Consider the following 72,089-nt stretch of genomic DNA (forward strand, 5'->3'; position numbering starts at 1 on the left):
TATAGATAATCTGAATTATCTCCAAAGAAAAGATTCAATCTTTTCAACGTGCCCCTAAATCTTGTCCTAAAAGAATTGAATTCACTATCTCCAAGGAGATACTTCACTTAAAAAAAAAAAAATATATTGGGTGAAATCTTGGACACAGGCTGTAATTTAGTTTCTCAATTTATATGTGCTGCCTGAATAGCTTTAAGATGTTAGAGCAGTCAATGTCAATTTATTCCAAAGGATTATAATCATACAACACAACTCCCAGAGATGCCACACTAAAGCCATGCTGCTGTGGGATTCAGAATATTTTGGGCTGGGGATTTACTGGTTTAGTACCTCTTTTGTTCATTCTAAAACTGCTGTCATATTTTGAGTCTTACAGAGGAGTGGCTTTGCAAAGTTATGTTCCCTCATAAATTAAACTGCTTAGCAAAAATGCTTAGTAATGACTTTACTTTTTGGTTTAAGCACAAACCTTTTTAATTTGTTGTATTACAGCCTGCATGCCTTGTGGAGCTATCAGCTAATATAATAGCCTTCTTTTCTAGTTTCCCTTTTAGTTGAAACTTTCATATAGTCCTTCAACAGATTTGATTCTGCCTCCAGGATTCACAGAAAAAAAGGTCATTTTCCTCTGTCACAGGAAGAAAAAAGTGACTTTTAAAATGAACAAGCATCATCACACAAAAACTAGTATCTGCACAGATTTTGTCAGATCCCACTCAAAAGGATCTTTAAAAATACAGTGTGGCCCATATATAAATTTAATATAATGCCAAAAATGACAGTAATGCTCTCAGGGGATTTGTGAGAACAAATTCATTAGTATTTGCACGATGCTTTCAGAACAGCCTTTCTCTTTTGCTTTGTTTTGCTGGTTATCTAAAAAGAAGGCTCAGTATGAAAGCATAGGCTTGATCCCTTGGGAACGCGGTACATGTTGCATAAACAAGTGTTTCTATGTACTCAACTATTAAGACACATTTTAGAAGGGTTTCAAGCCAGCTTTAAATATCCAGTGTTTCAAGTCTATGTTGTGGTCTGCATAAATACATAGATTAAACAAAAGAAAGAAGGGGGGAAATGTGATTTACTTTCTGAATGTATATTTGCAGAAAGCTAAACTCTCTGAAAACTTTACTGTACCAAAGTGTTCCTACTCTAGGTGCACACTTGAAAAACAGCCTGCTACACCTAGGGTTGTTCACAGCGTAGGTGCTACATTACTAATCTGCTGGGAGCGAGGAAAATTGATGTAAGGCTGTCCTAACTCAAATTGTCCTTGTTTTTATTGGATTGCACCTATGCTTTAACATCAAATCTATTTTTAGCATTTAATATGACATTAATACAAATACATCATATAAGCCTTGTTCTTAATGGATTTGCAGCATACATACATATCACACAACATAACGTACTTCCAATTCACATTAATCACAGGAGGATAATACAGTGGACAATAAAATACATTTTTGACAGGTTTGTGCAAGTTTAGATTTGGTAGGCCCAGATCTCCTTTTCCTAGAATCATTCTCTACCTGATTTATGTTTCAACACTTTCCTAAGACATCGCTCTAGCCTGTAAGATTGTTAAGTACATTGCTGCAATCCAGCTTACTATTCCAAGTGACTGCATGTCTGAATCAAATATTAAACTCCATTTTAGAGCAATTTATGTTCCCAGAAAGCTATATAAAAGCTTTCATTTTCTCTTCATACTTGTGCCCTATGAGTCTTGCCATTTTATGCCATTTAAATGAGAGAAACACAAAATGAAATCTACTCACACAAATCATATAAGATCTGTGCACCCACACTCAAGGCAACACTCCCCTCTTCCCCCCTCCAAAAAAAACAAGAAAAAAAAAAACACCAAAGCAGCTACCTTATTGTTACAGGTACCTTCCTCCCAGCCAACTTCTGTATTTCCCTCAGGAACTAATTAGTAATGGACCTGATACAGCATATTTCGAGGAAAAATCCACACTTCCAAAGACTAGGTTCAGATTTTTTCCCCCTCATCTATTTGCTACCAGCCCACAGCCCTTTGCAGAGTTTAGTTACTGCTCCCTTTCTATGTTTCTAACTGTAAGGTGCAGATACCCAGCTTGGTGAGAACTCAGAGTGCACTTCACAGAGGGGTGCTGGTCTGGGCCATTCACTAAAATCAAGTTCTCTATTGGTGTAAATGCATAACATGAAATATGTTTGTTCTCCTCTTCAAGGCAACCCTGTGTGTCAACAGTTTACTGTTGCCTGTGTAGCTGAGATTCCTATTTGAGTCTTTTGTTCTATTTGTCTTGTATATGTGAGCATTAAAAATCACAAACACCAGAAAGCATACTGGAAGTGTTCATGCTGGATGTATAAGCAACTTCGCATGTACTTAGATAAATGTAAGTGGGCTAGCTGACACAGCATTCAGCAACAAAACTTTGCATCATCTCCTAGTCAAGAAAAGCTCAGCCTAGCACCTGCAAGATTTCCTCTCACAATGCCTCACCTGGTAGAACTGCTGCTTATGGGTGATAAGGGTCTTGGCTATCATGCAGAATATTTTCCATGCAACAGGCATTTTTTTTAACTGAATGTTTGGCTGGGCTCTAGCTTAACAAAGACAATGACCATATTGAATTATTGTTATTAGTGATGAGCCTGCCTATGATTCTGGACCCAAATAGTTGTTGTGCTCTCATCATAGCTCTGCATAGACTACTGAATTTCAACATCGACCTATTGTCAAACTAATACCCTCTACTTGGAAATTTGGGGGATGAATATTCTGATTGAGTTCCAAGTTTTGTGGCCTAGGATTAAGGTTTCTAATGACCATCTCTAAATACAACTGAAATCCCAGATGTGCACATATCTTTGAAGACAGATGACCCAAGTGCCAATCTAAGTAAAACTCAAATTCCACTGATTATTAATTGTCAAGAAACCCTGGCTGCACTGACATCAATGGCAAAATTGAAACCATAGCTTTTGGCCTCACTTTACATGGGTATATTTTAGGGTAATATAGAGGCATGACAGTTCAGTATGTCTTATAGATTCATAACAAGCATCAAAGTGCGAAGATCCAGACTTGTGCTTAACGTAAAAAAAAACTCTTCTATTTTTTTTGTGAATTTAGAAGTATTTTTATCCATTTTTTAACCCCAAAATTACTCATACAGTACTGTTGTCAGAGAAGGATCATCACTGGATTTCAGAGCACTGACTCGGGCACTCAATGAACAAAATAGGAAAGACAGCAGTAACATATCTCATTTTGAGGCTATTATTTCATTAGTCTAGGAAGGAGGAATGTGGCAGAACCAACTGTCAATCAATGTCTTCCATATCAGAGTTTTTAAAAACGAAAAAAAACTTCACAAAAACTGAGTATATTTCAGGTTTACTGAAATGCAGTCATACAAACTAAGATAAATAAGTTCCCCAGCGCTCTGAAACAGTCGATGTTTACATATATTAGTTTGTGATCCATATTACTCAGCTGTATCATTTTATTTTATTGAGCACATTAATGTGAAATAAAGACCCACATGTTCATTGTACACAGCCTGAAAGCTCTTCCAACAGAGGAGAAATAAAAAGCAATTAGAAGAATAGCTGACTAAAACGATTTAAAATTTTATTGAGACCTCTGGCTTATATAAAGCCTGCATTAAATGTTATTCATCTGAATGTTTTGCTCACCTCGTTCCTTTTTTCAGATACAAACAGAATGAATGTAACAGTTTTTTAAGCATGATTAACCCTATATTGTAATCAGAAAGGCAAAAAGAAGTACAATACATATGGCAGCAAAATAGGCTACCATAAAATACTGCCCCAGGACTATATCACACCAATCTAAGTCAGTCAACAGCAAGCAAGAAAGTATGCCTTGGATATTTGATTTATCCTTTTCTAATTAAGATGGAGGTGACCTCATTCTTGTTTCTACACACTCATGAAATGATTCTAATTTCAGAGTCAAGCAATGATCTCACAAGATCCAAGAAATGATTGCTTAGGCCTCATATATCCAGGTCAATACATTTAAAGCTACATGCTATGTTACTACATGATTCATTTTTTAAAATATTTAATGTTCCTTTCATTGATTTGTTACTATGTCAGCCATGTAACTGTGTAATAATATTATTCAATAGAGACATGTAGCTTTCTGGGGGTCTTTTCATTTTTTTTAAATAAGTTTTTCTAATTCTCTCTTCCTGACTTGATTTTGGCATACAAGCCTTGAAAGCTTTGGGCCCAGTTTCACCAAATTCTCCCTTGCACCATTGGCCATAGTGGAGTTTTGCCAGTTCATATCAGTAGCTCTGTCAACCTTCCCCTTCTCAATGAGACACTGAAAGCCACTGAAATTTAGTACTTTTTAAAATCCATTCTACAGAAAGTATTTTGTCATAAACAGTTGTAAATTCTGCTCCTTTCTAATGAAGGTAGGCCTGCAAAATTTAAATCAGCATACAGTAAGCATACTGGTTGGATAAGGTCTAAGTTATAGCAGTAGATTTGTCCTTCACTCTGGAAGAAGAGAAGGTTACACACTGACCCCTGAATCGGTACCACTGAAATACACTGCTGATCTTCCTTACCTTCCAGTTGAGAATCTACAAGCCCATTATAGTCATCAATCAAGTCTCTCAAGAGGCACGGAAAGCAGATGCACTATTTATTCTATTTCACAAAGGCATAACTGAGGAAAAAATAGTTTTCCCAAAGTCAGAAAGGCCATAATAGAGCTTGCAAAAAAAACCCCCAATTTCTAGTCTTTAAACACAGAAACTATCTTCTGATACTGCTCAAGGAAAGGCAAGAAAACAGTGTTGAAAAGGCTTTCCTTCCTAGGAACAGGGATCTTTCTGTGGATTGAGAGTTAGGAAAGAACACCAGCCCTCAGAAGCAATGTCCATCTTGGAATTGTATTCATTTCAGTGAAAAGTAGGCCAGGAATATCTTGTCCCCACTACTGATAAGAAATCTGCATCATGGATTTCATATGTTTATTGACTTTTGCCCTAATGGTCCCAATTTTCTGATTTCAGTTTGAATCAGCTATTATGCTGCCAAGAAGGCGGAATCACAGAGCTGTTACTTGTAGCAGGGAAAAAAAAAACCCACCACACTGAAAACCTTGCACAATGAAGGATTTTGAAATGTTATTTCCCATTGTCCCATTCAACCTATTTCAGAGCCAACAGTATCAGAAAGATTTAGAGAGCTGAAGAAACACGGAGAAGTAGGTGCTGCTTTTAAAGGCTTTTTCAAATGCAGTGTTGTAATTGGAATCAACAGTATAGTCCAGCAATTCTGTCTCACTGATAAAAAACATGTGTGGAAATATCCTTCTCCAGGAGGACCAGACGTCCAAGGTAGTCAAGGATTTGCAAGAATTTGCCCCCATCTGCCTCTGTATCTCAATTTGACTAACCTATTGTGCAGCAGCCATTCACCAACATAGCTCTAGCACCCAGAGGAGAACTGCAGCAATTTTTAATAAAGCCTCTTAATGGCTGATGTGGACTGTGGAAGGAGCTTCTTTCTTTCTACATTTCCATCCTTTATTTTCTCTATCACTAGGCTTATACAATAATTTCCTCAGGGGTCCTTGGAGGAAACTTTATTTTCCATACATTAGACTATAACAAAATTAGTGCCGTTCACACTGATGAATTGTGAGACATGGCTAATTGATGGAGAGGACTAAGATCTCAGTGAGCTGTCCTTTTACAGATCTGGCCAGAGAAGTTTAAAATGATATCACTCCCTGATTACTGACACCATCCCTGTGCTGACAATTACTATCCACTCAGCCAAACAGCGCGAATAAGCCAGCAACATACCGCAGTTATCCCAGACAGCTTTGTCAGCGTGTTTTTTAATAGTGGGATTCTAATAAGAGCTTCATATAACATTTACCACTCATTCCAATATCCCATCACTCTCCCTTTTCTACTCGGAGCCTTATTTATGCATCTTGGTAGTGGCATAACCCATGGATGGGACTTCTTCAGCTTGAAAATGAGATACTGTCATATACGTCAGAGAAGATCAAATGAAGCTTTCCAGTATACTGCCCCAGAGGTATTAACTTCTTAGAGTGGCTCTCCTTTTCCCAAAGGATTAAAATAATCTGCCCAGAAAACATGAGCTTGGCAGTCAGCTCCAACTGTTTTAGTAGAAGACTGGGGGAGATCCTGGTATTATTTAATAACTGTAGCTTCTGGCAAGGTTTTAACATGCACACTTAAGCACTGTATTTAGCTCCATTTGTTTGCATGTTAGATTGGATCTGTGGGGCACCACAGTACAGCACAAAATGTGGTTATGTTTCCTCTGAGAAATTCTCACTCCCTCTGGGTCCAGCCTTAACTAAGAATCATTATTTTTCACCTTAGGCAGGTTCTCCTTTGCAAAGCTAACAATTTTATAGTTGTAAATAAAGAAACAGAAATAATCAGTGGTGCAAGTAATACAACAGTAACAGGCCCTTTAACTATCAAAATGTTATCTGAAGTCTGCTGTTTTCTCCACTTGTAGCTCCACAGGGCTATAATTTACTTCAGAAATTTGGTTACAACAGATGAGAGTGGAGGTTTCTCGAACCAAGCCAACTGAATCATTTTCAAATAACAATCTTAGATATCATTCCACAGACCACATATGGCAAAGAGAACACTAACGTGAAAGACGAAAAATCCAGTAACAAAAGATTTGCCTCTATGAAGCAATGTGTCTCTACACTTAATGACTTTAGGTGTGATACAAGTTATGCCTCGGAGTTCAGTAGAGTGTAATGTCATGAAGGAATTCTGTAATGCAGCTATTCCTATGGTATGATTACCCATTTTTTCACTGTGAATCTTGCAACAAAAAGAAACAATATTACCTTAAAATGCCCCCAAGAGAATTTTATATCACACCTACGACCTGGTTTAGAAATGCAGAGCAATGTGTTTTCTGCATAAAACAGTGTATCACAAGTCTAACAGCAAGAATAAACCTGATTAAGATGGTAACTGGAGTTGTCAGGAAGTATCCCATTCCTCCACAAATGGGCAGAAGATGACTAAAGTCACCTCTCCCTCCTGTGCCTGCTTCTCTTACATGTGCACACAAACACAGAAAAAGTGCTTATGAGAGCTGCTTCAGACAGCTATAATAAATCAGCAAAACCCACTAGTCCTTCCAGCAACACAGAAGCTGATAAACAACTACTGATCCAAGAGACTCATGGACAGTGTTCTGTGTACCAGGAAAAATAATGCAGACCATATTTCTGTATCGGTTAGTTATTACGCTGTGTCATCTCTGTTAAGTAAGCCAATATACTCAAATTCACATGCTGCTCACGTGCTAAATAAGGTAGACTTATAGAATTGTTTTTGATCTGTAGCAGAGCAGTGTTCACAATCGCCTCACAATGGAGAAGACATCAGTAGAAGACCTGGGCTAAGGCTTCTAAGAGCACAGGGAAATACACCAGCAACATCGGTCCCAGCTCCAACCTGTATTCAAGAAATGGGCTCTCTATGTGAAGCCAAATGAGGCACCTCTGCAATGCATTCATTAGCATCTCTGTGCAAAGAGGGACACAGCAAGCTGAGAGAGGGACCTTGACCCTCCTTGCTTCTCTGAAGACAACCAGGTAAGACCAAACACTGGTTTTGAGACCTCCAAACAAGAAAAAAAAAAAATACAACCTCAAAATTAAAAGAACAAATAAAGCTTCAACTAAGTTCTGCACTCAGCTTTGTCTTCTTGGATACTAATGCTAATGAGGAACACTAGAAGAAAGAAATGGGCCAGTTCACATAAAATGCATATTACAATAGATGCATCAATAAATACAGGGAAATCATTTTGTTAGCAAAGAAGTCTGAAGAAATGTATGGTTATTGATTAAAGGGGAAGAAAAATGCTGGTCTTTATGCCATTTGCGTATGTGTTTCTCTAACAGCCTTCGCACCTGAAAATGACACAAAAATGCATACCAAAAAAAATGTATGTCTGTACTAGCCACTTACTGGCATAATTACAGATATTGTTAAGGCTCATCTCTTTATCTTCAGATTTTAAAAACAGTCTTAACTAAAAAGCATGCAGATATTATTTTTAGAGAAAATTAATCTTATTTATGTATAGTTAGTTGCAAATGTGAAAGAGAACATTCATTCTTTTCTGCATGAACTGAAGACATCTGGATTATTTTATTTTCCTATCATTGTCTGGCTGTGATATTCTTGAATATACGAGTGTGGGGAGCACCAGAAATTAATTCAATTCTAGAAATTGCATTATATTAACAAATGGAAAAAAAAAAAAAGGAACATAAATCATGATTCCCTTCCCATTCCCCACCCCCTGCTTTAATAAGTGAAATGTCAGGCTTCTTGTTCCTAATTCATTAGAGAGGTTTTAAGCCTTTCTGGTTAGAAGAATTCCACTATAGCTTTGAGGTTTTGTTGTACCCTGAGGTTGGCTGAACGAAGATGTGTTTTGAAAGGGTTAACTCGTGGAACCACTATAAAAGGCAGTAGTAAAGGCTGCAACTCTGTTCAAAAGGAGACTAGCACTTAGAAGGAAATAAAAAATAAATAAACCACTGTATAGTAGAAATACAAGCTTAGAGAGGCCTTGAAAGAAAACTGTCCTCCTTCCATTCCAGAATACCTGTGTGCTATTCTAATTAAATTACACCTTTACTATTATTCCTAACTCTGGTTAGTTTATTTCATCCCAAACATACAATTTATTGATTGACTAGCATCAGTCACAATTTTCTCTGCTTCTCTTTGCAGTTTATACTTTCTGTGCACTGATCCTCCAGCTTGATCAAAGTGTTTTTTCCAACAAAAAAATCATGTTTATCCCTCAGCTAATCTGAAGACAACTTTTAAATGTTTAGCCCACAAGACTAATCCACAGCGATAATATTAGTTATATTGTGTGAACTGTAAAAAAAACCCTAAACAAAATATATTTTTTTTTCCAGACACAGAGAATTAACCAGATCTAACATATTCCCTGTTTGCAATTTTCTTCTGATAGTTGCTAGGTAATTATCCTGGCACTGAAGATTTAAGAAAGTAAAGCATAAATCTGCTCAAGGTCAGGTTTATGGTTAACCTTGTCCAGTCTAGTCACAATTGCAGTGATTTCGTAGGGCTAGTGAAGCAGAAGGGGTAGCTAGAGTTACTGTTGAGGCAATCCCAAGATACAGACATTCTGACTTTATATCAGAGACAGCAGATTCCTGTGGGCAAGGCTCTTCAAAATAATAAGCAGCAAGAAAGTGACATCTTCTAGAGTTTGTGAAAATGTATGACAATTTGTGGATTGGTCTCCAGTTTTCCCCTTTTCCTGTGCAAAAGAATGTAAAGCTGGGAATGGACTTTGAACAAACAGCAGCATTTCTGTGTAGGTATCCATGGGCCAGGGCAAATCAGGAATGTTTAAATATTAGGCACTGAGAAATATTTTGCCCCATATTGAGTACTTGGACTTTATTTAATAAAGAAATCACCAAATGGTTATGATTTAGAAGTTCGTGCACCAGAGACACCAGTTTAGGTGATCAAAGAAACCAGCCTGCCATGAGAAGTCAGTCCCTGCCCTCTTGACTCCCTGACTTTCCCCCTGCATGACAGGAATTGGCATCTTCCTACACTAATAGGCATCCACATCATTTCAGTGAAAGTCAGTATAGTGACTGGCTTTAGTCCCCTAAAAATCCTGCTTCAGTGTTTTCCAGGTCCAGCACAACCTGCCTATTTGACAACTTCCACTTGGCTCTTCCCGCAATCTTTAATATAATCCTACTAGGCTCCTGCCATTGTTCCCTACCCACAGTGGCTGTTATGTCCCCATTAAGCTATCTTGTTTCCCTTAAAATTCTATCTGACCCAGAAAGGAGCAAAGATAAGATTGTTCTCTTTCTCAGCAAGTCTTTTTTGACCTGCAATACATTATTTGAGAAGAGAATAACCAAAAGGTGGAAGCTGAGGCTTATACCTCACATTTTCCAAGGTACTTGAGCATGTGAATTTTATTTCTATTAAAATGAGACTCTCAGAGATGTTCACTCACTTTGTAATAGCCTCATTCCTAGTTTACTAAACACAAGGCTGGTTTGGTTAATTCTGTAAGTCACACCAAGGGAATAAAACTGGCACATATTAATCAGCAGCAAAGAGCCAAACTGTAAAATTTCAAGTGGCTCAGTTGAGGCTAGGCAGAGATTGTAATTCATTACAAGTTAGGAAAAAAATAGCAGGTGAGGAAATAACAACATTCTGAAGACCAAAAGCTGAGTCATAACAATCTGAGAGGAAATACTGAAAAATCAGTCACAAAAGAAAAATTTTTGGCTGAATTATTAGAATTCCAGAATTTGTAAACACAGCAGAAATTTTTTTCTTGGTATATTCTGGGCAGGGAGAAATGAAAAGTCAGAGAATGAAAAAAGAGCAAGTGGAGAGTATGACGTAACCCTGTCAGGAATAAAAGGAGCCCCAGCATCCTTGAGTGATCAAAAGTTTTCTTCTTTGAAAATTTTTTCAAACAAAAACCAAAACAACATCTTTTAGGTTCTTTATCACGTTTGGACATTGGTTTTATTCAAAAACCAGACAAGAAGAGAAAACCAGAGAAAGATTTTTGCTAATCAACAGAAAACCACATGAGTGCTTGTATGCTAGTAGCGGTATGCTTATAACAGTCTGGGCTTTGGATTTGCAGAGTGTATGGGAAAGTATTCTGTCCCAATAAGTCCATGAAAGAATAAAGGAAAGGCAGAGGATTCTCATATATACTCATTTATATTTTATCCTCAATTCGAATATTTTCATCTTATCATTATGAGGATCTCCAGAGCTGCATTTATTGCTAGGAATTAACAATCAAATTCAGTTTATATAAAGGTAACCTGAAAGTTACCTCAATGACTGTCAAGCAGTTTTGAACTTCAGAAGACGCAGTTATTTCATGTCCGGTGGGGATTTGATTTGTTTATTCAAACTTTCCACTTGTTTATTCAAACATTTCTCTGTGACCTAAAACTAACATGCCAAAATTCTCCGAAAATCCCTATTATACCAGTATTTCTGATTTATCCATAGCCAAGAATTGCTAGAAATCTCATTTTAAAAGTATTTTTCTCCCATTACATCCCATCTACTTTTTTTCAATCAATTGTATGGAGAATATCAGACAGAGAAGGCAATGGCCTGGAAACGCATAGTCACAAAAGCTACACCACTAGTTGTTTTTACAGCTTAGTTCTGCTCCCAGTTTTTAAAAGAACAGCTATGTTTCGTTAATGGTTTGCTCTGGGCATTTAACATAGAGTTCAGGAACTTGCAGGCATCTCACCCTGCATATCTATTGCTCATAAAGCACCAGTTTTTCATAGTGACTCATTAGTTAGAAATCCTCCACAGGTAAAAGTCATAGGTAAACAGAGACAGGTAAAAGCAGATAACTGCATATTATGGGGTATTTTGCTAGGCAGAAACATAATTTGCAAACAGACTTTTCAGGAAAAACTAGCATTATACACACAGACCCCAGTTCAAAAAGTCAGTGCCTAGTTAAAGCAAAATTGGCACGATCTGCACATCAAAAACATGAATTTTTGTACCGCTCTGAACTGGTGTCCTCACAGGGTGAATGAACTTACCTGATCTTTGTATTTAGGTGCTCCTTTTGTTAACGGTGACATATGTCAATTCTTCACATTCGGATCAAATATGGCTTCTTTCAAAGCAGGTCTGTGGTTCTGGTCTTCATTTTAGCTAAAGCTGCAATGAACCTTCTTAGAGCTATGTGCCCTTCAGTTGAGTTTAACTTCCAATCAAAAGCTGGAGAGGTATGACTCGCTCTGGGATTTGAATCCAATCCACATGATTTCAGTGTGTTCTGACTGAAGATTCTAGTTTTTGGTCTATTTTCCTTCTCCTTGTGCCAAAGTTTTGACACATTGACAAATATCAAGGACACACTGAGGCTCCACATATGGATGAAAACCAGGGACAGATGGGAGAAGGAGTTCCAGTACAAATTGCTGAGCAAGAAGTAATGCTTAATAACATATAATGCATGTATATATAATACATAATATTTATTTTTTAATTTTCCTCTCAAATGAATATACATCACAAGATGCATTTTACCTTCATTTACAATTTTGTTTCTTTACATTGGTTAGCAAAATAAAAACTTAACATTGTAGGTTGTTTTTTTTTTTTAAAGACAGCCATTTTGTTGACCTGGTCACTGATACATGCATCTGTGGGATAATGAAGGTTGTGTGTATATTCCAAACCATTTATATGAACATATGGGCGTACGTGCATTCTGCGTATGGAACAAAAAATATCAAGATCTACCCCTTTCAGACTGGCCAGTTACTTAAGGAGCCTGGTATAATGGAGCAACTCCAAGGGATAAACATAGAGCAGAAAAAAAAAAAACACCTGTCCTTTTCAGACTTCTTTCTAGATTTTTCCCTCTTTGGTCAGTGAACTGAGTTGAGTATCTGAAATCACATTTCGTATCTTTCAGCTTCTAGCTAGTGTGTCTATCAAAGGAGGCAGATACTTCATGTTGTCCAAAAAAAGATTAATATCTACCCACATGGAAAAAATTATCTCTTGCTATTTCCCTCTGTGTACAGAATTACCTAATTCACTATTTCCATCTTCAAACAGTCTCTTTAATGTCATATCCAAGCAAATCAAAAAAGGCTATGACAATCACTTTCTTTACTCCTTCCCAGCTCATAAGAGGCACAGCTTAATTCGTTCGTAGCACACTTGCTTTCCTTTCCATGACATACTGCGTAGCAAGACTGCGAGAAAACTGAAGATAATGGACTTGTATGAGAGAGCAGGGGAAGAAGTAGCTCACTGAAATCCCAAAAATCGAGTACTGTGACAGCTGCTGCTGTAACAGTATTGCAAACCCTGGATTGCCATGAGGTTATTCTGTGCATCTGCACTGAATTTCCTGGGTTACTGTAACACATTACAAGGATGTGCTTTGATGTGTCCCACATAAACGTCCTCACCACACACCCTCTTCCTTTCCCTCGACTCTCCACCTACTCCTGGCCCTAGGACTCCACAGCCCACAGCAATGTCGTGCTGCATGCCTTCCTGCTCACATGAGCGGCAGTTGTCAGAGAAATGAATCCAAAAGAAATAGTCAATAAAAACAGAAACAGCTGTAACAATTTTACATGGCATAGTTCTGGGTATATCCTCCACACACATGCTTTCTTTTTCTCTTTTCTTCTACCTTACCCAAGTACTAAGATTTCCTATCCTTCCTAAATAGCCATTAGGAAGGGCACAATGCAGCAGAGCAGTTCTGCTCACCAATTTTGCCATTCAGAAATTGGTGTTGCTTAGACATCTTTTTTTTTTTTTAAAAAAAAAGAAGTTACAAAAAAGGAAGTAGATGGGTAGAGAGAAGAAAAATGATTAGTGGGCAGAATAAAAGGGGACTACAGGTTCTACAGGCAAGTGCAGATTTTGCAGTAAGAGGTGTGACAATGTTTTAAAACCCACTGTCTCCGCATCCTCCATTCTGTCCCACTTACACCCTTAAACAGAAGGACAGGTTGTAGTTGTTGCCACTTGGACTGCACTTTTTTGTGTGAGAAGCATCTAAACAGACTTTACTGAGAGACTGTGCATCAGTGCTGTGTTATTTACAGAAAGACAAGGAGCCTCAGATTCACCCTGCTTAGCTTTAGACCATGAACGCTGGCACCTAAGCTAGGAGCCATCCTCTGTTACCACTCTTAGATGGGCTCTTGAGATACCACTCTCCACTGAATATAGAAAAAGCCCAGAGCACCTGGGCTTTTAACACAGTCTTAGCTGAACTTTGGGGATAGAAAGAAATATGGGTGATCCAGCTAGAGAATTTAATAAATGTATTTAGTAAACACAAGACTCCTTAAGAAGGAAGTAAGTAGTAGATTTGAAAGATATAAATAAAATACTTAGCAAATCTTTCAATTAACCTGATGCTTTTCAGCCTAGGAAGGCATGACCCTGTCATAGCAGACAAGGTGATTTCTGGATCAGTTATCACAGCGAGGATAGACTATTGGTGGCACAGATTTCAGTTCACAGCAGCCATTTCAGAAAGTACAGAGAACACATGCTCTTCTCTGTGACTGCACTGCAGACTTATCATAAAACTTTGTAACTGTCTTGTGTATTTATCTGACATCAGACTGCATAGGGAACTCACAGGATTTATACAACATCAGCTTGCAAAACCCCTCCTTTATCCTACCCAGAAATCCATTTTCCCAGTGTAGGAATGTAAAATGAGATAAAAAGCTATATCTAAAACATCCTTGCTGTATTTTCAGGGTTCTAAACAAACGAAAAAAATGTGATTGAAGCTGTCTAGGTGATTTGCTTAAAGCTTTTAGCTGATGGAAAAAAAAAATTAGTGAGCAGATGGTGTGATGACATGTACCTATTTTTCCTAAATGTTAAAATACTCTCCAGAGAAACAAAAGATCTAAATGCAGTTCCTCACTCCTAAACCCACGATCCACAGCAGACCACCCTAAATACTGTGTCACAGAGCATTCTGAGAGGGCTTTTTAAAATAGCCATTAAAATACTAACCAGCAAGGGTATCACAGCTTCCAGCTGAGCACTCACATTATATTACCCTCTAAATGAATTTTAACATGGTAATTCAGCCATATCTTTCAGCCTTACGATCGAGGCACTTTTGCAGGAGTTCCCCCCTTCAAACTCGCATTCTCAACCAGTGGCAGAAAGGACCTAAACACAGACCTCCACAGTACAACTTGCTTTCTTAACCCCTGGGCTTCAGAGGAGAAGAAATGAAAATGCCATCTCTTCTTCAGTTAGGAAGCTTTTTACTTTTATTTAAAATGCTTAGAAGCAAAATGAAAAGCTGGACTTTGAGTAGTAATTTTTAAATACGTACAAAAGTTTAGTTGAAAGGTATGAGCTTAACACAGGAAGAATTAGGTAAAGTGGGAGGATGCTAATATGCACAAGGACTGACTAGCTCATTGTAGTGATTTCTCGGTGACTTTGAAAATCTGTGGAACAGCAAACTGCACACAACATGGTTTGAGTTTGCATAAGTACTCCAAAAACGTGGTCTAAACCTTTGTGGTCTGGAGGTGTCACAGGAGCAGCTTTTCTTTCAGGTCACATTACACCTTTTCCATTTCTTTTTCAGTTAGGATCCAGAGTGCTCCAGAGAACAAAAGATGAAGAACAAATCAACTCTTTTCAACTCTTTCCATTATGGTCAATTTAAGCTTTAGACAAACATAGGGAATCTCACTTTACCCAGACTTCCGGCAGTATAATTGAGGACTATGCCCTAGGCTGAAAAAAATAAAAGGAATAAATAAGGCGGCCAGATCTGCCCATAGATAATTAACTAAGTCACATATGTTTGAATGAAAACAGAATTTGTGTCAGTATTTCCAAAATCTGCATTTCACATTAAGAAATTTTTAAACCCAAGGTGTCTCTGTTGTGTTTCTTACTTCCAAGGTTTTTTCAGCTGTGTCACTGAAGCAAAATATGGTGTCTCTCAATAAATCAGCCACATTTCAGGCTCTTATAATTTCATTACATTACTTCATCTTTCCTTAAAAATAATACTGATGTGGGCTATTTTCTGTTCAAACCATTTGCATGTAACTAATGAGTTCAATATGTCTACACTTTGCTGTCATACCCAAGGAGTTTAACAAGACAATGTTCAGGGAACACAAACACTTGACATGCTAAAACTGACATCTCTTCTCAGGTACCCTGTGGTCAACCAGCTACCAGTTACAGATCCTGTAGTATTTACAGAAAGAGTGAGGAACAATGCTGGCATTTCAGCCAAATACTTCTTTTCTCAGTACAATATGTCCCAGTGGCCAGGCTACGTGAAGTCTTTGGCCAGGTGCTGAACCACGCTATGCTGGCCTCTGTCTGCCGTGAGCTGATGTAGTAAATCATTTTATTGACTTATTCATGTATCAAGCAATTAAACAACAATATTTAATAGAGCTGAAGAAATTTAGGATAGGTAGTAAGAATTACCTAAAATTAACCTGGAATACAAACTCCTAGCTTAAACGCTTTGTTAATGCAACCATCAGGCACAATCTGCTCACTCACAAAGGTCAAAACAGAGGAGTGATTGCAAGGGTCCCTGGGGTTCCCTTGAACTGTGGTGACATATTCAAGGCTGACCACAGCACGCTCTGCATCACCACCAGGATCTCACTTCTGCCAGATGCTGAAAGAGAACAGACAACACAGTTTCATGCCTCTTGTGCTCTAATTTAAAACAACCTCAGAACTCCACAATACAAGCACATAATACAAGGACAGTGAGAAGAGCTGGGCTGCAGGTTGCTGTTAAACATAGGCCATGCATAAGCAATTGAGAAGTGAAGAAGTGTCCCAAGAGGAGAACCTAAGCTTGGACTATGGTATCCTGCATGTCTAGGCAAAACAAAGCGCTTTCACAAGGTTCCTACAGCATTCCCTTATTATTTCCAGGATAGTTTCGTGAGTTTGGCAGCAGATAGAGGACAAATGGTTAGAACAGAAATTGTCACAGATCGTACACTTACTAAGACTGAAGCACTTTTTGGTCTGTACTCTTCACACAACAGTGCAGCTTCGTTGGCAAATCCTTTGTGGAGAAGCATCTCTGCAGCCAGTCATAAATTCTAACGTCCTGTGCTGTGGACATAATTGAATGACAGCCCTCAGGGGGCAATTACCCCAAATTTATATTACTCTGAGTTTATTCCCAGCATATGTTGATAAATTCTGTGATATTGCCTAGGCTGTCCTTTGAAAGATATGAAACACACCTCTGGAGCAGGTGGCACTAGAGGCTCAAGAGGCTAACCTGGGGACCAGGGAAGCATTTCAGTTCTGGCAAGCCATCACCAATATGACTGTTTTATTTAGCATCTACTAAAATGGTGTGGCTTTTCTCTATACAGCACACAGGTCAGAGCCCAACAGTAACAATAAATTCCCAGGTACATAAAAGGAGCAGAATTCAGCCCAATAATGAATAAGTATGGCAGCCCACGGTTATTTCTTGCACGCCAAGTTTAGCAGATGCATGATCGTACAGTCTGTGCTCACTCTCTGGGCCTGGTTTGATCTCTTCTAAAATTGACTGGCTAAGAGCTAGCCATCCAGTTCAGGCTAGTTATCTAAGATACACCTCTGTCAGAGGGAGGGAGGAAGCAAGAGAAGTCTCCACAGAACTCAACCCACCATGACAGATGTCTGAGACATGCAGGATGCATTTTCCCCTGGGTGTGCCTCGTGAGCATTACAGAAGATAACTAAAACTTCCTCAGATAGGACACTCAATTCCAAAGTTGAAGAAATGAATGTGTAGACAGCAAAATGGAGCTGTGATTGCAAAATAGAAGAGCATAAATTCGTGCAAGAATTACTCTGGCTCACTTGGCTATCTGCAGCATTAAAGACATAGCCTTTGGCATGAGCTAGTAACCATATACACAGGCTTCAGGAGCTCTTGTGCTTTGCCCATTTTTAAGCCTACGGTAGCGCTTTGACTCCACTACTGTAGTAGCTAGTTCATGCCTGCCACCTCCCTAGTCTGCAATCAACACTGCTTCACTTTGTAGGCATATGTTTGGGCATGCAGGGAAAAGTTTTTAGTCACTATGCTTTTTTCACAGCTTTCTTAAGATTTATGATCAAGTTACAAGCAAGTGAGTATTTTTAACAAAACTGATGTAGCCCCAGTTGTTGACAATTGAGTGGATTTTGGAGCACGTGCAACTTCTTACGCTGTTAATCAAAGACAAATACTTCACAGTAAAATATGTATGTTTAGGTAAAATCACATTCTGCAAATGGGTTCCTGAGGCCATCAAATAACAGAGGTTGGAAAAACAGCCTGATGGGTTATGCATGTTTGGACAAATATACTCTTTTCTCATAAGAATCTAATAAAATGTAAAATGCAGCTCTGTGTATATTCCTGCAAAAGTAACAGTGGCAGGAGGAAAGGGAGATGCTCATTCCTTTCAGGGATGTCCCCCCGATCTTTAGACTGCTTTTGACCTTCAGTGAAGCCTGAATAGACAAGATCACTGTTGCTATTCTACTGCAGATTGGAATCAGGTCAGCCTTGGATGACTGTCTCTTACAAGGCTGTCAAGTAGTGGCAGTTTGGAAGGATGGTTCAAAGTATTTGAAAAATATTTCAAATGTCTCATTGAAACACCTTGAGGAATACTCATTAGAGAGTCAGCCTTTTAGGAAACGCCCAGAGATTGCTGTGAGAAAGTCTCCTTTTCAGCTACATGCGGCTTGGCAGGTCTGAGCTCAGCTGCACTCCTATAACTTTCACTGCCAAAGATAATAAATAAATAATATTAGTTCTGCCTAAAATGGTAAAGACATTTGCTATTCAACAATGAGATTCCCTTCAAAAACTGACAACACAGAGGGCAAGAAGTCTGTAGCTGTATTTCAGGTCATGCTCGTGTTCTTCAGGATTGCTAAGTGATCTTCTCCCTCTGAGGACATTGAGAATGTCCTTTCTCCCTCATGGCCATTGAGAATCTCTGAAGTACTTTTACTAATTCTCCCAAGATTATCTACAGCTGTGCCCTGGCTCCTGACAGCATTCCCTCCATTATGCATCATGTTAGCCCAAACGTGTTTACCTTCAGGGCAAGGTGTAAGGTTCATCTATTCATTCAGGTTTATGCCAGTGGAATGAATGCAAGGCCTTGACTATGGGTTTGCTTATACAAGGAAAGTAGGGTGTGAATTTACAAGCTACAGTGTGAATTTACACTATTCTGGCTGCTCCCTGCATGTGTACTTTTACATGCAGTTGAGGAAGCCACTTCATACAAAGGAACTCTTAGTGTGTCCTCTCAGTGTCCATAGTGGGTTTTAGTGCAGAGCAGCTAATGAAACGTCGTTCCACATCTGAGTTTACTGCTGGTAATTTACCTGTATAGACAAGCCTTTGCATTGTGAATTTGCCTGATTTCCAGAAAGCAATGACCAACAGTTAAAACAGTCAAGTTTCTGTAAAACCTCGACAGGAATAAAGGCTACCCAAAAGAAAGTATTGCTTCCCTTAATTAAAAATTATATTTTTGTTATATGTGTACCTAGGTAGCCACTGTTAGAACTGAAGTTAATTTGCCGTCTAAACAAGTTTTACTTAAGAATCAATTGTTCTGGTTTGCACACTTTTTTTTTGCGGTATGAAAATATCTGGAATTTCTCCTCACATGTACACCAGTATTTCTCTACCTAAGGAAAATGCACATTCCAAGAATTAGCAAGCAAGCTCACACACAAGATCTCAAATTCATATTCAGTCTTCTGTGAGCTCAGAACAATTAGCTTGTGGGCATATCTTAAAATGTGCAGCTGCCTGTGTACCTCTGTAATCAGATGCCCACCTGATGTAACTTAACAGAGTTGCATCTGCTTCAACAACAGTCTGCCAGTTCAGATAAGTAAGGGTATGGCCTTATTTATTTCCCAGAGGGCATAGTAAGGTAAAACATGCATGCTTTTCATGACAACTTTTTCTTGTTAGAGCCCAAGTAAAAAGGTCTGTTCTTTAAACAGGCTGCATCAGAAAGAAATCATCTCCCACTCCTGGTTAATTCATTCTAAATTCTTAGTAGGTCAACATCCACTTCAGGGTCTTCCAAGTGCACGCTGTCTCATCTATGTTTGTCTTTGAAATTATAAACTCCTCAGGGTACGCTCTGTGCTTATCTGTGTCTTGTTCAGTGATCAGAGATTAGCAAATAATTCTTATTATTAACAATAATAAATAATATGTGGCAAGATATTTTCACACTTGCTTTTTGCCTGAGAAGTATGGCACAAGGGAAGATGGCTTGGAATGACCTGGCAAGAAGCAGACTTTTCAGGATATCGAAAGGTCAGGTCCCCAGAGAAAGGACACTTCAACACCCAATCAACACACTACAGGCAAGCAATTCTCATGGAAGCTGTTCAGTTTGGAAGAGTGATACTTTTTCCTTTCCCTGGACTCTTCTGGATGCTGGGCTTTCCCCTCTCTTCTCAGTATGTAGCAAACCAGCTGGGGTAACTAAAGTGCAGTAAAGTAAAATAAACAGATCTGCAAAGTGCTGAGTCCAGTCATTTTCCCCAGGAGAATCTGCACAGCTCTGAGGCTTTACTGGGGATTGTAATTAACACCTGACTGAAGTATGTTTATAAACAAAGTTAGGGAGGGAGGGAGAGAGATGTTTCAGCCTTGAACGGAATGGTTTCGAATTGGCTCAACTTTATGGGCTATTTTGGCAGTGGCCATGATTGAGTGTAACACTGAAATGAAAAGGAGCTTGGGGCTTCTTGCCACCTCCTCCTCCCATCCTGATCTAGCTCCTAGTATAAAGCATGTGTTTCCACTTAATACTGGGTAAGAGTCAATTTATGTTTGGATTCTAATACAAATGTTTATTCTTCTGTGGAAGTATTAACATTATTTTTCAGTTAGGTGTAGCTTACTTCTACCTCAGAATAATAAAATCCCTTCTCTATTTCTTACAATCACATTACAGCCTCAAATTCTTGAGAATGCTCTATGATCTCCTAAATTCAGGCTGTACCCTCTTTCTAATTCCCTCTCCTTGTTTATAGACCAAACCCTTCAAGGTCTTCCAGAATTAAAAAGAAAAAATTCCCATTGGCATTAGCAATGAGTTTAACAACAAAACCTGAGAACATCATGGACTTAATCCTTCACCGATTTCCATTACTTTCATATCAGAATGGTTCCATGAGCACACCCACTGCATTCCCTCTGTCTTCCTGGGAGAGTTTATGTTTGTGTTTTCCTCTTTGTTTTTAACTGACCTTAACTCAGCTATGTAAACTCAGTTTACATCAGGATCTACTTCTAGATTAGGCTTAGGACAGAATTTGGATTTTTTCTTCAAGGCTCACCTTGATGAAGTTGGAGTTTAAAGTTCAGAGCACCTATATTTTACCAGTATTCCTATAATATTTAAAATCAGAGAAACCTGCTATGATTAGCAGATTGACTTCCACCATCTTCAATAACTTGCAAAACATGCCTGCCCCCTATATATCATGCTTATAAGCAGTTCCACCTACAGAATTCAGTCTGAGCTCCCTTGATATTCCATAAAGTCTAGACAAGTGTTCTGTACTAATGCGACATGTGCATTGTCTGTTCAAGTACAGCACATAATAAATACACAGCAAACACTGGTGTCAATACTGCTGTGGGAGCAGTGACTCCTACAAGTAACTCCTAAAATCCTGGCTTTAGACCTGCAGTACACAGGGCTCACAGTTCTTTCCCTATATAACCAGGAAAACCAAAAACTTCAAAAGCAGCAGGATGCACCACTCAAGCAACACCTGGGCCTATCTGCTTTCTGTTGACAGTTTGTCCCAAGTATACTGTGTAGTTTTGGCAGCATCCTGTTTGTTCCACAATGCGTTGTTTTATTTCATTTCCTGAAGATCCTTTGGTGAACTGGTTTTTTTTGTGACATATGTCCTAATTTATTCATCTATTTTCCACAATTTTACTACAGTTTTATGTTGTTACTAAAGATGAAGTATTTTCTTAAGAAAATATGCCAAAGGACAGTAAAAGTACACAAATTCTCTGCCTTTCTGCTCAGCAGTTTTTAATCCTAGTATACACGGCACAGTTAAATGAGTCATAATGTCAAATGAATCAAAATTCTTATCTTCCTACCATAGAGACAGAGTGCAAAGCACTATCTGCATATACAGCACTAATAAAAACTAAACCAATAAGAAAATAAAATGTCCTAATAATTTGATCAAATAACCATTTTGCTTAGCATTTCTCCAAGTCACTAAGATTTCCAGGCATTTGGTCAAACAACTGACAATATAATCAGAATGATGGTAAGCAGACTGCCTATTTTATAAACATCGCTTTGGGCAATCAGTCAAACTACAGAGTAATGCATTCTGTTTCAAAAAACTAAGATGAAATGCTTGTGGCATTACACGCCCATTAGCCACAGCACAGTTCTGAGTAATAGTTAGGGAAACATTTTCCTTGAGCCTGGTTAAAGGCTACTGATCTGTTTGTTATAATTAGCGAGAGCTTCATCCTGGGCAGCTTGGTATTGTAAATTTGACAAAAGCACATTAGGCAAGTCCACTCTATCATAGCACACAATATTAATCAACTCTTGCTGTCTCTTCTCTCTGGATGTGTGCTTCTTTCACTGGTAGTACTCGGGCGAACACATACTAGATCAGCTCTTTAGGAGTACAGCAGTGCACATTTTAAAGGAGAATTTCCCATGATGAGCAAATCCACATGAATCTCTCACACTTCCCTAGTCTTTAAAGGTCTCTTTGGGATTACTTTTGGCACTGGAATATATTAGAGGCAGACATGCTCATGATTCATTTGAAAGGTACAAAGCTAGGGATCCACAGCTGCGTGGGTCTTACCCCCACACCACCCACTGAAACATCCATGAGAAGGCTGAATTTGATATGTGCATTGCTACCTTAGGTAACAGTCTAAAGTCCCACCAGGCACTTGGAACCATTCCCTGGGCCTGCAGGGCAGAGTGTCTTCCTTATTCCCCACCACACAGCTTCTCAATACTCAGGCCAGTTTTCCAGCCTTCACTGCCAACATATTTAACTCTGTAATTCAGTCATCAAAACCACAGTTGGAGTAAAATTTAAACAGTCCACATGCAGGGGGGTGGGGGGTGTGGGGTGTGTGTGTGTGTGTGTGTGTGTATTTTGTCAGGCCTTAGTGACAAGCTACCAGCAAGAAGACCTTTCTTCTGGTGCTTGATTCTTGTTGCTTAAGGAGGGGGTGGGGTTTTTCTGTGTCTTTTGGGTTTGCTCCTTAGTATTCCCAGGAACAGAAAGGTTTTGTGAATGAATCCACTACTCACTTCTTTTGCAATTTTCCATAAACACAACCAAAACCAGACATTACACTCTACCTTAGAGCTGCTCCCTATGCAACTGACCATTCCTGGGAAAGATGAGAACTACGAGGAAAAGGATGCTTGTTCAAAAACTGTTTTCCAAATATATTAATCCTTTGATTTATTCATCTGTTTCTGTTACAACATCCTCCAATAGTCATAGATTTGCTTGATTATCTAGAACCTTAGCAGCACAGTGCACCCTCTACTCTGACTCTCTCAAGGGGAAAGTGACACTCCTAAGTGACAATTCTGTGCTTCACAGATCAAGACTTCATAACCTCTTTGCAAGTGACTCACAGTTCTCCTTTTCTTTCTTGGGCAGAGTGACTCAAGCCTATTATGAGAGCTACGGATTTAGGAATACAATGAGCACCTTCATGAGGAGATTTGGCTGTGTGGACTGAAATCTGCTTTCACCAATGGAACTTGTTAGAACCTTCAAAAGGTCTCTCCTGTTTATGAAACCTGCAGCATTAAAAAAAAAGTAAATTGAGAAACACTACACAGTTACCATTTTCTTATTCAGAGTTCATAGTCTGCCTTTAAGCCTACAGAAAGGGGTACCAAAAAAGTAACTAAAAAATCATGACAGACAATAGTGTGTGACTTAAGCTCTAGTTCTATGGACTTAAGTATGTGGTTAATTTTACACATACCAACTTTCTCATTGAAGTTTCTTCACCTAAGTTAAATCAAAGCAGCTATTTGTGGTCTTAATTTTAAGCACTTGACTATTTATAGGACCAAATATGAGTCTACTACTGCCGCTTTACCTTTCCAGCTTCTCCCTTCCTCAGTCCAGGTCTCTGTTGTCATCCTCTGTGGAATTTGGAGTGGACCTTCTCTGATGCTGGACCAGAACCTTTATTTGTTCATGGGATGGTAGATACCTAGACAACAATAATAGTGGAAATACCATCAAGTAACTACACTTGTGTTCTCAATTAAATTAAATTAAATTAAATTTTTTGACTAAGCAGGGTGCAGAAAATGGAGTCAATACTTGCTAGACCTTTTGGGTCAAATCCAACAGATTCCCTCTAGATTTATGAAAAGGAAATGGAAAGTTGCATTTATCTGTCTCCCTCCCTCACAATATTTTCTTTCCCTGTTGCGGACTGCTTTCCGATGTTGAAGCAGGCTGGATGGAGCTCAGGCACTGATTGGTTTTCACAATCTATGCCTACTTGTTCTGAGGAACATCACAGAGTTGTTCCTTCACTTCAGCGGTCACAAACACTGCTGCTCCAGAACTGTTAGCAGACCCTCTCTCCTTGAGCCTGGAGACGTTTTATCTCTTGATTTCTGGGTGTGGCACCACATCTCTTGATTGCTCTGGCACAGGTGTGTGGCATCATCTGAGTCAGCAAGAGCAGCAAGTAGCTTCAGCTGTTTCTCTTGGCTCTTGCTCTGGCATAATAGGCTTCCCACATTTCCCTCCTTTTTTTTCTTTTTCTAGTGGTTACTTCACCAGTAGGAAAATACAGGAAAGGCAGAGGAAGAGGTGGGTGTACAGCTCGCTCTGCTTCATATACCAGTAAGCAAAATCAACCACTCAGGCAGGAAATAGCCAGCTGCACTTTGCAGCCAGGGCTCCCACTCATCAGCCTGAGTCACTGCAGAGCTCCCTTGAGTGGTGTGCTTCTGCTCCACAGCTCAGCCAAAATATAAGACTACATCTGCTCAGCCCTGCCACTGGCATGGGGTGAGAGAAAGGAGCAAAGGAACAGCCCTTGTACTGGCCCTTTACCAGCCATTGCACGTTACAGTCACGAAGCAGACCTGAATGTGCCCTGTCTGGGCACATCTTCATCATTTAAAAATTAAAACATAGGCCACAGTGAACAATGGTATTGTTTCCTCAACATCCATACACAGATCAAGATTGTTAAAACTACTCCAGCCTCCTCATCTGTTCTCTTCTGGGAACAGAAATAAATGAGGTTTACATTAGATTATGTCTGACTAGTTCAGTTGCCAAATGTTTGGAGATTACAAGTGCCTAGCAAAGCTCAAGTATATTATGATACTGCATAGAGAAGGGAAGCTTTCTCGAGGTCTGTACTGCCTTTTTCCATTTACCTCGCACTTACCTTAAATACAATGTGAGCTGAAGGAACTCTGCACCTCCCACAAGGCACTCCATGTGAAAGGATGATGCCCATAGACAGTCAGCACCTAAACCACACATGAGTTGACAGATCAAAATCAATGCTTTATGCCTAAAGCAACTCTGTAAGCCAGGGCAGACTTTGGAAAATGAAAATAATATGCTGCCGGTGACTAGCTCCACTAAATAAGAAAGCAGCTGCATTTGTACAACCAGCTCTAGGACTTTCGGGTTTTGCAGGCAGACACCATTTTCTGACATCTGGGAGGAAAATGTGAATTCCAAGCTTCCTGCATATAGAGTCCCAATCAGATCTAAGATTTAACAGCAATACTTGATTTGAGTCCAATTTATTTTGGGATTGGGGTTTATTATTTTGAAAAGGACACAACTGAGTATCAGAGAGCAGCACTACAAAATGAATAGAAATGTATATATAGATTAGGTTGGAAGGAAAGTAGTTTTCCTCTGAGACCTTGGGGCGGGGGGGAAGCTACTGAGTGTACATTTACAAAAGGAAAAATGCAACAGAAGAATGGTATCTTTTGGCTAATTGCAGCATACTTCTGGGAAATTGAAAAGAACAAAAAGATGTTCAGCATCTTAAAAAACAAAGCAATATGTTTCCCAGGTTACTAGCCTATATACCAAAAAGCAGGCACAATAATGAACTCAGATGCTACACTGCTCCATGATGGTCTGCACTGCATTGAAAGTGCTGAGTGGAACTTTAAAGCAATAGAGAATGTAAAATACAGGGGAGAAGGGAAAAAGAGAGGAGAGAGGAGGGAAGTGTTCTGTTACAAAAGACTTCCCAGTAACTCCTGCACACACACTCTTCCCTCACCTAGACTAAGAGCTGCTTTCAGCTGATCCAGCCACAATCTTTCTTCCATCTCGATTGTCACTGATCTGAGGCTTTTTGTCCACTGTCAGATGGCACATGCCATGTGTCAGACAATATTTTTTTTTAGACTCAATTAAAATTAACTTGAATCCACCCAAGAGGCATCCTGCCCCAGCTGCCCTTCTGCTCTGGTGTACACTCTGTTCCAACCATACTGGAGACAATAAAAGAACTGAGGGTGAAAAGACACCCTCTTTTTTAATTAAAATCATTTGTATCATGTAAAACACTCAGGACAGAAGCAAGAGGGGTTTATGAATATCAGCTGAAATCAGCCTCACAGAGCAAGGGCCAATATTTGCATTTCTATTGCTTAACATTGTTTGGGTTGGGAATTATAGCAGTTTTCTGATTAACTACCTGCAGGCATGCACCAGTTTGACCTTTTGCATGCTAAATTGCGTGCACCAAATTAAATTTTCCTCTCTCTCTTACTGAGATAAACAAGGCCAGTTACATGACTCAGGCTGCCCTTTTCCTCCTGACATTCCATATGCAAAGTCAATCCTAGCCAGTTAATCCTCTAATTTAAGAGCAGATTTCTGTATTTTTGTAAGTGATTAGAAGGATTTTGTTTCTTTTAAGCAGTTGTGGGTCAATGATTTGTATTCAGAAATAAGTACAAGTAGCATCATAACAAGGTAAGTTTCCTAATAACAGGTTTGCATGAGCACTTCAGAGGTAAGTGAATGAGCAATGTTCATTATTATCTCTTTATAAATTTGATGAAACCATATCATCAGCTACAATGGCTACTTAGCATACTTGTCCAGAGAACATGGGAGGGAAAAAAAAAAGGGGGGGGGAGAAAAGACCCTGTTCAGCAGGTGATCAGTTGTCTTTTGTATAGATAACACATTAGAAACTCTTACATAAACCCCAGCTATTCACAGTTTTCAAACACTAGTAACTAATTTGAGAAATATTTAAATTGCATCATTACTCAGACATTCTCATTATATTCGCTATTGAAATGATGCAAATCAGGGACAACTTTCCTGAAATCAGATGAAGTAATTCTGAGCCCAACCACGCAGACTTAGTAGTATTTATTCCCCAACAAATCATGAGGAAATGTAATCTATTTACAGACAACATTGCTGAATTTACACAAATTAAGATTACAGAGAAAGTAACAGGTCAGGCTGTGAAATAAAACAAAAATCTGTCCTTTTTCTCAGTGGGAACTAGGAAAGATCTGTATCATTCTAACACGTGTTATACATTAATCCACGGTGAAATAAGAAAATATGGTTGCATGGAGTACAGGAAGCAGTCATAAACACCCGATGGAACACGTCATGTCTACCCCACAAAATTTACTGTTGCTGCTATTGTGCAATGAAACCTTATGTTCTGTTGCCATACAATGGCTCCTAGAAAACACCAGGTCCCCATTCAGTCCAGCCATGGCCAATTCGGCAACAAACAGCACACTCTTGGCAGCTCTAGTGGTACTGGCTAAGCCTCAGTTAATTGCAGTGATGTACCATCAGTTGCCAAAGCCTTGCAACAAAACTTTAGAAGAAAAATCACTCTGACAGAGACTCCCATGTTGCTCAAATCAATCAGCTCAGGACCTTTAAAAACTTTTAACAGAATGGATTATTCTGGAAAAATGGTTTGCAAACACCATTCACTATCACTCTGACAAACTCTTCTTGCAAACACCTCTCCTCTCTTTTATAACAACACAGAAAACAGCAATACGCTTGCAGTTTACAGCAATTGTATTCACAGAGAAGTGTTGATCGGAAAGCATTTACGTGTTTTTTGATGTTTTGATGAAGCTGGGTTTTTTTTAATAAATCTTAGGTTAAATATTTTGTCTTTTTTTCAAAGGATTGAGGCAGCCTAATTTTACTCTACACTTCATCTACCCCTTCCACACAGGTTCTCTCAGTGAGAAACAGAACAAGAACTAGGATGATGTGACTAAATATTTCTCCTTCAGCCACAAATCACAGTTTGAAAGTTTCAGCTCTGCTTACCTGATATAAACAAAAGCAGATGGCAAATCGTATATTTATGATGACTGCATTAGGATTTATAGGACGTAACTATTTGCTTACACCAGTCACTGTTAAATTTTACTGGCTCATTTTATTAGTATGTATCTGTGGGGTAAAAAGACTTCCAAACTGATCAAAAGAAACCAATTATCATGCAAGAGGCTGTTTTTAACCAAAAGAGTAGTTCCCATTTGTTACATGAACCCTCTGCCATTTATTCAAGAACATAATGGCATATATGATCAGTTCCTTGTTGAGTCAAGATGTATAGGCATAAATCTTCATGATCCCTTAAGTACCATCTATACAGAGATACTGTTTTTCTCTTTATGGTTTTTCAAAGACATTCCAAATGTACCTGCTGTAAGAAAATAAATTATTTTTCTTAATTTGGCAAATCTGAGAACAATGCCAAATGAAAGCATCATATTCCTACCATATACTGCACAAAGCTCAACTGTCTTGAATATGAGTTGCACTTGCTTATCCTAGAAATTGGTTTGACCAAGAGCTTACTGCTTTATTATCATGGCCAAGCAAGGTGTTGTAGAGACTATGAAGTCAGAGATAAATGATTCTTCTCTCCGTTTAACAAAAGTTATTCTCAAAAGGAAAAAAAAGTGATGGTTTGATTTGTGATTAGTTGTCCCACTACAGTACATGTTCATAAACGTTCCTTTTTATTAATCAGTGCACATTGAAAGCCATGCTTCATTTATTGTATGTAAACACACATGTAATTTGCATCAGCCACAGGTGCCCATAGATAACATGATGCACAAAGAGCAACAAAACCAAAACCCAGACACTGTGCACTATATTAAAAAACGGGCAGAGCAAATTTCTAGGAGATATCAGTACCGGAAATAAAAGAGATGTCACATTTCTCAAGGTTGTATCCCATGAGCTCAAGTTCAAAGATTCCATAAAACAGCCCCTGCTGGGTCATGTAAGCATTAGGTGAAGGAAGCAGAAGGGAAGGGAACTAGCTGAGCTTCAATGAAAACAATTTTAAAAGGTAAATAATTCAGACAAACTGATGGGAGTCAGCATAGCTGTGAGAAAGAGATAAGATTCACTTGGGAAATTCTCCTAGATACCCATCATAATTTGTTTAGTTCATAGTTCAGTGTTCTTTGTATAGTTTCACATCATTTTCCTTCTCTATTATACCAAGAGACAATGAAATCTGTGTCTTCTGACTTAGCATTTACAATTTTGTAAGATCTTTACTAGGTCCATATACCAGAATCATAGTGAGCAAAGCTCTTCGACTTGTTTTTGCATATATCTGTAGGTATGTATATGTATACACAAAGTGAAGGCATACACAGTTTTATAATCCCTATTATTGTATCTATTGTGTACGAACATACAGTGCATTAAACTTGAATTTTGTTGTCAAATATTTTGCAATATCCTAATTTCAGTTTGTAAGCATTGAAGGAGTACTTGCTTCTATAAAGCAAGGTAACAGAAACTACAGAGGTAATTAAATAAATAGTAATACAAAAATATTTTCCTTTATATTCTGATTGCATTACTCCTGTATCATGTCATAGCTATGTGGTACATATTTTTCTGCCCATAGGGTATATCTAAACCACTTCTAGATATCAAAGAGAATCCTGTCAGGGGCCTGGGGCACATGGTTATCCCAGGAACCACCCAGAAGCAGCCTTTGAGGGAGTAACAGAAATGCGCAGATCTTAACACTGAGGATGCACACGTTTTCTCATTCCAGACCTCTTCTCCCACTGCTGTTCACATATGCTTGCACTTCTGACCTGAGCCTCCAGCAGTGTGTGGGGAATTTGTACTGTATGCCATAATGTGACTGTGTTCCCCAACCAAGTATTGCATGGTACATCTCTTTGCTTTGCTTTTTTTTTTGGAGGGGGACATCCTTTTGCAATGGAAATAAGTTATTACAGGTCTTGGGTTCTGTTTCACTTCTGCTTTGTTAATTAGCCCCAGGTGGGGCACGTATCCTTTCACACTAGTCTCGCAGACTCCAGACTGAAAGTCAAAAGAGCTTTAACCTCCTGAGTAATATCTTGATTACTTGATAGCTCCAGCAGCTGAGATATTTGCTTCCACAGCTGGGTCCTGATAGTCTTGCATGAGGAGACTGAAACTGAATGAACAGAGGATGATATCTTGGGCCTATGGAACTGAGTGACAAACCTCTCATTGACTCTCATTGATTTAAGCTTCCAGGACAGCACAGAAGGTGTGAGCAGTTCCTCCAACACCAATCAGGTTTTCCCCTTTCACTTTTCTCATTTTTCTTCCACTAAATTGCTTAGAATCAGATAGGGGAGAAGTATTTCCTTCTGTGGCATCAAGATTTATATATGAAAATATTATACCAAAAGGATCCACAAAACACTTCCAATATTTCCAAGCACTGGCATATGCATTTCTGTCCTGGAAGTGAATGTGAAAAGGTCTAATCACTTAACTTTTTTCTCATAGGAGATATGTGCCCATAGGGAATATGTACCTTTCTGAAAAGGGTAACTTTGTTCTTAAGCAAACAAGGTGAGCAAAACTGGATCAAGGGATTAGCAGCATAGGTAAAATTAACTTCTGCTGTCCCCACAATAAGGAACCAGCCACCCTTAATAGAGGAAGGAAGGAAGGAACGAAGGAAGGAAGGCAGGCAGGCTGGCTCATAGTGCTTTCCGCCTGTAGTCAGATTCCCAAGATGAGTGACCCCTTTTTGCGTGTGCCTAAAGATGCTCTGAGATGCAAGTAGAGCAAAGAACTGGAAGAGGATATACCCAGGTCTCTTTCTACCTTTCTACCTTCCTACTCCTAATGATCTCTTACCTTTCCTTTTCCTCAACTTCCCCACCAGAAAAACTGGGATAATTCTGTCCACTTCCTAGGAATATTAAGAGCATGACCCCAAACAAGTTCATAATCTTTGTGTGCTAAGCACTACATCAGCATACAGTGGGTGTGATCCTCAGATTAAATATGTTCCAGTTTTAATTATCAGCATAAAGGGTGACAGGGAAGAGCAATAAGCTCAATTTCTCTGCAGATAAAGAACTGTAGCAGAAACTTGTTAAGTAACCTGCATAGGAACATAAAGGAGTTTGTGGAAGAGTCAGGAATTTAACCTAGATCTCCAGGAAATCAGTTCAGTTCTTTCACCATGGAGCGTGTTACTATGCAGAAATAAATTTTATCTCTATCGCAGACTTTTGGCATAAGACTGAACAAGCAGCAAAACTCCCATTTATTCTGAAAAAGAAGGACAGAGCACATAATGCTCTCTTTCAAGAGCTGTAAGCTGCCAAGTGAAGAGCAAAAATGCAGAATTAACATGTGAATTAATACTATCACTGTGCTAAAAAAAAAGAATCTCATGCCATTTAAAGCTTTTTTTCACAGACACTTTTTTGTTTCTTACATATGGTTCTTGGCAATTAGGGACTTAGTTCGTAAGTTCCAAACCAGTGAAATTCAAACTGTGCAGAGCAAGGTATATGAGGTGATGGCAGGAGTTAATAAGCCAAAGGACAAGCTAACACTGTCTAGCGTGACCTTTGACAGGAGGGTTAGAAGTCACGGGGCAAATCTAGAAACAGACTGGCTCTTTAAGCTTTCTCACCAGGCTACAGGAGTGAGCTCTACCTGCTCTATTTGTTTCTGTCTGGAAATGAAAAAAATCTTCAGTTTTGCTTAAGCTGTAATGGCTGCTTCAGCTCCTGCCACAGACAGACATTAGGCTGTGATAAGAAAGTTCTCATTTATGCTACAAGGTTGGCCATGTCAAAGGAGAATTAACAGAAGAAAGAAGAAATAGATGCTATGTTTTCCCAGTTATAAAACCAAGGCTTTCACTCATTCATACACATTCTTAAATTAGTCAGCTGTCCTTAAAGGCCAGCATCCTTCACTTTCCATAAACACTTTAGTGAAAGCTTGGGAAGGGAGTAACTTTAAGCTCAAATACCTGATTATGTACAAATACTTCTATAGTATGTTTTCAAGGATACAATTAAGCCTTAATGACCTGAATTTAAGTTTGATTTTGAGAATCAAACACACAGTTCCAGAATAGCATTATTGCTGGTTAAATACTTGCATCACCGACAAGGGAACGGAGATGGCCTCACCTGATTCCCGAAGGTAGCCAGAGCAGTGGAAATTACAAATATTTTTCATTGAAATGACTGCAAATTAACTCAGAACAAGAATATTCACTCGTGTAACTGACAACTAATTTTGAAATAATGAATGCATTTAAGAGTAACACAGTTTTTAATTGCAAACTTATGAAGGGAAAAATAAGCAATGTGCTGAATAAATTGTTCATTCTGAATGATTCATCCAGATCTAATAACTATCCATCAGTACAAATATTGTCATAAGGCATAATCAGCTGGTATAAATCACCAGAAAGAAATGAGCCACAGAAAAACGAAGTACTATTACTGCAGTGACAGTACCGAAGGACAGACTTCATAACTCTCTGGAAACCCTCCCTAGCTGCAGATGCCCCTGCAAGAGCAGAGTTTAAACTGTGTTTTGGTGCCATGCCTCATGGCTGAGACCCACACAGCTCAATTATCTTTTGACCCTAAAGGCAGCATGAGGTGCTTATTCTCCCCTCCTCTCATTTTTCCCCCCTTCTCTTTGGAAACCCAGCACCAGAGGCTCCGGGGGAAGTCTCTGGCCCAAATTGCTGCGTGAGCAAAACCTATAGGCTAAATGCTGCTGCTATATATGGGCTGGGGGAAAAGATGATGGGCTCATCTCAAAAGAGCCCCCAACCATCACGTCTGAAAGCTCCTCTCGGGCATCCTCAGCCTAAACATTTTACGGAGCAGGGGAGTCAGAGGTCACCAACTGTCAAAACACAGCACAAGTCACACCGCGCCGGCGAGGAAACTAAGCAGACAGCAAAGGCGGAGTTCAGGGGCTGCACTGCTTAATGCGCGCCGCAAACAGTAAAGCCGCCCTTAAAAAGTAACAGGCTTTTTCCCCTAAATCTTTCTGAATTTTACAAGTTGAGCTCAAAGTTAAGGGGGCGTGAGTTTTAAAAGATCAATGCACATGTGGAATTAGACTATTCTAAACTTCTTTTTTTTTTTTTTTTTAATGGAGGGAAAAAAACACCAAACTTTGAACTGCCAAATTTAACCAGCAGCAAACTCCAAAGCACCAGGTGGTTTCATAAACCCAAAGGTTCATAAATCTTTTCTTTAAAGTTTCCCATTTCAAAAAAGAGCTTGTTTTCTTTGCGGTTACTTTTCAATTTTTCTCCCTCCCCCGCCTTTCTTTCCTGCCTTTGGGCGGATGACCTGCCAACCCCTGACAGCCTTTTAAGCTCGCTGTGCTGGCTCCTGCTGTTGCTGCCAGAGACAGGCTGCCCGCTTGCAGGCAGTGGGCTGTGGGCATGACTTCATCTGCCGGGAGGAATCGCTGGGAAAGGGGCTGCACGGGGGATCCGTGGTTTCTATTTTTAAACATTGCCCATCGCATAGCTCAAAAGAATGTGAAGAGTTCAAGCGTTCAGTGAATCTGTTCTCCCCACTGCTTGGGCCTTTAAAATAGTAATATTAATAATAATCAAGGCAGAATAGCCATCGTATCCTCAATCTACAGCCCATGGGCCACATACAGCCCACCAGGCCAATTCATCTGTCCTGTGGAGTAACCTGGGTGACTGCCAGGCACAGGCAGGGGGATCGGGGTCAGATGAATCACTGGTGGCATTTGTTTGACATGGGCAAGGTGTCTTCAGGAAAGGTGGCAGCTGGCAATAAACTTCTGCTATAACCAGAGCAAATCACCCACCTTGCACCTTTGTTTCTGTTGCATGTGAATTACCACTGAGAAAGGCAGCTGTCAGGCGTATCATGAGCTCTTTGTGCAGCCAGAACTTACTGGTAGCTGTTCTGTTTGCGAAGCATATAGGTGTTTACCTGTGCACATATACAGTGGAGCGTGTGAGCAGTATGCTTCCAGGAAGCACCAAACCTTCTGTAGTTTCTGTGATGTGAGAAGAGTGGCACCACCGTACACAATCCTCCTCTAACATTAAAAGAAGTCAGACAAAAAGTCTGGATGCTGCTCATTTAGATGCTAATCTGTAATGAAGACACATGCATACACATGGTCCTCTAATCTTCTGAAATTTCTGAAAAAAAAGAAGCAAGGATGGAAGAAATGGTCATAGACTTCTGACTTGTTTCTTTGTTTCCTAATTACACCTCTAAAAACAGCCTGCTTTGACACATGCATCAAATCGTACAATCACGAAATCATTCTGGTTGGAAGGGCCTCAGAGGTCACCTAGTCAACCCCTGACAGCAGTCTGCTCTCTCTGCTCCAAGTGTTCTCCTGAAGAAAGACAGCATGGCAAGAGGGTTGCCGAAACAGCTGTGGAACCACTAACTCACTTGCTTTACCTAAGCCAGACAGATGGAAATCTTCAGCTCATTACCACCTCTCTTCTTCAGAAACAGCACCCAACACAGAGACCCACATGTGGCTCGGTAGAGACTGATCACAGAAAACTGCTCAACTACGTCACAGATCTGGGTGAGGATAGGTAATTAAATCCCCAACTACTTGATGGGTGAGGGTGATGTCCAGTCAGATTTGGTACAGAAATTGCATTACATCTCCTTAAACATGACTTAGTTAATAACAACATTCCTATGAAGCCCTCAGATAAATATTACCCACTTTTACTGATGAAGCTAATGAGGCAAAAATATTGTGGAATGTGACCAAGGCCACACAGGAAGCCTAGATAAGTATCAGAGCTGGGATTACACAGCACAGGCTTGGTCTAAGTGCTCTAGCCCCTTCTGTGCTTCAGATTATTCAACTGCCCACCTCCATGGCCTGAGCCATGGTAGCTGATGAGGTATGGCACTGGCCCAGATACATGAAGCTGGGTGAAACAGTGGTTTAGATACCAGCAAGAGTCACCCAAGCATTTGTTGCCAATCCTTCAGCTGAGCAATACTCTTTCCTCTGGAATAAGTGTTCCTTACTTTTTGTTGGAGCTTTCTTTTGCCCGCTTTCATCCCATGTCTTTATCCATCTCATATATACAAAAATATACACGCTTTGCCAGAAAATCAAACAAAATGATCACTTTGGTTTTTAAAGGAAAACAAGAACTTTCATGTTTCTCATGTTTTATGCTGTTGTAACTGCATTTGATATAGTCCCATGAGCAGGCCTTCCAAAAATAATGACTAAATCTCCTTTTCTTTTATTTTGTAGGCTATTTAGGAGTGATTTGGAGCTGTAACCACAGTTATCCAGACAGCTCCCACCACATACATGTGGTATTATTTACTCAACCTCCTGACTCATTAAATGTATTTCCAGCTCCTAAGAGGTTTATTATTATTCCTCTGTGGCATCTTCATATTGATTATAATTTCAAAATTCTCTGCTGGAGATCAATGAGGATCCACTAAATTAGGTGACAGTTGATGGGTATAAAATTGGAACACTGCAACTATTTACTGTCTACAGCAATCAAAGCAATAAAAAGATTCCATCTCTCCTCACTCGTTCTCCAGAGCTAGCTCCGATTCTGTGTTGAACTGTGAGACAAGAAACAGGAGAGTAGACAATTGATAGACAACATGCCTAAAGCTAGCTAGTTAGCAACAGCAAACGGGGCAGCTAAAATCTTCCAGCATAGTGGTCAGCATGACAAAGAAGATATTCTTTCCTAACATAGCTCCTACAAAACCTGGATCCAGTCTTCCCTTAAATCAGGAGTGTTAGAGTGGTGCTCTCTTGCTCCTGTATCTCTGAGAATTATAGACCTTGTTGAGAAACAGCTCTCATGCTAAATAAAAGGGGCAATTTGGGGCTCAAAAGCAGAAGGCAACACTAATCTGAACGAGCTGAAACCGCAGACTCCTCAGTAATAGAATTCATGCTCCAGCTTTCATAGCGGTGCATGACCATCAGGTTTCTCTGGATTCATTATTACTCACACACTTAAAAGCAATTGTCAGATACAATTTTTTATTTCTCTCTCTTTGTCTGGCCAAATTCCAAAGTGACTGCCAGGTCTGGATTTGGCAGTAGGGGTCCATGGCTGTGCTAGTATCTTAAATACCTCTCGCCCAGATTGTCCTTAAGACTATCTGAAAAATATTTTTGGGTTCCAACTGCAGCAAGCCAGTTCCCAAGATAAGAGTCCTCTGGGCAGAACATCACACCAATATTTTGTATCGACTACCTCTTTTAAGATTATGAAAATATCTAATCCTTATCTTTTCAGCCTTAAATAGACTTGTCAAGTCATATATATATATGAAGAGTCCCTTCTCATTCCACCGTATGCTGTGATAAAACATCTGAGCAGGATCTCAGACCTGACAGAGTGCAGGCTGGATCTTGGTGGGACTAGGCTTGAATATGGGACTCATTGTTTCCAGAGTCATCCAGCAACCTAGAGAGCTGACACCCTGAGGGAATAATGCATGCCTCTTCTTTTTTTTATGAAGCCTGTTCTAAAAAATATCAAAGTAGCTTGTAGCAAACAGCTTCAAGGGAATGTGACATGTAATTCTTATCCTGCCAATAAAATATATACATTATTAATAATAAAGATTGGTTTGACTTATAGCATTTTTCAGAGTTATTAGCAGTACAATAGATAACTATTCTCAGTTCTGCTAGATTCCTATGTTGACTTTGCCAAGATTAAAACAGGATAAGGCAACATGATACTTCTAATAGTTAAAATTCTGAACTAAAATCACAAATTAAAATAAGTTAAGAAGGCTTTGTCAGAGAAACAAGTATATTTCAGGTTCTCAAATAGTTGATCAAAGTGACAGGCAAATTATTTCCCTATTACCTGCTATGTTCATGCAGGCAACGTTAACACAAAGATTATAAGTGTGGCAAAAAATACTTATCTCCTTATAATTCCCTCTATCATTTCTTTGCCAAACCCTATCAGTGTTGTTCAAAAGAGTAGGTTTGACTACCATTTCAAAGTAAGGATCTGAAAGTTGGTTCTTTCCTAAATCTACAGGAGTACACTCTAGAAGGGGAGCTGTACCAAGCTACATCCCACACATTCCATTAATTCAGTATCATATCAAGACTCTTCTAGAAAAGATCATAGCATTTTTCTAACACTGGCCACAGGATCATGTATCCTAAGTGTATCACGATCTACTGAATTTCTATGATTTACTCCACTCTCATGAGACCCCACCTGGAGTACTGTATTCAGCTCTGGGGCCCCCAACATAAGAAGGACATGGAGCTGTTGGAGCGAGTCCAGAGGAGGGCCACGAAGATGATCAGAGGGCTGGAGCACCTCTCCTATGACGACAGGCTGAGAGTTGGGGCTTTTCAGCCTGGAGAAGAAAAGGCTCTGGGGAGACCTTGTAGCAGCCTTCCAGTACCTGAAGGGGGCCTACAGGAAAGCTGGAGAAGGACTTTTTACAAGGGCATGTAGTGATAGGACAAGAGGGAATGGTTTTAAACTCAAAGAGAGTACATCTAGATTAGATATTAGGAAGAAATTCTTGACTGTGAGGGTAGTGAGACACTGGAACAGGTTGCCCAGAGAAGTTGTGGATGCCCCCTACCTGGCAGTGTTCAAGGCCAGGTTGGATGGGGCTTTGAGCAACCTGATCTAGTGGAAAGGTGTCCCTGCCTGTGGCAGGGGAGTTGGAACTAGATGATCTTTAAGGTCCCTTCCAACCCAAACCATTCTATGATTCTATGAAAAACCTGGTCCAAGTTCACTTGACAATGTGCTAAGATTAGCCGGTCTTCCATTAACACAAATACAGTATGAAAGCAACAAGAGTTCAAGTGATGGGGATACGAGCAGCTAGATGACTCATTTCATTGTTTGCATAGAACCTTACTCTGTCAAAAGCATCACAAATCAAGATGGAGTGGCGTACTAATTTATCCTGTACCTTTAACTAAGCCTGACAGCCGTTATGTGGAATAAGCCTCTGAACTGGGCTTGCATGCACACATGCTTGTATGGGATGTTTCTAGGTAGGCATATGGCTAGATGTGTCCGTGCAACAAATTTCTGATCTAGACCGTGTGTCCAGAAGCAAATGAGGTGTGTATATGAGTTGCATGCAAGTACGTGCATTATTACATCTAGATACATGAATACAGGTGGCAGACTTATGGATTTTGGGAGGGTAAACGCTCTTTGTCTTGTAGCAGAAAGTAGTATGCTTCTCATGTGGTGTTACAGTAGGGGAGCAACAGAAGGTACATAGAGTTGAGAAAGGAAAACCAAAGACAGTACAAATGAAATAGGGTTGTATGATCTGTGGATGATTCTGCAGGATATAAAATAGAGATGTAGAACAGAGCATATGTTTTATGTGCAGAGTTTGTGCACGACCTGTGCCTTTGGATATAGGAAAGTCACACTCCATTAAGGTTACAAAACAGTCCCACTTCCAAAGGTATTCGAAGATACAATGTTAAAACTCTTCCCGCAGAAATAGACACATACGCACTATTATTGATTTTATCCCAAACCTCTAGAAGTAATTCCATAATCCCTTAGATTTATCAAAAACCAGGAACACTAGGGCCATCTCCCTACAGGAAACACAACAAATAGAAACACTAGCAGCGTATTTTTCTGAAGGCATTTATACTAACTACGAACTTTTTTCTTCCACTGTCATTTTAAGGCATGTATATGTAAGCCAGTCCTGGACAATGTGAGAGCAATTGTGTCTGCTTTTATTCAGAGGCTAACAGACCTTTCTGACCTGGCGCTCTTAGGAAGAAACTTCAGATTAATCATATGCCTCCACAAAATCTTCAGTGGAGAGCACTGAACGCTGTCATGGGCCTGTCAGATAAGTTAGCTGTCTGTCTTGCTGATTGATCCTTTTACTGTTCTTTTTAAAAAAAACTGCAGATTTCATTTCAGAAGGCAAAAGGCAATTTGAAATTCTCTCCAGATGTCGAGGATTTTTGTTGTCTTTTTTTCCCCCTCCCAGATTCATGTTCTGAATAGAAGAAAATAGAGACAAAAATAAGACAGAGAGAAATGTAAAAAAAAAAAAAAAGCCTTTAAAAGATATGAGGGATCTAAATTAAAAACCTTTGTGAAGTAAAAGGTGGCTGGAGGGAATGTGCAAGAACAGTCAGTTACTGCTGGCATGTTTACAGGCTTTGAAGGTTCTTCACATCTAGCTCAGCGAGAACACTTAACAGCAGCTCTACCTCACACTAAGGTTTTATGGGATTAATGAAGTCTTTATTAAACCAAATACCTGCAGTTTCTATTATTGCCAATGTAGCTACAAAACCTTCACACTTGTCCATACATGGTAGAGAGTAAAATTCGAGCACAAGAAAAATTACTGTCCACTTTTCCTTTCCATTCTTGTGATTATCACTATTTCTAATAAGGAAATGGATTTATTTCTACTGACACTGTTTAAAATGAAAGTTGTTTGTTTTTTTAACAGCCATAGATTTCTAGCATGCATGCAACCATGTAGGAAAGAAGATTTTGTGGAAGATAAACTGACTACCACAGGAAGAATTTTGGAGATTACATTATCTCATTTACCTAAAGAAGATTTATCTCCAGAACAAGTCTGGTGTAAATTGAAAAAATTTCTGCTACCTGGTCATCCTATTTCAATCATCTGGAATCCTCATCTCACAGCGACCTGCAAATAATGTATCCAGCTACAAGATCTGTCTACACATGAACTCGAAAGCCATAATGGCAAAATGTGCTGCACCCTGATACCACACTGTTTCTCTCACAAAATTTTGCAAGTCAACATGCAATACCTTTTTGCTCCACTGTTATAAAGACAAGAAAGAAACATTAAAAAACTGAGAGCTGCTGTTCTACTACCATGTTTAATTGTAACCTGGCTTTTTTCTCCCACACACATATGAAATACTTTTTTATTATAAGATTTAGAGAAATATTACAGAATAAAAATCCTTAACATTATGATTGTGTCCATCACAATAAATTTAGAAAATTTGTAGAAAATTTGTGGCAAGTTGTTGGGGTTTTTTAAAGGAAAAAAAAGTCATAATCTGAGAACTTCAGTCCTTTAATAAGAATTACTTTTAGTCTATAATGTTAAAAAATTTAACTACCTCTAGCATATTCATTTTTGTGAAGGATACAAACTAAGTAATTTTATTCACTATGAACCATTGATCTTTTCTGGTGTCTACAAGGTAGGATGGTGTTGATATGTTTCACAGGTATAAAGCCAAACACTCTTGAAATACGCTCCACAGGGAATATTAGCCCCAAGCTTTCGAACCAGAGCCAAAACAGAAAAGCTATAAGGACAAAGTAATGCAAAGATTGTGCTGCACTCGACACCCTCCTGTTGGTTTGTTGTGTTTTTGTTTTTTTTTCCCAAGGAACATTGTAACTTCATCGAGGCCTTCATCCCTTGGGAAGAGCTGTGTTTGAAGCAGTTCAAATAATAATTTTATAATCACACTTCAAAAAAACACTAAAGCAAAATACATAGATCACAATGAAAAAGCATAAAGACATCGGGGATGGTTATATGTAAGCTGCTGAGTAGTGCATTGTCTCCCACATGTTAAGTTTAATGAACACACTGCACTGGATGGCACTAATGAAGGGTCTGGAGAAAAGCAGGCAACTATTCCTTTACCTCTTCCTGTCTATGCAAAATCTAAGGCTAATGTAGCAACTTTCACAGTATATCTGACATTACTGCTCTTGCTCAGTCACGAAGCTATACTATGTCAGCCATTCATAATAACTAGGCACTCCTGATAATGGCAATGTCATGACATTTCCATGATTACTTTGGCCTCAGCTTTGTAAATCCCACAAGATCAGGTTACAGATTGAGGACTTAGGAAATGAGTAAGAAAGCTCTAAAGGAGAAAAGCTGTGATTACATGCAAATATATTCATTAGAGAAGAGATTGAACAGAAATGCACCTTCAATATTTTTTAATGAATTTTTAAACATACAAATGTGCTGTAGGTGTGCAATTTAATGTATTTGACCTTTTAAGGAGTGGTTAGCAATGTTTGCTACCAAAAAGTTTTCTTGACTACAGTTTTTTCTATTTCTGTTTAAAAATGTTTACTTCAAACTCTTCAGCTGTTTTAATTTTTATTAACAACTATTTATTTCTTCTTTGTTTATGTTACTAGATGTCCAATATATCTATCATTTGTAAGTATTTAAGGTATAAGAAAATCCTACCAGATACCCTGGGATAGCTGACAACCTCAGCAAAGAACATACCATGTATATATCTGTATGCATTTCTATGCATTTTTCACCTTGTAACATATATTTCTTTTTAATAGCACAGAATATATAGTCACAGAATAACTCCTTTAGCATTTTGTCCCCAAAGAAAACATTTTAGCTTTAGGAAGGAGGAGAATGCATTTTACTAAAGCAATTTCACATGTCTTCCAAAAATTTATGTCAATATTAATTTCTAGCCTGGGTTCAATAAATGTGGCAAGCTTAATTAAAATATCTACAAAATGTCGTAGATTGGAAAAATAGTTCTAATGAGATACTAAACAAGATCTGAGGTTTCAAATTTCCTATGGGTCAGGAGACGTCCAATACACATACACCTCATCCCTTCAGTATTTTTAATTATTTATTTTTTTTTATGTATTAGGTTTAGAGACAGTAACAAACAAATAAAGAGAATAAAATGTGTTAGGTTTTGGAATCACTAAGAGAAACCTCTGACACTGAATGTTTCGTTAAAGACAATTAAGTAAAGGTCACATTGTTTCAGCATCACTTCTATCCCATTATGAAATGAAGAATTTTGAGCAGCAATCTGCATTCCTCCCTCTGACAAGTGCACAACTAAAAGTGAGACCCTCACAAAGAAGCAAGAATGTCAGCACTGATCTCTGCCTGCTATTTGGCTTACAGCTAATACCACACCCCCAAAAAATCTTCTACTCACTTTTTCCTCTCCATTCAATCCTTATGTACATATCATAAATTATCTGACCAAATTATGTTTCACACAAGGAGGAAAAAATGCATCTTCAGGAAGATGCCCTTTTTCTAAAGCACAGGACAAAATCTCCATTTGCCATTTTGGGATATTATCCATTAGTAAAATCAAACACTGCATGCTAAAACAGAAGCATATTTACCACAGCCCTCAGAAACACCTAGATATTGAAATGTGCTCAAAATCTGTGTGCACTTCAGTGCTCTTTTCAGTGTAGTTGTAATTTAAAAAAAAAAAATCCTCTTACTTTTACAGACTCTAGTTCCACAAAGTATTTAAGGAAATGTTTTTCCAGTGATGCATTTATCCATAGAACTAAAAATATGCAAACAGTTAAAACAGGTTCCTATTTCTCTTGTTCCCCACTTGTTAGCAGAAAAAATGCAGCCTTCTGATGGCAATTTTACTGTTTATTGCCTTTTATTAAAAGTGTTTTACACAAATATAATACTTAAAACAATACCAATAATTACCCAGTCCACTAGTAAGTTCCACTGTGGCATGCTTACCTAAGTAAATTCTTGAAACTCATTCTACTTTATCCTGAAGAACGATCAGCTGAAATCAGGATTTTATGGAGAATAGCTTACTGATTGTAGCAGAACATAGTCAAGGGAAATAAATCAGAGATTAAATCAAATGTATGGGAAAATAAGCAAAAAATATGCAAACTGTTTAAATCACTAGGACTTCAGCCTTTGGAGTTATGATGTTCAATATGCCTTAGAATCAAGCATACTTTTTCCTATAGCTAAGACAGAGCATTTCATTGATGTTTTTGTAGCAGAAACTGTATCATATAGGTCAAAGTGTGCAAATACTTACATGCTTGTAATACTTCTCCATTTGGACCGCACTGTAACTTATAGCTTTGGAAATCAGGCCAACTATGGCCCAGTATGTAATGCCATCATCCCAGAAGTAGAATAAGACTCAAACTGCATAGACAGAATAAGATGTCACAACTGCTCAAATCCTCAACTGTACAGCAATGCTCACAGGAATCTATTTTAAAGATTTTTTAGAGGGTGGAGATTCCCCTTATTTGTCATTATTTTTAAATCACTAGTTTTCAAGCTCTGAAAAAGGAAAATTGTATTTAAGCTATAGGATAAATAATATTGCAGCTACATGACGTGAAATGCTGAACCAGCACAGGCTCACTCTGCCACTTCACATTTATACAAAAAGTTTTGTAGGATACCTTTGTCCTAGCAGATGTCAGATCATTATCATCCGACCTCCACCAGTCAGACAAATCTGGTATCAAGTATCAAGTATCAAGCCAGGATAAGTACCATAATGTGGTCTCTTGATAATTCAGCTGAAGTGCCATAATGCAGTTATGTGTGATCCAGATCAAATTTATACTGCCAGGTTATTTGATAATACGCAGATACAGCATTAGTGAACACAGAACCACAGGCTTCAAACAACTTCAAGCATCAGGATCAATATATACTAGCTCGTTTTTACTCCATTCTTTGCAAATTCCCCTGGTTTTTTTTCTATCATTAGCTGGAATTCTGCTTGGGATTCACACTTGATATTTCATGGTGCACTTGGGCGTATGTCATTATAGTGGCAATGTTGATAAATGATTTTTGAAACATGTTCTGCCATTTTATTTTTATATCTACTTCTAAAATTGTATGAAACCACACTGATACTTAAATTAAAAGTAAACTGAAAGTCTCTCAAAGATTTCCACCTTTTTTTTTCTCCATATGGAATCATTTTCCCTTATGTTCTTATCTATTTTTTACCAGCCTTCATGCAGAGATCACACTAAGAAAGTACTCAATCCCCATTTTGCTGTATTTGCTGAGACAAACATTTGGAGACAATGCTTTTTAAATTCTCCTGTTCTCTATATGAAGAAGATGGAGAGGATGAGCCCTTGTTTTACAGAATCCTAGAAAATCGCATGAATTTTGCACAAAAGTTTCATGGACATTATAGGGAGTAATCAGAAAAGACAAAATATTTGTAATTTGAAACTATCATCTAGATTGAAAAAATATCCTGTTTATGTTCCTCCTCAAAATGTATTTTCCACACATTTGAAAAGTTAAAGTGCTCTGAGGATTTGGTTTTGATCCAGATTAAATAGTTTTGTATCTTTCCAAAGCCAACCATTAAATGACTGGATAACTTTGTAAACTATTCTATAAAAGGAAGACAAGAGCAACTATATTTTCAGTATTATGACTCCAACTTTCATATGCAAAACAAGAACATATAAAACCTTTGGTTTCTGTATTGGGTTCACGTGGTAAGGTTTTGGTAGTGGGGAGGCTACAGGGGTGGCTTCTGTGAGAAGCTGCCAGAAGCTTCCCCTATGTCCAACAGAGCCAATGCCAGCGGGCTCCAAGACGGACCCCGCCACTGGCCAAGGCTAGCCCATCAGCGGCAGTGGTAGCGCCTCTGGGATAATGTATTTAAGAAGGGGAAAAAAACACAACCGTGCAACGGCAACTTCAGCTGGAGAGAGTAGTGAGAATGTGAGAGTGAAACAACCCTGCAGACGGTGTTTTAAGATTTAGTTTTCATTTCTCATTATCGTACTCTGATTTGATTGGTAATAAATTGAACCAATTTCCCCAAGTCAAGTCTTTTTGCCCGTGATGGTAATAGGTGAGTGTTCTCTCCCTGTCCTTATCTCGACTCACGAGAAAATATAACTTTTGTTATATATACTCCAGCTGAGGACAGGGAGTGACAGAGTGGCTTTGGTGAGCACCTGGCATCTAGCCAGCATCAACCCACCACAGTTTCATTGTGTATTGAAAGAGTCAGACAATCAGATCACATATAGGAATATTTTTCTGCACATTCAGTTTTGCATGCTCAATCATCTGCATACGTAACTTGGGGATCATCTTTTAAAAACATAGCCAAAAATTTGGCATTTCAAACTAACATTGGCATTAACTAACATTCTGTTATTAAATACAGATACTTCCAGGTAAGTAAAAGACAAAATCAACTTATATTACCCAGTCTTTGATTCACCTACTTAAAATAAGTATTCTGCAAAGAACTATTCTATTAGGAAAGATTTTTCATTCCTCTGTGGTAGCTATCAATCAGACACAACACTTTTCATATCTCAAAAACTTTAAATAAAATAAAGTGGAATAGGAATATTCGATCTTCCAGTACTGATCAATAGTTCTTAATCAAAATGTGACAGTCTAACTCATGGTCTGCAACCTGATATGAGGTGGAAAGATAAGATTATTGAGAAATGAGCACTAAATGCTGTTATCTGTAACATTGATGTCATATGTAATGCCTATGAAGCATGAGTAATGAGCTAAAATCTATATAATAAAGTCTGCATATAGTAAGACCTTCTCTTGGCATATTGTTTACACTGGGTGGTAACAATCTACTAATTTTACTTCCAGAAAAGCTCTTGAAGATAAAAGGAATGTGATAATTTAAAAAAAAAAAAAATTCAATTAAATTCCTAAGGCAAAAGTGAAAGACAAAGGGAGATGGAAACATACTGCTAATCACAGCTGTGCTTTGTAGTTCCTCAAGTTGTTCCAGGAGCTTTCCCCTCAGTACTGATGACTGTCCAGTTATTTACAGTGCTGTGCTGAGCTACTGTCAGAATTTGGAGGCTATCAGGGGCTAGGATCAGCTTCCTTTAGCAAGGTTCAGGCAACGGTCTGAGAAGATGGGATGCCAAGTTCCATGTTACTTCTTTGGAGGATACAAACCCAGGCCACTCTCAAAGGGCAGAGGGGAGCATTTTCAGCTATTTTCAAGTTTTTTTCAACTTTTAAATAGAACTCAATTCCTAATTTATAAAACAAAATCAATATTTGGACCTATTTATTTCTGGTTATCGTAACTTTTCCTCTCATTTCTTTTCTCTTTGTTGTCTTTTGGTACTAGTAAAAAATTACGGTCTTCACTTAGAATGCAGGTCTGGGATCAGGAATTTTTTTTTTTTTTTTTTTCCTCCCAAAGACTTCCTGTGCAGCCACAAATAAGCATCTTAACCTCTATGTCAGTTCTCACACCTGATAAAAGAACTTTATGTTTGTCTGCTTTATAGAGAGTTTCTTCTCTCCTTCTGCTTACGACTCTTAATCGCTGGCAATTTTAATCCATTGACATTTGTGAAGTATTTGAGGATTTCAGAATGAAAGGTGCAAGAGAAAAGCAAAGTATATTATTCGTGGTAGAATGCTTTACTTAAAACATCATGCAATGGTTTCAAATAAACCACTCTTTCCTATGATCTACATTTAAGGTGCTTGTCTACCCTTATACAGCGAAAGACAGGCTCTTCTCAAAAGCGAGTCACATGAGGATCCTGACTTTATCTGATGCTGTCAGGCCTGAGCAGAGCTTCCTTCTTTAATAATGGTAAAGGGAGCCTAGGGAGTTTACCTGCTGCCTTTGTGACTATCTTCCTTTGTTATCTAGACCCTAATACTAATTAATTGTGTGCCTTATTTTGGCATCACTACCAACCCCTCAAAATGCCAAGAAAAGCAGACTAGTAAACGAAAGAGCAAAGGGTGGGTTGAGAAGTATTAATTCCCTTTATTCACAGGGCTCTTCTAATGTTATATGATACCAGAATTTTTCAAGCTCACCTGTAATCTTACTGGGGAAGATGTTCAAAGAAAGCTGAATTAAATCAAGATCATAAGCCATGTGGCTGTGGTTTAGAAAATAGCTGTTTTTCTTCCATCCATTCTAGAGTTTTGGTTGTGGCCCTATTCTAATTTTACTGCCTCCATCAGATTGCCACTTTTCCCTGCTGCAGGCAACAACTGCTTTATTTACTCATCAGGGCCTCAATTTCCAAACAAGATCCAGGCTCTAAGCAGAACAAACTGTTCTAGCAATCGTCCTAGAACTTAGCAGATGTAGACCACTTGCTACCGGTTCTGGTTTATTGCTAAAGCATCTCCTTTTATTGCTTCCCAAGGGATGCCTTCCATGGTTGACCCCTTAAATGCTCTACCTTTCTTCTCCCTTGTTTATCATTGCTTCAGGAATCATGTCCATAGTTATGAAATAATGAAGGCTTCTGGGTTACATACATACTTGTTCCACAAGTACAGAACAAGTTGTCTAAAGGCAAGAAAATTCATTAACACTGTATGCCTTATTCATTATCATCATCTAATTTGGAAAGTCTTTTCATGGGTAAATGGACCTGAGAAACAGATGAGAGATTACACATTTGCTAACATATTCATACAGATGAGCTTCACACAACAAGAAAACAGGGCCAACCTGCTGAGGCTAGTTTGTAGATTACCACAGACACATCAGATCTGGAAACAAATCCCACTGATTACGACAGCATATGTTTTGCGTATGGTGGAAATGCACATCTTTTACGCAGAGAGTTTTCAAGTATAGAAAACAATCTCATGGTTTTGTAGAGAATTTTTTTTTTTTAAATAATGCTGACTTATTCATTAAATATTTGTGATTAAACAGTAAACACATAACTTCTTCCTCTTCGATTGTTGCAAATTATTACTTTTTTAATATAAGAACTGCCCCCATTTCTCTAAACATCTCTCAGACTGAGGATCAGTTATATCATGATTTGTGCTGCGTAATAGCCTTTTTAACTGTACGGAGCTATATACCCAGAATGTCATACCTATAATTTTACACATAGTGACCTGTCTTTCCAGAAGCCTCTGTTCCCTTTCTCTGGGTAAATTTCAGTACAATTTATGCTGTTTCTCTCACTATGGACATCGTAAAATATTGTTTGTCTCCCACAAATAGCCAGAATTTTAACATAAGCAAGCTTGGATGGCTGAAGAAACATGGAAGGATGAGAAGACAGTTGCGGGCAGGAGAAAGAGCAGGCTAGAAACATTGAGAATACCTGAATTGACAACTGGAGCTTTCTGGGATCAATGGCATTTGCACCTCATTCTGGGCAAAATTTTGGCACTCTCTTCATCCAACAATACCTAGGATCCCACAACTGAATTTGTTAATGAAATTCTCTCTCAGAGTTAAAAATAAAAACAAAAAAAAATACTGAATATGAATGTGGAAGAAAGGCAATTTGATGTTTGTAATTATCGAGGTAAACTCCATGACCTGCTGAATGTATGCAAAATGGACCCTAGATGGTGTATATAAAAGTGGCATGTGCAGAGAATGAGAGCAAGTATTGAGATTTCTTTCTGGTAGAGCAAGTCATCATACAGGATCCCTACCATGAGCAACAAGGGGGCTTCACTGAAAGGTAAGACTTTTGCCATTCACTTGCTGATAACTTTTAAATTTCTTTAAATTTAGATTGAATTAGGAAGTAACAGAAATGTAACAGCTCTAGAAACTGAGGTCTTCCAGCCACCTAGTCTTCCAGTAATGGTGAAACCTGCCTCCACCTCAAATGTTTAGTGTCCAAAGCTTGAAATTAGAAGGTAGATTGATCCCTTTTTTTACTCAGTCTTTTGTCTCCTAAGACTACCTTTGCACTGGGCAGTGTCACAGAAAATTGGCTTGAGGGATGTGATACCTGCACACGAAAGACTGGATCCAGACTGCTTTGCTACAGCACTCAGAAGGCAATGACTAAAAGTCATTTCCCACAAGTCTAGAAGTGATGTAGTCATTTTGAAGTGAATGTTTTCATAACCATCTTCAACTTTCTAAGCCAACAAGTCTCAGGTTTTCTTATTCATAGAATTATTCCCCAGAGTACTTTCTTAACTGCAGCATGCGGCATGTACCTTGTTCATGGGGGAGGAGGAAGGCTTACTTCGATATTGTGTAAATGCACTTTTCTTGAATTTACAGCTAGAAAGAAACTTATCACATGATAACATTAGGGACAGCTCTGCTGATTTATGGAATGCACTTTCATTTAGCATTTAAAATAAGTCTAGTGAACCAACACAGGTAGCAGGCCAATTTCCAGAACTAAAACTCTCAGAGCACACCACAGTGTTCTTTGAATAGGTATGTTCATTTACCATATATTTGCTTTTAATTTTTTCCATTGTTTTTCTGTGCATATTTTATTTCACTAAATAAAAAATTTGACTCCGTTAAGTTAATATTAAAAGTTTTAAACAGATGAGGTTTTGTGATTTAGACAATGAGAAGTCCTCTATATCAGTTTCAGAAGCTCAGGAGAAAAGACAAAAGTTCTCTCTCATTTCTTAGCAGTAGGCAATTTAGGGTTAAACTCTAAACAGCAAAGCAGTACAGCTGCTGGAAATCTTCTGAAGGAACTCCTAGGACAATCAAAACCTTAAGAGAGTGATCTAACCACCCTCCCACAAAATTAATTTAAACTCCAAATGTTTGCGAAGAAGAAAAGGACCTGTGGGAGGAGGAGGAGAAAAAAAAAAAAAAAGAAAGAAAAAAAAAGACCAATCTATTTTCCAAACTTATGTATCTGTGCAAATATAATTATGTATCTATATTTACACTGTGAAGAAGTTTGATTTTTTTCTTTCATTTATCACTATGTAATAAAGTCAGGTACAACAGTAAAAGAGTTCGGAATACAGCGTACACTGCAACACAGGTTACCTTGTCTCCTCGAACTTTATGGCAGGCTCTGCTGTACAGTCAGGATGACAGAGGGGAGAGAGGATAACAGAATTACAGTTTGTCCCTCCTCCATTGATTTTCAGCAGCCAGTACAGGGGGTACTCTGAGCCATGTGACAGCACAGCCAAAATCACCCAGCATCTGGCTCTGACAGCTACTTCTAAATGCACATACAAGTCAATGTGATTCCATTTTGGTTTGTTTTAAACCTGAACAGGTTTGTTGCTGGTGGTCCTTCTGGTGTCCAACATGCTCCTGACAAAGGAAGGAGTGACCTCCTTGCCAATCTGCCCCAATGGATCTGTCAGTTGCCAAGTTTCCCTTGGGGAACTTTTTGACCGAGCAGTTAAACTTTCACATTACATTCACTTCCTCTCTTCGGAAATATTCAATGAATTTGTGAGTACTCTGCCTTTTCCTGAGAGCGAGAAAATATAAGAATGCAATTTAATACTTTTTAAGCACAAACATATGTTAACATATAAAATCCTTCAATATGTAACAAATATGTCTGCTGCACAGACAGTGATAGTCCCAATGGTGACCAAATCTGTGTATAGTACTGACCATTGATCCTCAACACTTCTATTAAAAGATACCATTTTCCCATCATTCTTTATCTGTGGGACAAGTTTGTGTTTGCTGGGTGCCTGTTTCACTCTAAAGACTTACTAGAAACTTTTGACCTCTACAGCACAAAAGCAGTGATAAAAGCAATGGAACAACAATTAGTTAATACAGTGTTTGAATTGAAGCTCTTCTTACTTATCTGTTTCAATAATGCTTGTCCTTGTTGATCTGCAGGATGAACGCTATGCTCAGGGCCGGGGTTTTATTACAAAAGCAGTTAATGGCTGCCACACTTCCTCCTTAACCACTCCTGAAGATAAGGAGCAAGCTCAGCAGATTCATGTAAGTCCCATTTCTAATGTCATTCAGTGTGAGATAGAGTGGAGGGAGAGGGGGAAGAGGGAGGGTTAAGGAATAGAGAGACACCAGACAGAGAGAGAGGGAAATCAGCTCAATCAAAATAAAAATAGCCAGGAAGAAGAAAGCACCAAAAAGCCTAAAAAAATTGATTTAACATTTGCTGATCCTGAGTTACAGACTATACAGAATATATAAGTACCAGTAACTTTCATCTTCACTTCCTTTTCGTGTATGTTACTTTCAGTCATTGCATCTTATTTCCATTTACAATATAACCTCATGGACCAATGCCAGTTACCATGCTTGTACAGTACTGAGAACACTACAACCTTTGAACATTATCTTAAAACCCCTTATAGACAATTATTATATTAACAAACATAAAAATACATTGGCTATATAGTTAATACTGTATGTAGGCAGAGGTAAATAGTTTTCCAGTAATTGAAAACACTGACATTACTAAACAAATGCTAAATAGATATTCTTGCTGTTACTAGTAGGCAAAAGTGGTCACATCATCATTCAAATACAAAGACTCTAGTGTGAAATGCTGCAAAATACTTGTGAAGAGAATCATGCTACAGACGTCAATTTAATAATTCTAAACTTAAGGGAAGATGAAGATAGTCTTGTTCAGTCTATGCTCACAGATACAATTTGAAAATACTCTGGAGAAAAAAATAAGCACAGGTGTATGAATGGGGGTGTGCCAGGGAGAAATCTTTATCAGTTTCATGGTGGTGATATCCTTGCAATCTCAGTATCACCATCTTCTCCTGTTTATCATTCAGAAATTCTGTTGTGAGCAATAGAATTCACAGCCTTGGGTACATAACAAGTCTGGTTGTGTTCAGATCCAGTCCATTTAGCAAAGAAGAAATGGTTGAATACTACCATAACCATAAGCTTTATGAATTTTTATTGCCCACAAGAAAGGACAATTTTTAAAACCAGAAAGCTATTGCTGGAAGCACCATTGTTCAAAGGGGAGGACAGATGAGTTACATAGAGGCAATAAAAGGTATTTAGTGGTTTACCATAATGTGCACCATCCATTCAGTACTAAACTTCTGTAAAAAAAATCATTGAATTTTAAAATGTTCATCAAAAATCAGATAAGGTGTTCTGTTTTTTTTCACAGAGATGAAACACGGTTGTGCTTGCTAGTTTTTAACGTGGAGAGGGTTTAATGATATTTTCCATTACAATACTGTAGCTGCTTGTGCTAATATTGTAAAGCATTATGACAACAACGACAAACTTCAAAAATGCAATTGCACAGAGGTATCTAAGACAGGGCTATAGGGCACATTCAGTGATAGGTCCTGGAATAAGTTCCAAAATCACTGTGTCTGAGGACATTGCTCTAAATGCCTCCTAATGCTGCCAGTGTTTATCCTTCCTATTTTAACTGGCTTTTCTTAATGTGGGTGAGCAGCATGAAGACCTACTGAATTTAGTACTGGGAGTGCTGCGCTCCTGGAATGATCCGCTGATCCATCTGGCCTCTGAAGTCCAAAGAATCAAAGAAGCTCCAGACACCATTCTCTGGAAGGCTGTAGAGATTGAAGAACAAAACAAGAGGCTTCTAGAAGGAATGGAGAAAATAGTTGGGCGGGTAAGTATTAGATCCTTAACATTGTTCCAGCTTGTTGCTACAAGGAAGACACACACACAGTGACAGGCCCTCCCTACCTGGAATAGGAAAGGAAACAGTAGATGTGAAGGAAAAAAAAGGAGCCAAGATAGCTGAATCTAAGAACTTTTCAGCTTTCTTCTTTCAGCTTTCTTCTTTCAGCTTTCTTTTCTTCTGCTATCTTGCAATTTCTAAAGAGACAATATAATGTGATGGCATAATCTAGCGTACTCCCAGTCCTGCTTCAAGGGAAGGTATAATCATCAGGACTGGTAATCATAATTCTATCTTTGAGTGTTTTGAATTTGCAATCCTGATTTTTTTAAGGATGCGTCTGTGTTTTTTCACATGCACATATTTATATGTATGTTTTAGAATATTTATACACATCTGTATACATATAGGTATTGCATACAGTTTTCAGAAACAGATACTGTGTTTAAAACTGTTCTGGAAGTCTGAGTTATTGCAAAGATGTGGAATACAGCAAAGTAATCATGGTATCTTTCATCTATTTTTTCACACCATACTGGTTCCTCTGAACTCTGTCTCTGACTTGGCTCCCGCTACACTTGTAAGGTTAGACAACAAGGCCGTCTGACAAAACACATGCTCGAATACTCCTTGTTATCAGGAACTGATTGAAAGCTTTCCTGAATAAAATCAGCTTTACTTGTTTATTTTTAAAGGGGCCTCTGTTAGTCCCTGAATATATCATTCTGCCAGTGAGCTAGATGTTAACAAGAGGTTCTGACTTTACTGGCTTTTGCTTAGGCTCTAAACAGATGAACAGCATTGAGTGCCACCATCACTGTATTCACCACTTTCCACTGGATCACTCATGGTCTCTCTCTCTCTTTCAGTTAGGTGTCTCTACCCAGAAACCGTAGCCCATCCAAGCCACAAATGCATTTATCAGTGTAACCAAACATATCTCTACTCCATAGCCATGTGTAAAAAGGGTGCAGGCAAGGATCCAAGATAAAAGTAGATGTCAGGTGCTGCTGTGGTTACCCTGTCACCACCTTCTCATTCACATTATTTACAGAAGGTGGTTGAAGACTGGCAAATTCATTAGTGTCAAACCATGTTTTTGAGTGATAGTAGGTCTACCTTTTTTTGCCTGTTGCTTAAACTGCGTGATGGAGGCTCCACAGGTACTCTTCTCTGTGCTTTTACAAAGTACAACTGGTGGGAAATAACAAAGAAGCACAAGCACCAATAGGCACTGATTTTCTTCCTGCTATGAAAGGCAGATTTCTCCTGCAAACAAGGAGACCTAAACCAATCTTCACCGCAGATACTAACTCACTACAGGAGTTCCTACACGGAGCTTTCTAACATTAGAGGTCACTGTATCGTTCAGGATTTTTTTTTTAATGGAATCTGAGTGATTTGTCTGGTAACATGTTCTTGAAGCTGCCTGTATCAGAGAGATCACCTAAGAGATGGGCTGAGACAAAGCTGGAGATACACACAAAGAAGTTCTAGGAACAAGTGCTAACAAAGTTTTAAAGGTAGAAGGAACCAAAAAGAGATGTCACTGATGTGTTCATGCATGAAGGAAGGTTTGATTTCTCTGCAAAGTCAGATTCCACTGGACATTGGTTAACATACTAGTCTCTTAAAACACTACTGGCACAGTTAAGCTTTTTACATATTTCAGGGAAATAATCTGAAAAATCTGACAAATTCATTCAAAATCTGCATGCAGATATAGAACACTATACAGAATGGTGGGAACCATAACAGGAAATACTTTACAAGCCATACACTAGCAACTAGCATTCCTCAAGGCCAGTGTTTTAAATGGTTCTACATTCAGTCAGATTCACTATCATTTACTACAGTATCTTTTTATGTCTTTAGGTTCATTCTGGTGAGATCGGAAACGAAGTTTACTCTCAGTGGGAAGGCCTTCCATCCCTGCAGCTCGCTGATGAGGACTCCAGACTCTTTGCCTTTTACAACCTTCTACATTGCCTCCGACGAGATTCCCACAAAATTGACAACTATCTCAAGCTTCTGAAGTGCCGCCTAATCCATGATAGCAACTGTTAAGTACTCATGGGCCTAATCACTTACTGAAATCATTCATCATGGTGTTCTTGTTGCTTTGCCACTTTTCATTGCAAACTTTATGAAAAGTCACACTGTACAGTATCAGGATCATCAGTAACTTTCAAGCATGTTTGTGTCAATTCTGGCTGCAACTAATAGCACTATTTATCTTGGTGTTTTAAAATGTTATAAATTGCTTGTATGACAATACACTTTTCTGTCTAATCTCCTCACCTAGTAGCGTTTCAGTGATAACCAGATCATGCAGATACAAATAAAAATGTTATTAAATCCAAAAGTGCATAACACTGAATGGTATCAGTGAATGAAAAAATAGATGGTATGGTTTATACCTTTAGCAGTACTTCTCTTTTTGGATCTCAGTCTCCAGCTACTGATGACAGGATATCTTACTTCCATTGCTCTTTACCCCACCTCCAAAAAAAGAGGGGGAAAAAAAAAGGAGGGACATCAAAAAGCAGTTAATCACCTATTACATTAAACTACCCTAAACTAAAAGTACAGTCTGAAATCCAGTCTACTTGGATTGATGCTTTTACTCTGTACAAAAACTGTCTGAGTAGGGAGAGAAAGGTAAGAAATCCATCCTGGCTAACAAAGCCATTAATTCCCCATGCAGTCCGTGGAGAGAGAAGACACATCTGGAATTTTAAGGACAGAGATCTAGGTCTGTCTGTCTCTACTGACTATTTGGTGAAGAGGCATTTCCAAAGGAAGGTTCATTATGTTTGAGGTGACTATCTGAAGACAAAGGAACCAAGAGGTTTCAGTAGGTCCCAACAGGAAATGCTGGGCATCCATATCATATCCACCTACCCTTCACATTCCTCACAATTGATGTGGTGGTTGCAGGTGCTCAGAAAACTGTCAAGATATAAAAAGGCACTAGCTGAGCTAACATGTCTGCTGTCCTAAACCCAAAGTGTCTCCATTCACTGTGGGTTTAGTCACACTCAGAGTTTTTAGGGCACTCCTTTCAAAACACTACAGTTAAACACTGGAAAATTGGAGAGACCAAAACAATTTACTACTTTTGAAAATATCTGGCTTACATTCACACAGCAAGTAAGAAGCCAAATAGCAGCTGGAGCCACTGACCATATCTATATACTGTCTTTGTAAGCCATAAAAACTTGGCCTTTGCTTCTTTACACAGCTTCAGCAACGAGGAGTTTAAATTCAAATCAGGTCCTCATGGGTTTGGCTTCCCACTAGACAAGCCTGCTGCATTGCTCTAGAGTTGAGCCAGCTTGGAGGAAGAATGAAACACCAGAGAAGAGGGGTTTGAGGGCTTAAGCCTCTCATTACCATAACAGAATAAGCACAGTCATAATAGGTATTTACATAAGAGATTAGATAATACCAACTGTTAGAAAAGTCTCATTTTAGTCATCTCCGTAAGGATGTAATGATACCTGCATTTCTGTGTATGTGTGTATATATATATAATGGTTTTTTAATCTCTTCATGTTTTCAATTATTGATTGCCTCAGGCTTTATCTGGATAAAGCCCATTTTTAATCTATATAAAATAGCTGTACAGCAAGCAAAATCCTTGTTGGACAGCCATAACTGCCATCTTTCATAAGCTCTGAAATGCACAAAACTTGGGGCATGTGCATCAGCATTTTAACAACACGCAACCATACAACACCACAGTCAAGGAAGAAAGTGGGTAAAACTTGCCAGGCAACATGCCAGTGCCCAGAATAGAATTTGATTTGATCATAATACTCTATTTTCTGTTATAATGCCAATGGGGGGGGAAAAAAGCATTTTAAAGGGAAAGAAGAAAAAAATATCCTTTGTAATTATCACAAGTGCTTAGAATTACAGTGTGAGTTCTTACTGAAAAGAAAACATGAATAATGGGACTACTCTGTATTGAGCTGGAAAAATGATTATGTCTCACTGAGTAAACTCCTACCTCAGAATCTCTTTAGAATTCAAAAGCAACTTGATTAATAGGGCAGACATTCATAATTTTACACTAACATGACTAGATCTAAAACAATTACTTTCAATAACTGCCTAAAAATTGCAATGCTAAATCAATTGTTTAAAACTTGCATGCCCTGGCTTTATTATAGCCTGTTTTAGTACAATTATGAGTTTTTAATTTCATAAAGAAAGACTGAAGAGAATGACAAAAAGAGATTCTATACAACTGAAAAGCTATCTGGTTTGCAGCTGTTTAGCTAAAGGGGTATTTAAAAGTGATCTGGTTAACATTCTGAGTCATCACAGCAGTCACAGAGACAGAAAGGCTTCCAACCCCATAAGCACATTCAAAGCTACACCTTCATTGTCAAGTGCCCTGGCACCCACATGCCTTTAGACTCTGAATGTTCAAGCCACAATACAGGCCAATTGGCAATTCCCTTTTTTTCAGTTGCTAATATGAACAATACATTCCTAGCTCACTAATATTTTATTAATTAGCGCATGTTTGTAAGGCCTGAGCAACTATTGTCTTTTGTCCAACAAAAATAGTTACATAGCCAACCTCGTATTTCATACAAAACTTAATGTAGAACAAGAATGTTCTCTCTAAATGAAAGAAACTGATATCAATAAGAGCTGTTTTCCAAGTGTATCAACTTCTGGCTACTTCAGGTTTCCAGAATCTGAAATGGCTAGTTTTCTAATTATTTATTCAATACCCAAACTGGCCATATTTAAATCTCTGCTGGTTACTTCTGTTCATTTAAGATTGCTTAGTGCCAGGAATGGGAAGGTCCACATGGCTGAAACATAGGCTCAGTTCTGTTCCCTTTGAAAATGATATTCAAGCTTTCATAGATGGCACTCAATTTAAGATAAAACCTTGTGACACCAAATCTAAATGGTATGAAGTTCAAACCAATTTATCACTGAACACAACAGAGCAACAGAGATATGCAAAATAAAAATCTAACTTGCTCTTTGTGACTTGTGTCTAGACTCTAGGACTATATCCAACCATTGGAGCAAACAGAAATAATTTTGAGGATTATTTTAAAGCCACTAAGGGAAGACCTTACTGACAGTATATGTCATTTGGAATCAGCTGCTTAACTAGTAAAGTGATAATTTCTCTACCATCCTTTTTTTTTTTACTTTTGAGATCCTACAAAAAGCCTCCAATGGTTTAACTTCTAGCAGGAAAAAAAAAAGAGACTATAACTTGCCAACTCATCTGAACAATAGTTTACCTTCACAATATTATTTCAAAGGCAATCCACAATTCTAATAACAAGGGATACAGTGTAGAAACCACACATATCTTCTAAGTTTAATTTCTGAACAACAGAAATTCTCTGAGGGCTACATTTTAAACTGTCAGCTTATTGTAAATGAAATGTATACAAACAACAAATTATGTCAGAGATGTAAACTGAGTAATCATACTTATGTATATATCCATACACTATAGAAATCAAATACTACAATCATGCATGGGAATAACATCACAGGCATATACATTCCCACTGAAATTACTAGGTTTACTGATCTGTAAAGCTATTTACATATATGACTATTTCTATCTTAAACTCTTAACGACTTCTGCCTGCAAATTACTTTGGTAAATCTTGAAGTCTGAAGCTGAGCCTCAGTGTTCAATTCAATTGACATTTAAGACTGACTATCCAGAGGTTTACATTAAGTGTTAAAAAGAGGTTTAAAACTAGTTTTAAAACAGAATGATACCTTTTTGAAGTTCCTTATGCTTGTATCCATCTTTAGGAACAAAGCTAAATTAAAATAAACATCAGTCTTGGAAAACAGTAGGAATGTCAGCCATGTATTTCCAAGTTTTTTTCCCCAAACAACTCAATGACTATCAGATAACATTTCAACATCATCTACTATCATTGTGATTTTAATGCTATGTTTAGATATATCACCCCCATAACTGAACATTTTAAAAATGTACATTTTCTCATAGTGATTTTTCATTTCCTTTCAAGCATTCAACTAGGAGGAGGAAATGAAAACAGAAGAGTAATGGTGCCTAATGTCCTCTGAACTATATCTTTTTTTTTCATACAGGTGAAAGTAGTACAAACTGTCCTTATCTTTGGTGGAAAAAAGGTTCAGAGACTTCTCCCATTTTCTTGATTTTTTTGGGTGTTTTTTTTTTAAGGTCCCAAGGACAGATTCTGTGAAACACAAAGGAAATACAATGCCATTTTAAAGGAAAATACAGAGACCACCTTTCAATCTATAATTCTATTGTGCATTGAGGGAAAAATCAAACACTGTTGCTTACTTTGTCACTAATTCTCTTTAGTACCACCATGTTTATGTTCTTTTAATCATCTAAGAAGCATTAGAATCTCATGCTAACATTCTGGTTTTTTGGGAAGAATAAGTTGTCATGGCATACTGCCTTCTAATTCACGCGTCCAAAAGAGAATTGCAGGATATAATCACTTTTTATTCCTTTCCTCATGAAGAAATTCTGAAGTTCCTTCTTTGAGTGGTAATATTTTATATCAGTATTGGCCAGTCCACATCATCTTATTTTCCTTCCTCAGTACACAGACAAAGTGGTAACAAACTAAGTGAAAGGAGGTTATAGAAAGACTTCATGGGTCACAGAAGCACTTGGTCTCTGGCTTAAGAAGTACTGATGTATAGATAGATGAATGTTCATTTCCTATTTACTATTGACACTGAGCCTCGCTAAAAGTAGTAAGAACATGTCTTGGAAAGAGTCCTTTACTGGGAATTCCTATATTTCACAACCATTTAAAAAATGATGTCATAGACACTAGTCAAAATTTGTTAAAGAACACTTTAACCACAAACACTTCTTTCCATTTTATCCAGTCTGCTACCAGAAAGTGCTTTGCCAAGCATTAAAATGAATAGTATTTACTGACAATATTTAATAGTAGCAGTCCCTCCAAAATTCACTTTTCCTGTCAAACATCACCACACTAATTAGGGGAACACTTTTCCCTTTTTAATGAATGATAGGGTTCATTACACTGAAGAGTTCAGATCACTTATTAATTCACGAGTGACAGTGTGAGTCATCAAAAATGCTAAGAGCACTCACTCTAGCTTATCAAAGAAGCTATAAAACTCATATCATTTGTACCATATACCACATATTGCAAAGGAGTTTGCAGAATATCAAATACATAACATGGATGTGCACTCAATGAATAGGAATTAATTTGTGCACTAAATGACTGACTCTAAAAATATTCTCATTCACTGATGGAGTTTTTTCACTATCAAGCTGACTACCTCCCTCCAGTTTTCAGTGTCAAATAAGTCAGAAGTTAGTAAAGATTATATTTTTGACAGTACTATCAGAATTACTGGACCCACACTCATCAGCCAAGTCACCGTTACTGTACACTAACATAGAACAAAAAAAAAAAAAAAGAGTCCCTTCCCAGCAAGGTCCTGCTCTGTTTACTTATAATTCAAACAAGTAGGAATCAGAAGTATGCAAAGTGTGGTATGTAACATAGCTTGTCTCTCTGGTGTTTTTTTCACTCTATTGCTAAAGTAGAAATAATTCCTGAAATATAGATAGATATTATTGTCCTTACCTTCACTGACATCATGTTTGAAAGCACTGTGCATGGTTTGCAGAATTAGGTCAATAATCATACATGACACAGGCCCTTTCTTTAGCCAGATGATTGAAATAACAATAATCTTCCCCAGGAGCCATTCTTGGGAGATTTCCAGCCTGAATTCACAGACAAAAATAGTTCATATAGCTCTAAAAAGTTTCCAAGCCTTTTGATGATTATCCAAGCCTAACTAAAGCCTCAGAACCTTTTGGATGTTCCAACATCCTGGACCTGCAGCACATGTACTACAACTTCATATGACAAAAGCTACTTAAATTAATTTGATTTGCATGGTATCTTCATGAGACCCATGCAACAGAGACCATGGGTCTTCATGTCAAAGCTAATGCAATATGAAGCTCAGCAATTCTCTCAAGTGGCTTTTGTGTTATTTGCAAGGAATCTGTTCTTCTGTGTCCCTCTTGCATCAAAGTGAGAAAATAAAAAAATATTCTGCTCTTTATCATCTTGTACTAGAAAATCCTTCATCGTATTAGAAAATTCTCTCATGCTCTCTCAAGGGTCATGTGAAGGAAGAAAGTGCAATGCACAGCCTGAGTTTATTGAGAGATTAGCTTTTGATGGATGTCACCATGAAAAATGTAAAGCAAAAGCATCACAAATGGTTTGCAAGAAGTTTAGGATACCCATTTATTTTTATTTTCACTTGAGATTCCATCTAAGTGAAAGTAAGGTTTAGGTGAATATAAGACATAAAGGGACGCATACCGAAACAAATCTCTAAGTTTTTAATACTGTGGTAGATAATGGCATTGTTCTGCAAAAGATGTTTTCTGCCCCCTAGACAACCTCCTTGTGCAGGTCTTAACTCACACAGAAAAAAAAAAAAGTTCACTACTGCTCTGAGAGGCCACATGAAGTTCAAAGTTCAACAAGGCCAAGTGCCAGGTCCTGCACGTGGGTCAAGGCAATCCCAAGCACAAATAAAGGCTGGGCAGAGAATGGACTGAGAGCAGCCCTGAGGAGAAGGACTTGGGGATGATGGCTGATGAGCAGCTCAACATGAGCCAGCAATGTGTGCCTGCAGCCCAGAAAGCCAACCGTGTCCTGGGCTGCATCAAAAGAAGCATGGCCAGCAGGTCGAGGGAGGTGATTCTGCCCCTCTACTCCACTCTCGTGAGACCCCACCTGGAGTACTGTGTCCAGCTCTGGGGCCCCCAACATAAGAAGCACATGGAGCTGTTGGAGCAAGTCTGGAGGAGGGCCACGAAGATGATCAGAGGGCTGGAGCACCTCTCCTATGAACACAGGCTGAGAGACTTGGGGTTGTTCAGCCTACAGAAGAGAAGGCTCTGGGGAGACCTTGTAGCAGCCTTCCAGTACCTGAAGGGGGCCTACAGGAAAGCTGGAGAAGGACTTTTTACAAGGGCATGTAGTGATAGGATGAGGGATAATGGTTTTAAACTCAAAGAGGGGAGATTTAGATTAGATTTTAGGAAGAAATTCTTTACTGTGATGGTGATGAGACACTGGAACGGGTTGCCCAGAGAAGTTGTGGCTGCCCCCTCCCTGGCAGTGTTCAAGGCCAGGTTGGATGGGGCTTTGAGCAACCTGGTCTAGTGGAAAGGTGTCCCTGCTTGTGGCAGGGGGGTTGGGACTAGATGATCTTTAAGGTCTCTTCCAACCCAAACCATTCTATGATTCTATGATCAAGATTTCTCCAGCGAGTCCCTTCAGATGGATTGTTTCTTTCAAGGGATATCCTATTTCAATCACATATTAAACATACCCTTTCCACTCCACTGGACATTTTTAAAGAGCTTCCCTTTTTGTCATCATCAAACCTATGGACTTCGAAATCCTGATGGAATTGAACCCAAACTCTGAGTTACTTCTTCAAGCAGCCATTACAAGGTAGGGTGCTGAAAAATGGAAACAATGAAGCCTGTTTTACTACACCTCCACAGCCAGAAGAAAAGGCAGCTCTGAAGCTCTGTGCCAGCACCGGCCATTGTTCACTGAGATGACAACGCTCAGCATGGCCCATTAGGGCATGTGGAGCCTAATCTGTGCGGTGCTCATTGTCCCTCCAACACGCCGCAGCCACCCTTGATGGCCCTACTTTCAGGACCACAGTTGTGTAGGCCTGGGCAAACTAGCAACAGGGAAGGGCACCAAGGCGAAACGCCCGGTTTGAAGGGGTTTAACGATTAACAGCAGCAGCAATGGGGAGAGGCCGGCTGGCTGAGGCAGGCGGCGGCGGCCCCACTGCCTGCTGGGGGTTGCTAGGCAACCCGGGCCTACCGCTGCCCCCGGGGCCTTCAGCGCAGGCTGAAGGGTTTCGGTGAGCTGGGGCGGTGGGGGGCGGGGACGGGGGGGAAGATTTTTCATCAGGCTCCAGAGAACCAGGCACGTATATACGTTATTGTAAATAAGGGAGGGTGGCGGGGAACAACCACAGTATCACTCTGCTTTCTAAGTCAGAACATTCAGCGGGTAGCAGGTTTTTTGTGGGTTTTGGTGCGGTTTTTTTAATTGTAACTGACAAAATCTGGCAACAATGCACAGTGTAAAAAGTGACATTTTGACTCTAAGGGAGGAATTATTTGCAATTTGTTTTGAACAGAAGCTTAGTTCATGTCAGATGTGAACCTCCAGACAATCATTAGTTTAAACTGCCTGCTATGTGTTTAAAAATTTCAGTCAATTTAGAACTGATCTGAATTGCAAATGGGATGGTAATAAGCGATTAGGGAACAACATATCTCTCTTTCACTCTTGCAACCGTCTGCTTTAAGGGGCCTCGGCTGCACTGAAATATGAAAATACCATTTTAGTCATGCACGTTGCCGACAAACATGGAAATGTAGGAGGTCCAGACTTGGAAAGCAGCACTCGGAAGAGAAGACCGGGAGCCACGACAGGAGCAAAGAACCAGGTGTAGCCCCTGCTTTGAACAAGAGGCAGCTGTCAGTTTTACACAGAATAGATAGTCTGACTTGCTGATGGCACGGTAAAACATGGGCCTGGCATCTGACTAGAGCTTGGTTATTTTGATTTCTGAGGATCTGAGGCATTTCTCATCCTCTGTGAAACCATTTTTGTTAATGCGTGTAGGTTTTGCATCACCTAAGGTTTTCTGCACAAAGTTACCTGTATTTCCTCAAAATTAACTGTCTAACAACCTTCTGTGCTCAAATGAGTGAAAAGTAGAGTTTTTTTCATTCATGAGTTTTCAGCTCTGCAATACCGGATCCATTGACTAAGAAGACATCTGTACAAAAAAACGGAGTAAATATCTTTTAGATGACAGCACTAAGCATCGTAGGTCCTTTTCCAAGTATCTTTTCCCACTGAAGGACATTATAAATCACCTACTGATGTTTTATAGGTGTTTCATAGGTTGGAATACTTTCTTCTACAGCCCTATAGCCACTCTATAGCCACTCTTGGGTAGTCGTCACTGTTTTTTTACGCTGCCTCACAAAATTATATACCTTATAAAATCTATCTATTTCATGGTTTCTTGAGTATGCAGCTGAGGATGACTCTGTGTCTCATCATACCAGCTGATAAGCAACCTACTCTCTACATTCAAGCATATTCCCATGTGTGAGGCCCAGACCCCAAAGCTGAAGACAGGGAATGCCATAGTTGTGCAGGTGGAAAGTGGGACCATGCATAGGCCGGGTAGCCTCTCCCTGCCTAGCACAACCACCCTTACTGTGCAGACCATGAGAAGGATGCCTCCCCCACTCCTCCATCGCTTATCCGTAATCAGAAGTTGCGGCCTAAACTCATGTCAAGAGCCTGTTGCATTTAAAATGGATACCAGAAAATGAGCACTCTGATGAGGTCAAGCTGCTGCTGCCTGCTTGTAACTAGATTACACAAATACGACAGTGTAGTTGCGAGAGGGTTGTAGTGTTTCTTGTCTCCTCCTTGGACTTTACCATGAATACAGGAGTGTGTGTGTGTTTTTGCTGAACCACAAGGACGTTGCCTTCCTCTTTCACTGTCAGTAAGGACCAGCCCTGTTTTGCCACCCAGACCTTGGTAGGCGTTTGAAAAGTCTAAGGGATTATCACCACATCACATATGTAGTTATGTAACTTGAGGGTATAAAATCTGACCGAGGGAACCGCTCTTCGGAGCTCCCTCTCAGCTGGTCTGAGACCCCGTTATGCCCAACCTCGCTTCTGCTGTATCAACAGCTGCATCAGACTACTGGACAGGTCATATGGTCCCTTTCCCTGCTAGAGCTTTGTATTTTACCCCACTGTTATTTGTGTTATTGTGTGTTGCTACTATTTGCATTATTGTGTGTTGAGCTCGCGAGACTGTTAAAGGTTGTTTTGCTTAAGGACAATGACAATTGTGATAATAAAGCTGCCTAAATGAATTAACAGCCTGGCATTGAATCAGTGAAGCAGGGTATCTAGTAACAATAAAGTTACTAAGTGGACTAATCGCCTGACTCCCAGACAGTGGAGTGAGGTGTCCATATTATTCTGCTGTGTCCCTGACTCACTTGCAACACCATGCAGCTATGATGAAGGGAGAAATGCAGACTTCTGATCTGCATCTGTGAAAGTTGAACACGGGTACCTTAGTACCAACCAGTGCAGTAGATGTTCCCACACCATTAGATACTCTTGCAACCCTAGAGCTGAACAGTTTCCTAACGGGATTCTGGGACTCCTTCCCCCTGAAGCTATATCTCTAAATACAGATCCTGGAGATTTTGTTTCTAGAGAACCTCTTTGTTGAGGGGAGAACTAGCCCAGGGACACCTACAGCAAACTGCAGAGTCTCTCCTCATGGGAGGTCCAGCTGACACAAATGCTGCTGTGTTAGCACACATGCTGGACTGGATTTCTGCAGAACATGCCTTCGCTCTTAGGAGAGCATTGAAGTGGATATTCCATTAATTCTTTCATAGCACATCCACTCAATCCCCCTCTGCTTTTCAGAGATAAAACCTTAAAATTGCTGACTGTAGGTGAATTTGGATATTACACCACATCTCGTCTTTCCTAGAACGTTCATGTCAGCTTCTGTCCTGCTGGCAATATGGCAGAAAAGTGATTGCTTGCACAGTACCTTTGTTGAACTGCCACGCAGCGGAAAGGAAATGGGCAAGGTCAAATAGGTCAAAGTTAGACTGCTGAGCCAGAGACTTTGCATAAGAAGGGGGGAGCTAAGCAAGGAAGCTAAGCAAGTAAAATGCAACTCAGATAAAACTATGAGAGTAGATGAGCAGTACAAGAGCTTGATTAACCAGCTTCCCACTCAAGACTGAAAAAAGACTCTCAGTCTGAGCCTCTGTGCCTCAAACTGTACCTGCTAGCACACATCTAAACCAACCTTAACATAGCCTAATTCTATTGACACAGTCTTCTAAATCTTGGTGTGTATATATACATACAAATACACACATGTATCATTTATTCCACTTTGACACTTGAAAGAAATTCTATTGCACAAATATTAAAAACAAAGAGACAAAATATATTCAATATTCAAAATTTCATGTAAAAAGGCTCTAGCAACATGTATAAGCTTCAGACAGGGAAAAGCTGAGTTTTTGTTTTGGTTTACTTCTTCAAGGACAGGTACATCTAAAACTACTTGAGCATGCAAACTTTGCAGAGAACTCTATACCAGCAAAAGTAAAGAATTCCGAATTCTCTATTTCCTGGGAATACAGCAGCCTATTCATCTCCCTCAAAGCCACATGAAGTAAATTAATCCTTTCCAATTATCCTTGCAAGGTATATTTGGGGTAACAATTCCCTAATGTCATACTTACACGTGTGGAGCTTTCACTCATTTTAGTGAGATAAAAGACACTTCCAATTTGGATCTTAGAAAAGGTCTGATATTCAGTGTTTATTATTATAGCAAAAATTAAGAAGAGTCCTACTGAACTCTAATATTTAAAGACTTACTCCTTTCAGAAGTGATATTATGGCATGGGACAATTAACATATTCCCAGAAGTATATCTTTCAAGTAAAAAATTTCCTGTGATAAATACAGAATTAAAGATGGTATTATATGTTAATTCAGATGGAAATGGAGTAGTTATATACTTCCAAATCTAAACTCAAGCTTCTTACAATTTCCCCAGCAAATGCAAAATAAAAGAAAAAAGAATATTCAAGCTTTCCTATCATTTCATTGGGTTTAAGCAAGACAGCACACAGGATAAAATACTCAGAATCTAGCAAAATATTGTAAGGGGAAAAAATATAGAAATCCTTTGCTCTCTGCTCCTTTTAAGTGACTTTAGGCAGTTCTGTATTTTTGTGTCCTTAAATGAGGTATTCAATATTCATTCCATCAATTACTCTGGCAAAGTGTGTACATGTCAAAGTGCACTCTAAACATATTTTATTTTCCACACACAAATTGTTTAATCATCATAAATGGGTTCTTGCATGCACAAGCTACCCCCTGCACATACACCTGCATAACCTGGCAGTTTAAAGATACATATTATATAGGGAAACTGTTGAGATTTATGTAACTGCTCCATTTACATTTGAAAACTGAGTTCCATGTAGAGGGTTTTTATCCTTATTTGACATGTGGCACAGGCCAAAGATCTGCACTTGTATTTACTGAAAGGAAACTAACACAAACAATGAAAGGGAAAGATATGAGCAACTTGGGAGATGTGATTTCTTGGACTTCTAAGCATGTGTGTGTGTGATAGTCGTAAACTTTTTATGTCAGATATTTGGCTATCTAAATATTACTCTTCACATGACATAGTCCTGAGAGCATGTAGTATAAATTATCATATATCAGTTATGAAAAGATAGTCATGTGAATGGAAACTGAAAGACAAACAATCACCTCTCAGCTGCAACTGAACATAATCCAAACACAGAGTAATATTTTTGTTTGGTTAAAGAAGAATGCTACAGGAATCACAGGCTTAGACCTACCTTCCTTCCTTGTGTGGGTACTCCTATTGACTTCAGTGGGATGGCTAATGTAATATGGTATAAACAATCAATACTGTATTTTAATCCCCAAAGAATACCAACATAGGTACATGATATTCATGTGTATAAAAAACAGAGAAGACAATATTATTGGCAGTTACACTGACCTGACTTACTTGAAAACAGAAATGAGGAAAGTTTTGTTCTTTGCATCCCCAATTGCCTTGTATCAGCTAACTGGGTCACAGGTTTCAGCATAAAGTAGAGACCAGACCACCACCTGCTAAGTAAAAATTGGCATAATACAGAATAGATGATTCATGAGAGGAAGGCCATATATACTTTGTCAGTGCAGAACCAAGTAAAGTGGGCAGCAGAATTCTCCCCTCAGAATAATTAATATTCTATCTCTCAATGCATCCTACAGATAACCCAAAGATTGTATGGTTCCAGTGAAGGTTCTCAGCAAAGCCACAAAGAAATCTGATGCATATGCTTTACTAGGACTGGATGCATTACCTATGTGAGGTTCTGCACTGAGATTGCCCTCCATCTTGATAGACTAGACACTAACATAGGATTACCCACATTCATCTTGTGCAGCTTCTTTGGTCTAGTGGCAATGATATTAACTTGCCACAGAAGAGTAGTCTGTAAAATTGCCAGGAAGTACACAACTATAGTGCAAAGATATCCATTCTCTCAAGTAAAAGCAAGCAAACACAGGTTTAGGTGATATGCAAATCAAGCCTTGAAAAACATAGTCCTTGAGGGTAGGTCCCTGCAGGGATCTTTTATGTTGAAATAAATTTTAATCAACATACTCAAGGTTCAAATTGTGAAAATTCAGTTCTTTCCTCTAAATCTGTCTGTATTATTGCTAATAGATATTGAAGAGGTTTCCTAACCAGTAGTCCAAATGGTAAATACTTCCAGAAATGTCTTTGTGTGAAAATACTGAATCACAGAATCAACCAGGTTGGAAGAGACCTCAGGGATCATCGAGTCCAACCGTTGCCCTGACACCACCCTGTCAACTAGACCATGGCACTTAGTGCCATGTCCAGTCTTTTCTTAAACACATCCAGAGATGGATGCACTCATCTCATTAGAAGGGTTTCATGACCTTTTCCAAATAGAGGAATTGTAAAGAAAAGCACTATGTACTGAGATTCATTCAAATTTTTCTAGAAAGCAGCAAATTCTTACTACAGTACCCCTAGAGGGAAGACAGAGAAGTTTTGGAGGCAAAGCCCCATCTCTTAGAGTCTTGCTGATTTTGGAGTACCCAGCTGAAGTCCATCCAAGCAGCTTCATGGTGTCCTGTTGCTGAACCCATGCTATGCCCGCTGCGGTAAATAGAACCTGCTGTCCTTCCCATAAAGTTGGAACTGAGTGTGGTATTGCATACAAGAGGTGATGTATAAACACAGACTTGCACAAAGCCTCGTATGGTTTCTACAAAAGACAGATGGAAAAAAATCAAGGCAGCTGCTTCCCTCAACCACCACCTGGATGCAGGAAGGGGGAAATCTGCATGAAGAGTGCCTCCTCCATGCATATCTGCAGAATTCAATCCAGCCCTTCATTTCCCATCTTCCAAACATGGTTTTTATTCAGTCAAAGAATGAGACATGACAGAATGCATGTGGATATGAGATAACATGTGCCTTAGGGCTAGTAACAGAGGGAGGTGAAGGTAACAACCCCAAATGTGAAGGTGAAGACAATGATGCAAAATGCAGACATAAGCCTAGAAGTCCTGTTATTGTGAACATAAGTCTTGAATAACTCCTCCCACTCTCAAAAAAAAAAAAAAGAAAATAAAAAGCCCTTTCCCTGATGAATCTATATAAAATTCTCTATCTTCATTGATACAAAATAGAACATAAAGTAAGATGTAGACAAAAATACTCACAAAAGACCTGCTTTTAAAGCTGAGCAGGTCATGCTATGGTGATGTACAGAAAGGAATGACTATGTTCCTGGATCACAGTGTTATCAAATGACTGCTCAGAGACAGAATGCAGTGTGAAGCCATAACATCTTTCTGTATGTCATTGTGGTCACTGCTGACCTCTCTGCTTCATTCACATCACTGAACTGGAACTGGTGTGTGGGTGGGACTTGCTTTCAGCTGACATTTATTTTCATTCTCTTTCATTAATGCACAATGTTAAACTGCCTTACGTGTCCAGGCCTCCAAACTCTCAGTCATATACACATAGTTGTTCCTGCAATGCTATGACATAATTTAACAAGGATGGGGTTGGACACACAAATAAGGGTTTATGTGAGTAAGACCAGGTCTCACGCCTTAAAATAGATTTAAGAATTTATGTATATGTTTCACAGTGAAGCACCAAATTACACTGGGAGTAATTGTTCCTGTAGTGAGTTTTAACACTCTGCCAAGCAACAGACAGAACAGTCCTAACATGTTAGTGTTTACAGTAGAGAGAAGTCTTTTTTTTTTGCTTCTAACATGCTGTTATTTAAAAAATTTAAACCAAAATGAAACAAATACAATCACTATTAATATTCCATAGAGCTACTTTGCAGTTTCTCTTTCTGCTTCATAGTGACTTGGTAAAATATCTGTTTCATTCTTGAAGAACTTTAACGTAGGAAAAAGAGGACTTGTTATTCAGAGACTGACACATCTCTTCCATTCCTTTTCCTCCCCCTCTAAAAAGGCAAGCTACAAGACAGGAATGTAAAATCTTTCATGGTATAAGAGAAGATCTCATACTGAAAGGTGCTAGAGCTGGGAGTGCTAGGGTTTTTTTGGTTGTTTGTGGGTTTGTTTTGGGGTTTTTTTTTAAATAATTTAGCAAAATATGAACTTTCACAAATGGTGAAAATCCATTTCCCTACAGCTTGAGAGGCCAACAGCACAGCTGAGTGCTTATAAACTGGCCATTCTGTAGCTGGGCTATGTCTGACAAATAGAATATATCTAGGAAACTGGGAAATATTACTTGCAATATCAAGGAGTGTTTCCAAGACAAAACATCCACTGAAGAGGCAATCCATCTGTCCGTGTATCTATGTGGCTTATATGACTCTAGAAAATACTATTGCCAGATGCTAAGGCTCGCCTCATCTTTAATATACTCATTAGGACAGGAGAGTAGTACAGAGCAGTAGTACAAAAGATGATATACCTTCATGATTCAAGGAGGTAGATGGTGTGATTACAAAGCAGTCAGTTGGCTCACTGCCTGGAGCAGCTGGAGAAGACTGGTGTGGGAAGTACCAAGAAGGATGGACTTCATCAAGGCGGTGGGCAAGCAGAAAGGCAACGGTAGATTGGATCCTTTCTGTTGAAAAAGATTGAGAAAGATCAGCAGTTCAGAGGGAGTTACGGAGCATGCACTACCAGAAGAAAAGAAGATTATGGGGACAGATATGTGTTCTAAGGGTTAACCTTAAACACAGCTGTGCACTTCGCTGGCATATAAGCCTAACATACTTAATCAGGTGATTTATGCAACGTAGAATACAGAAGCATAAATGTCTATCTTCCAGTACTAAGTCCATTAACATTAGAATTAGAGATGTCATATATACCCAGTATGTATTATTTTACTTATCAGTACATATTTATTCCTTTATCAGATTTTTGTTTAAATGAGCTTCACTGAACACAAAAGACCTGAATAATTTGATATGCAATAAATGTGTCCTTGTAGCCTTATTATTTCCTTAAACAGAGAAAAGAATACGGTTAGATTAGCTCAAATGACAATTCACTGTCTTATATTAGGTTCACTAGGTTACAGAGGGAAACATGCAGTCACTTCCAAATGAAAGGGTTCAAAAAAATGACAGAAGGTATAGTTAATTAGTTAACTGGATTATTCAATCCTTGCATAAAGGCATGAGCTCTGCTTTAGTGAAGAAGCAAGCACTGACAGAAGTTAATGCCTTGGAGATTCTTCTTTAAACATTTTAGACTCTTGTCAAAATTATAATTGCACTCATATGAGATTTCCTGTATTTGGTATAATGTGGGGTTGATCTTTTACCTGGTAGGAGTTTTTCAGCTAGAAAAGGGAACCCAATAAACTGAACAAAACACAAGTGGATGACATACGTCAGGAAAATTGTGTAGGTGCTGTACAAAACACCTTGCAAAAACACTACTTGTCTCAAAGGCACTTATAGTATAAGAGTGGGACAAAAAATGACAAACAGAAAAAGACAGACAGATGGAAGAACAAAGACACAGTGACACAGTTGGTCAGTGTGATAGGCAGCATTCTCAGCACATCCCTAGTCTGACAGCTGTCAAAATTTTAATAAATTTCACAGCAAAAGAGAGATTTAAAGAGGCAGCTAAGGAAAATCTCTTACAAAAAAGTGAGGCGAGACTAAAAATCTAAAATCTGTGAAACATTTCACTTTTTTCTCTAAATCCCTTTACTTCTAAGGGAATAAAAATAAAGAAAATTATTTGGTTTTCTGATTTCTGGATTCCTAGATCCGTACCCCAGCATGACACAGTTTCTTTTCATTCATTGATGTCTGTACTGTCTTAATGCAATTGAAGAAACCCTTATTTTCACTTCAAATTCCCTTGCCTCTTAAAAAATTGACATGCTATCCCTATAAGAAGAAAGCTCGTTTTTCTCTGAACACACGTTTACCATCTCCAGGCATGCCAGACATTTGCAGGGTGTCAGCTGTGGAGGAAACATGAATATGTTCACATGATCAACAGCTGCACTGTGAAAATGCCTGTGGGGATGGGGAAATATTCTAGACCCCTACCCATCAGCTCCACACGTTGTGAAACGATTAAAAGAATGAGCCTAAGAGTTACCAGAAAACCAAAAGTTATTTAGGGAAGAAAAAAGACAGGAACTGATTTTCTACAACATTCAGAAGGGATGAGATTGTATTACTTCAGGACTCTTGTACAACAGGTATTCCTAACAGCACCCTTTTTTTTCAAAACTAATCTAAGCAGTAAAAATAAAACCTGGACTTTGAAACAGTGGTATTATGACCCATAACGTTGTCTGAAAACATATCAGTAATCCTTCTAGCTGTATACGGAACCATATACAGTTTTTCTAAAGCTTGTGAACACTTTGTGAGCTATTGTTTCATTTGCTAAGGCAGAACTAAACACAACAGACTTTCCAAAACAAGGCTCCAACATTTAGCTCTCTGCTCTATACCCAGAACTCATTAGGACAATATTTGCAGTCATATCGTAGTGGCTTAAAATGCACTTTTAA

The 72,089-nt window shown here is 38.8% G+C and overlaps 1 protein-coding gene across 1 annotated transcript; it reads left to right on the top strand.

Moving 5' to 3' along the window:
- Positions 1–48,347: 48,347 nt before the first annotated feature.
- PRL (prolactin) lies at positions 48,348–54,324 on the top strand. The gene is made up of 5 exons (XM_068396596.1): positions 48,348–48,375; positions 49,912–50,093; positions 50,499–50,606; positions 52,066–52,245; positions 54,133–54,324. The coding sequence occupies exons 1-5, from the start codon at positions 48,348–48,350 to the stop codon at positions 54,322–54,324; spliced, it is 690 nt and encodes a 229-aa protein (XP_068252697.1).
- The last annotated feature ends 17,765 nt before the right edge of the window (positions 54,325–72,089 follow it).

The sequence above is a fragment of the Nyctibius grandis genome, chromosome 3 (assembly GCF_013368605.1).
Source record: "Nyctibius grandis isolate bNycGra1 chromosome 3, bNycGra1.pri, whole genome shotgun sequence".
Classification (NCBI taxonomy): domain Eukaryota; kingdom Metazoa; phylum Chordata; class Aves; order Nyctibiiformes; family Nyctibiidae; genus Nyctibius; species Nyctibius grandis.

Coding starts and splice junctions, on each gene's coding strand:
- PRL (XM_068396596.1), top strand. CDS start 48,348: ATGAGCAACAAGGGGGCTTCACTGAAAG. Junction 48,376..49,911: donor CAAGGGGGCTTCACTGAAAG/GTAAGACTTTTG, acceptor AAACCTGAACAG/GTTTGTTGCTGGTGGTCCTT. Junction 52,246..54,132: donor TGGAGAAAATAGTTGGGCGG/GTAAGTATTAGA, acceptor TTATGTCTTTAG/GTTCATTCTGGTGAGATCGG.